The sequence below is a fragment of the Labrus mixtus genome, chromosome 5 (genome assembly GCF_963584025.1).
Source record: "Labrus mixtus chromosome 5, fLabMix1.1, whole genome shotgun sequence".
Taxonomy (NCBI): domain Eukaryota; kingdom Metazoa; phylum Chordata; class Actinopteri; order Labriformes; family Labridae; genus Labrus; species Labrus mixtus.
The window spans coordinates 4,472,268-4,524,563 of record NC_083616.1 but is presented as its reverse complement, the minus strand read 5'-3'; the positions used below and the strand labels follow the sequence as shown (position 1 = coordinate 4,524,563).

General features: G+C 41.5%; 2 protein-coding genes across 2 annotated transcripts; both read left to right on the top strand.

Moving 5' to 3' along the window:
• Nucleotides 1–274: 274 nt before the first annotated feature.
• On the top strand, nt 275–41,792 carry si:ch211-158d24.2 (multiple epidermal growth factor-like domains protein 9). The gene is made up of 6 exons (XM_061037387.1): nt 275–970; nt 5,687–5,891; nt 24,942–25,081; nt 29,817–29,972; nt 38,563–38,832; nt 39,703–41,792. The coding sequence occupies exons 1-6, from the start codon at nt 406–408 to the stop codon at nt 40,227–40,229; spliced, it is 1,863 nt and encodes a 620-aa protein (XP_060893370.1). The 5' UTR covers nt 275–405; the 3' UTR covers nt 40,230–41,792.
• Nucleotides 41,793–46,220: 4,428 nt separating this feature from the next.
• On the top strand, nt 46,221–49,995 carry LOC132973795 (tumor necrosis factor ligand superfamily member 15-like). Its single transcript, XM_061037399.1, has 4 exons — nt 46,221–46,515; nt 47,700–47,739; nt 47,845–47,895; nt 49,192–49,995. The coding sequence occupies exons 1-4, from the start codon at nt 46,285–46,287 to the stop codon at nt 49,602–49,604; spliced, it is 735 nt and encodes a 244-aa protein (XP_060893382.1). The 5' UTR covers nt 46,221–46,284; the 3' UTR covers nt 49,605–49,995.
• Nucleotides 49,996–52,296: the final 2,301 nt, after the last annotated feature.

The window sequence follows — 52,296 nt, the reverse complement described above, 5'->3', positions numbered from 1 at the left end:
AAAGTCTATAACAGTAGGCTATCAAACCATGTGACCCTATATAAAAGGTAAAATACATTTCTATTTATTTTATGAATGGAAACGGTTATGTTTTGATTATTTTCAGAGGAGTGAGGACGTTTAATAATTTACAAATACAGTGTCTCCATATGGGTGTTTCAGCGACTGTCCAATCGCTGACGGAGCGTGCGTTTTGAAACTTCTTCTCCTATTGGCTGTTGCGCACGTCAGTCAACGAGCGGCTCATGGTAGGTTGCGGAGCAGGTGAAGTGTTGACTGTGGTTCATAGGGCAACAAACAGCAGCGTACGCCGCCGGGGGACATCAATGGTGGAGTACGCGTCTATTCAGGGAAAGGTCTGAGGAAGACCATTACTGGGGCTTACATGGAGAGCTGAAACTGAATATGAGGCTAACATCCTTAATGATGTACATATCTCCGGTTCTGCTTGTTATTTTCTATGTATATATTGGATTTTCCGAAGCTGCACCTCGCATCCGCCCCTACGATGCGTCGCCTATCACCAGGAAGCCCGGCTCAGCCTCCGACACCTGGGAGACCTTCCACACCGACATGCCTCCTCCTCTCCCCGAGAGCAGGTCATCTCTCGGGCCTTTAGCAGGACTCACACCGGCGCCTGCTATTGTTTCAGCCGGCCCGACGACCACCACTACCAGCCCTATTTCTAAAACTGCAACCACCTTCCACCCCCATACACCGGACCCGACCACCGCCACAACTACTACTACTACGACCACCACCGCCCTCGATACTCGATTAATGTCGGCCACGAAAAACCAAATAACAGCGCCGATTTCCAGGTTAACAAGCAAGAGATCCACGGATGCTCAGACATCACTGTTCACCCCGGAGAAAACGCTGCAGACCATGGTGTCCATGGTGTCCCAGCGCACAGCAAACGATGCCTGGGCTGCAGATAATATTGGCACCTCAATAGAGAATAGTCAAGGTGAGTGCTTTTTTATATTTAAAGAGCTGCAGGGGAATAGTGTTAACAAAATGTGTTTATTTGAGAGCTGTGGTTAATGATGCTGTAAAAAAATATATATCTGGTCCAATTATTAGCCCACACAGTTGGTGTTGAATTTTTGGGATTAATCATTCATGCCGTTCAAAAGAAAAAAAACATCCTTGTCTGATAGAGCCTGCTAGAAGGAGCAGGGTGGTCGCACGGTGGTTTTTGACGCAGAGAGCGACCGAATAAACCAGATTGCAACAATGGGAGGCAGACCCCTCAGTTTGCACGGTATACCCCTAGATACATCCTAAATTCACAAAACCCCAGTCTAATATAAACATTATTCATGCACCACATATCCTCCCTGGATTTATTTTGCTGTGTAGCCTTTATTATATTCCAGAGGCCTTTTATTATAGGATGCCACTGTTACAGTGGGGCTGGAAAAAAAAAAGGGGGGGGGGGGGCTTTGAGGGGGTGTGAGGTTGATCCTCTTGTTGTTCATTCAATTTATCCAATCCATCAGTGCACACAGCGACCATACAGGCCCATGATCCCTTTTTGTTTAAAGCATGGCATGTTTGATAGTGACAGGAAATTACAAGAAGCTGCTAAAATAGCTGCTTCATCCCCTCTATTGTTGTTTGCTTGGCATGCACAGAACAAGGCCATCCAACCAAAATGGCCAGGCAGAGAGGCAGGCAGGCCAAGCAAGCCATGAATGAGCAATGACGATGGAGCCCCTCCTCTCACACACCTCACACACACACACACACACACACACACACACACACACACACACCTCTCACACACACACACACACACACACACACACACACACACACACCAGTATCCATGTGGATGTGTTGTTCTCCATGCAGCCCTACACAGCAGCACAGACTGAGGGATGCCATCTAGAGCAGGTCCTCCATGTGTTAGGGAGGTCTGCTAAAGCTTGGGGGTGAAGGTTTCTAAGCACATGAGAGGAGGTCCCCCCCCCCCTTATTATAGGAACATGGAGCCCATTCATTCTTGCTTTCTTTACTATGTATACTTGGAAGCAAATTCTGAGAATGAGGAATCCAGATAAAAATGGCTTCACTTGTTTTCAGAAATTGTATATTTTATCAAAATCTGGCCATTTCCCCTTCCAGAGAAGTTATTTTGTCATGCCCTCAAACCAGAAGAGAAAACTGAGACTATCATATTTAATATTCTGACTGATATCGGCTCCTCACATGTTTTTTTTTTCACATTGACCCTTTGTTCCCCATGCCCCGTACTACTTTACAGTCAGGATTAGCTTCAGTGAAAGGAGGGGGATTAGAAAAGCTGATCAAACTGGCTGTTTTTTTTTTTTTGCGGTGCTCAAACGGCTCTTTATTTAAAAAAATGATTGTTTTAGAAGAAAGAAGCAGGACCATGCAGCGCTCTGAATGTTATGATGATGGTAATCCATATGGTAAACTAAAGTCTAACGTGTGCATTAAGTAGCGTGATGTATTCTCTTTGGTTCTGAATACATTTTAGACTTTTCTTTTTTTAAATTCTTTTTATGTTCAAGTATCGGTGAACCCTCCGTGATGAAACCTGGATGTTTCTCTGCAGATTCTAAGACTTTTTTTATAAACAAACACAAAGTTAATACATGAGTACGAGTAAAAAAAACAACAACATAAATCATCATTATTTTTATTTTCCTTCAAAAATATAAAAAATCATTTTTTCCCCCCTGCTTCGCTTGCTGCTTTTCTTTGTCTCGTGTGTCAGAAAATGTCTGAGCGCACGAAGACGCTGTTAACATTTTCACCATTACAGGACAATTCAAAGACTAATGTAAAGATGGCGTCAGCCCTGTTATCTGTGATTATTATGTCAGAGAGATCAATGTACCATCAATGTGATGAATGTAGACGAGTTCTGAATGAACTCAGAATTCTTACTGTACTTGCCTGAGAAAAAAAAAATCGTAATTCAGCAAAAAATGTGGACCTTATCCTCCTCATTACCGATGAATGGAGCCAAAATGGCGTCGTGTTTACTGTCACAGGCAGAACTCTGCATTGTGAATCAGTCAGTGTTATTTATTGCTGTTTTATTTGGTCCCCTGAGTCTAAATGAAATGTGCGTCCTTGTCTGAGGTCATACTCCAAAGCTTGAAGCATACCATGAAAGCTTATCCAGGAACATAAGCGCTCGTCATTGTTGTAGCCTAAAGGCCTCTTACATGATGGTATCACGTCAACAACAAAGGGCGTCACCTGGGTTAACGCCTAACATCAACTCTCAATATGCATTCTCTGACAGGGTAGGGGCCCTGCACACAGACAGGAGGTGTTTTCACACACTTAGGGTTTCTATTTCTTTGATATTTTCTGAATGCTGGTAAGGTGGTTTGAGGCTTAAGCAAAAATAAAAAGAGCAGTAATTGTTTCCGCACAGGGGGGGTGGGGGGGCGTCCCATTGCTGGTGTTTTCTCAGTGGAAGCACAGACAGGTGAATCAGGCCAGAGAGAGGAGTTGTGAGACATGACTGGTCCTGAACAGCCTGCCGCTTCCCCGCGTCTGAATACCAGCCATGCTGTCGTTCCACTTTTACAGATAGGAGGAGAGGTGAACTCTTTTCGCCCCTTCTCTCTCCACTACACACGGGTCCAGTCCAATCTACATCAAACCTGTTGTGTGCCTTTCAGATCCCCCCCCCCCGCCCCTCCCTCGGCCCCCCCTATCCCACACACCTAGAGGACGCCTGCTTTTTAACAATGAATCTGCGTGTGAGGTGAAAAGCGTTCAGTGCGTCTCACACATTCTCAGGCGTGATAGGGGCCGACGTTTCTTCTTCGGTGGCCTTTACTGTAGCAAAGGCTCTGACAGTACACTCCACAGGCTTGCATAACCACGGGCCTTTCTTTGGTTACATAAAAATCCAGAAGCAACGGTGGAAGAAGAGCATTAATCTGAGTGGGATACATTAACATTCAGCTGTCCTTTCCCTCTTTATCAAACTGCTGGCTGCTGAGGTATTGAGCTCAACCTGTGTGCATTCCACCTCTGAGAAACATTTTCTACTTTTAATCTCACATCTCTTCGTGTCGTCTGTTTTCTTTGTTTGCCCGCCGAGCACCAAATGGAAGACGTATAGTCAGGCGTTCAATCGTCACATGCCACACCTAACCTGAGATCAGATGAATAATAGATTGCCACTCTTGTGCTCTGCAGGGTCATCCACATGTGTGTCATTATATCCTGTGGGTGGTTGCCCTCGTTTTGAAGGGAACAAGAGCCCTCGTTGCAGCAGGTCTCAGTTTACCAGGTTTCCCATATTGGTCGTAGACTAACATACATCCTCATGAGTTGACATCCTCTTAGTTTTTGCTTTGTTTTTTTTTTTGTTGTTTCCTGTCAAAGCGTCTTTGAGTATTTAGAAAAGCGCTATATAAATCTAATTTATTATTATTATTATTATTATTATTATTATTATGAGGTAAATTCATTTTAATAACATAAAACAGATCTGAAGTCAGTGTGGTCTTTTTTTTTAAAGGACTTAATCAGGCTAACTGGAAACGACTACTTTCACACTTCAGCGTTCAGCGTTACATTTTTAATGGGAGCCAAACTGTAAACAACGGTGTCCTCCTTTTAGTTCAGACTGAAACGTTCATCGTTTGATTGTAAAAAAACGTTTCACCTCTAAAAATCAGTTTCACTCTTCAGCGCAGCTCGGGCCGAGCTCCCAAAATCCTTCACCAGCTCAGTGAGTTTAGAACATGAGCGATGGATGTAAAAAAAAAAAAAGTATTATCCCCTATACTGACAGCTGACTGAATTAAAAACAATAAGCTAACAAAAAGGAGACAGGTTGTATTTAATGAATAAATCAGTCAGGCACATGCTCCCTAAACATCATTAAAGACGTTTAGGGAGTAGTGAGTATCTTCAGTTTCCCCGTAATATTCTTTTCCCTTTTTTTTGGTAAAATTCAAAAGTGATGATGGTGTTGTGTTTAGTGCAGCTGATAAATAAACCTGAATCTTGCAAACCTCTTGAACTGAGAAAGTGTTAATTCAGGGGGGCAGCTGAGGCTCAATGCTAGAGTCGCTCCAATGTGTCCTTGGGCAAGACACTTAACCCCTAAGTTGCTTCGTCGGCGGTGTATGAATGTGTCTGCATGGCGAATACATAGCTAACATAGCAGCATCTGACATCAGTGTGTGAATGTGTAGGTGTGACCTGCGGTGTAAAAAGTGCTTTGAGTAGTCAGAAGACTAGAAAAGTGTTACACAAGCTCAAGTCCATTTACCTTTTACTTCTGTGATATTTGAATGTCAGTGTAACGTTGTATATGTTTTCAAACGGCTCATTCTTTACAAGCAGGAATCCACACTCTACATATTTAATACACAGTGAAAACAGTTCTTCACATTTGAGAAGTTAAGATCACACATTGGACGGTTGACTCTTTAGATTATTAAGTGACTGAAACAATCAGTTATCACAATAATGGAAATTCCCTGAAGCATTATTTTTTTTTTTAAAGTTTCAGTTTCTGTCCTTCAACTTGTGAACTTTTTGTTCTTAGCACATCAGTACAAAACAGTTCACAGCTTAGTCTTAATATCCGTATATTTCCCTGACTAATGACGTTGTTTTCTTATTTTTTTTACTCCCTCTCCATTTGGCTGTGCGTCGTCATCCGTCCACCCAGAGAGTCTTTGTAACTGCAGCAGTGGTAGTGAGGGGATTCTGGATCCGGACGAGTGTGATCAGAGCACCGGGCAGTGCTCCTGTCTGTCCGGCTACACGGGGCTTCAGTGTGACGACTGCGAGGAGGGATACTTCACAAACGGCACCAGCGGCTGCCTGCCCTGCGCCTGCGACTCCTACGGCGCGGTGAACCCCCTCTGCGACAGGTGAGGCTGCTCTTCTCTCTCTCTCTCTCTCTCCTTCTTTTGATGGGCTTTGTAACTCGCCCTGGGGTACCTGTGATGGGAGGCCATAGCTCGTGGGGTCAACATGCTGTTACAGGAAGAAAAAAAGAAAAGCTCAATGTGTGTGAAGTACTCTGAGGGAAAGTGTCCGTTTAAGCACCAATAGACGAGGCTACATATGTGTTTAGATTATTTTAATGTGTTTGCAACTCAACACAAGTAACGGTTAAAGATGTTAAAAACCTCTGTCCCTGCAACAATCCCACCTTGAGGCATATTTGTGAAAACAACATCTCATGAATTCTTGGTGGATATAGTTCAAAATTTGGGGTGAACTTCCACTTGGACTTGAGGAAGAACTGGTCAGGTTTTAGTGGTCAAAGGTCAAGGTCACTGTGACCTCACATCTGTCCTGTGCTCGTGAATGTGATATCTCAGCAAGGCCTCATGGGAAATGTGTCATTCTTGTGTTTCTTTGAATTCATGTGTCGAGAACAATAGCATCTGAGATTGATTAGTGGACATTCTCCCCCGAGCTCTGCCCGCCCACCCCCCCCCAGTACCTGTCTGTTCTGCTCTCATGAGAAGGATCTTCTAACAATCCCCAGCTCTGCAGAGAAACAGAGAGAGAGAGAGAGACTCTAAGATCTCATTTCTAATGCAGGCCTATCTCTACTGTCTTTTTGTTATCAGTGTAATGAATTCTTTCTGATACTTCCAGTGTGCAAATATTCCCCCTGTCCCGTCCACAGCTTCCCTGTCACTCTGATGAAGACTCTGAGCTTTCTAGCTGATATACTGCCATTGAAGGAGTCGTGTTTAATGAGAGGAGTTGTATAAAAATATGAATCCACAGAGAACAATCGTGCAGTTTTCCATCAGCCTTTGGAACGGTTTAAGAGCCTCATAAGCTTCTTATTTTTGTTTTACAGCCGACTACGTAACCGTTTGGTCCAATCTCAGCTTCATCAAACCTTTTTTATTTTTTCCCAAAGCAACTGAAATCTGTTTTATCAACTTAAAGTCTCAAATAAACCCTTCATTAACGACCTGCAAAGCACCAGTTGCAGCATAGCAGGCAGCACGCAAAGAGCCAGATACCTTTGTCACGAGATGGTGGAGACCAAAACAGAGCTCAAAAGAGACTTAATGTTGGACTTTTGAGTTTGACAGACTGGAAAATAAAATAACAATCGGGCATCTGTTTCTCAAGAGCTTTTCATTACCAATGGCAGCAGGTTGCTATTTGTTTTTTGCATATTTAGATGTTCTTTAAGAAAAGGAAACTGGGGACGGGCTTCATTGGTGTGAATAATGTACATCATCATGGGGACCTTGACTGTGAGCAGAGCTGGGGACAAGTCCGCTTATCTCTTAATCGTTCATTATCTTTGCCCTAATTTGAAAAAAACAATTACTGAGATCTTGAACTTCTGGTGAATATGGTTTCCTTTAACGTCATTTTGTTCCTTAAATTAACTTCCTCTTTTTGTTCCCTGAATTCACTTCCACTAAGAGCATATACCTCCTCGTTTACTTCTTATTCTTATTCTTAAATAACAAGCCCAAATGCCCGTCTCTGTCCTGGACACTTTTATTGTGAAATGCTTTTTGACATACCTGAAGTGACTTTCAGAGTGAAGATAGTGGTTCTATTGATAATGGATGTTCAATTCAGACGTGTGTGTCATTTTGAGTTTCCTAAGTCATCGTGACCTTTGAAGAAGTTGAAACTATTCACATTGCTAAAATCAGATGTTTTTGTTGTTACACAAACTGGTTAACTTTAACTTCAGTTGATTATAAACTGATCCAAGTTAACGTCTTTGTTTACGGATTAACGGTTACATTCTTGATTGACTGTCTCTACCTCTGACCGCTCTATAGCATAACTTCTGGCTAGCTCACTGGTCAAGTGGGTCTTGGGGGAAGGGACTAAACATTTAAAGTTTTTTTACAATATTAGTAGAAAGCCAGCGAAGTTCAGGATGAGTGAGACAAATGTGTTTTTCAGGGAATGACAAAAACACTGGTGTGTAGGAGATGGTCATCGGTGATAGGAAGAGATTTGATGTGTTTATACCTCGTTGTACCATCGTCCCCGAGTGTTTGGTGCTCAGCTGTTACAAACCATGAATGCAGCTGTAACAGAGTTAGGACTTTGTGTTCTCCAGGATCCATTTTTAGAAATGATGAAGCTTAATCCGGGGCCGCATGGTGTAACCTTCCACAAAATTCAAATCTAATCTCATATGGGTAAAATGACTCTCTTCCATGAGGTTAAAAGAAGTCAGATTCTTGGAAAGATTTTTGAATAGATCGTTGATTAGGATAAGGTATTAATATCCCTTACATGCAGACTTGAGGCACCCTGCAAAGACTCTTTTTGGGATACTAAAGTGAGAGATGGCATCCTGTGTGTGGTCATTTGGGCTCCCTCCTTCCTCAGTGTTAACACTGAAAGGCCCACCACACCTCCAGAGGGTTCAGCAGTGAATCCCAGCGTCCCGAGCTCACTCCCTACATGCCATCTGCTCACCTGAGGGACCAGGTGGAGTCCTTTCTCTTCAACCAGAGCCACTGAATCCCCTTTTAGACAGCTTTGGAGAGGTCTTTGACTGCCTGCTGATGGGCCTGCCCCTCGCACTCCCATCTCCCTCCAGGCAGTAGCCTGGATGTTGCTGTGGCTATAAATCCCTCAGCTGCTGAAAATTAGGCATTAGCTGAGAAATGTGACAACAAACTGTTAAGCAGCCAGGCAGAGAGGAAGAGAGAAGACAGAGAAATGTGTGTCGTCATTCTGTATGTGGTGCTTAAGTAGTTTACTTTAATGTTTCTCAACGGCTGAGGTTGGACACGATATGCATAAGAAAACATGTGATTGGACTTGTTTTGCATGCATGTGCCCGATTGGTCCAAACAACCGCCTGAATTGCTGTGCAAGCACACAACTGTTCAAACACTGAATGTACACCTTTCCGTGAGTAAATGTGTGACCACAGAGTGAGTACAGTTGATGACTGACAGCCCGCCACAGTGTTCTCCAGAGCGTGGGAAAAACAAGACGGCTAATTATATCACTGTGATCTAAACTCTGAAACAAGCTATCAGACTGTGAAGATTTATCCTGAGGATTGGTCTTTATTTTTAGGTGTCTTCATTCGTTGTGGCCTTTTTTTTTTTTTTTTGCATGTGAGATTTTCAAAATAAAGGTTTTTGTGTGTGGCTTTTTATGGAGTGCCCTCTTGCAGTCATACTACTGAACAGACTCAGTGAATTAGTGTTTGTTATCTCATAAGGACTGGGACAAGATGTTCTCTGGCTCAGACGTTCTGGATAGTGTTCATCATATCTCCATGGCCCTGCAGAATCCTCTTCTGTTCATTGAGTCGGGGGGCCACTATTCCCGCAGACCGCCCAGAAGGCAGCATAAACGTTCAGATCCTGCTTACCCGTCAAATTCAGAGCACGAAGACAAACAGCAGAGCGTGCATGCAGCTTCTCCACAAGTCACAAGAGCTTGCGACTTGGAAAGGGAGGCTGCGTGTGTGGGTTAGGAACGTGGTAAAAATAGCGGCTGTACTTTCTGCCTCTAACCATGAAAAGGAATGCTTGCCTCTTTTCAACAGTGTGTGGAGGATTTGTGTTGTCATACTCCGAAAAAAAAGAAAAGAAAATACGTCACCGCACACAGGCTTACATAAGCTGAATCCTAAAAGGTGAAATCTTTCTCATGTTGTGAATCCTTAAAATTGCTGTGTTTGGAGCGGAGTGGGATGTAGGTGAAGGTGCATGCAGGAGGGTTATTTCAGGGCGTTCAGCTTTCTCACAGTAACACACCTAATACAGCCCTTCTCAGACAGTCTGAGCCAAGCCTGGTCACCGCTAGCCCTGCTAGCATCGCTCTCCCCGCACCCCACCCCCCCGCCTCAGGAGCTTATCACTGTGAGTTATACAGATTAGCAAGCTTTCCTACCCCCCGGCCTGCTGCTTTAAGTTTCTTTCCCATTAAGTAATGAGCAGTCACGCTGAGATGGAGCCAGGTGGAGCTTTAGTTGTGTCCTTTACAGTGACAGTGAAAAAGAGAACAAACAACACAATGATTTTATACATAAGCTCAAATGTTTAGTATAAAAGTCTTGGAAGCTTGTGAGATGATTTCTGCCATCATCCTGCCAGAAAGATGCACGCTGACATGACGAGGTCATTTAACGTTTGTGTGGCATAAAATTCCAATCTTTGAGCCCTGTTAGCAATCATCCTCTGTCACCCTCTGATAGACGATAAATGCCTCTTAGAACGGATGTTCATCTCTCAGTTATTCCGGTAAAGCCGGTGTTAGCTTGAACAACTTCCCGGCTAGACTTCCTTTTATGTGCGGCGTTGACGTCTGCAGTGTAAACTCCATCGTTTCTTGGTCCACAACATCCTGGAGTCAGGCCCGCTCATCTGTTTAGTGTCAGTTCAGTTCAGCAGTCGATTTATAAGTCACACAGCAGCTTCATGCTGACTCACTTCAGCGGTATGGGTCCGAACCCCCCCACATCCCCCCATCCCTCATTGTCTTGTGATTTCCTTGCATTTAACGGGATGAAGTTGGCCTAAATATAAACGTCATGATGCAGATTTGTAAAAAAGCAAACATGCAAGCTTGGTCAGGTCTGTCGTCAAGGGGAGAAAAAAACATGTTCAAATGTTTGTTCAATAGAGGTTGAATGGATCATTCCCGGAGCGTTCCAGGTAGTCGGGGAATCTTAGCGCTGACTGACCTTTGTGACACAGCGTCAAGCAGACTTGTGGTTCAAGTTTAGATGTTAGATCTGTAATGGATTGTCAGCTTCACTTTTATCCAGAGATCAATAACATTATCATAATAATTAGATTACCGCTGATTCCCCTGCTTTTTCCTGTCAACACGGACTGCGTCTCCTGCTAACACCTAAGCCTGCTGGTACGTAATTGGTCCATACACCTTGCAATACAAATGCACTACAAAAGAAAATCAGAACCCTTCACACGCTGACAATCCAGACCATGAGCCCTGTGCATTAATTCTTCATTTTCATCGCTGTAAACGGAGATAAAACCAGTTCTGCCAATACTCTATCTCTGTTTTTTTTAAGCTCACTAACGGAGATATAATATGTTACATTGTGTTTCACTTTATCACCACTCTTTGTACCACAGACCTTGTTACACAGTCTGTTCAAGGCAAGAATGTTGCACCTTTAATTCTGCCTCACCGTTTTGTAAGAGGTAAACACAAAGAACAGTGATGAGGGAGTGATGTTGTTTTACCGTTAACCTTGACTCAAGGTTCCTTGAGTCCAAACGCTGAGTCAACGCCGGGGTAGACGGAGGAGCCAGCGGGTAGGCCGGAACATTTTGAGGACTTTGTAAGTGTGCGAACACATCAGCGGTAAGCATCTACCTCGAAGAAGGAGACGTGAGCAGCTACAGAAAATGAAAGTGTCTACAAGTCAGAGGGAAAACAAGGTGAATACCTGACCAAAAGGGGGGGAGGGGGGTTAACTGCATTGTCACAGGGACAATAAAAAGAAAAACCTCAGCAGGCATACAGTTCACACGTCCAGGGAGCAGATGGCGGGTGCTGTCAGGCTCAGTAAAAAAGCAAAGCCAGTATTCAGAGGAGTCTTTTTTACAGCACAGAGAGACTGATGATACACTTCAGCCTTAAACAGCCTTTAGTGTATTTTTGTTCTGGTTCCCTAAACGGTGAAGGCTATATCACGTACCCTTTAATGTACACTCAGACAAGAGCTGATGTGTCCCTTGTGATTTCACTCCATCAGTCTTGTTTACAGCTGTTATGTAGCACTGATAGACACTCACCAATAGAGAAAGGTTCACTTTCAGATACCCGACTGACACACACAGCGAGCTGGAAAAGCTGGAAAGTTCTGATTTGTATCCACAAACAGTCACACACATTACTCAGTCTGCCCCACAGTTTGTCTGAGGCATCATTACATAAGAGCAGGAGGACAATATGTATATATATATATATATATATATATATATATATATATATATATAGCTCAATGCCAGACAGAGCTCTCTTCTAAAAGGCTCCCTTTCTTTTGAAGTGAAACCAGGGATCTGGATTTGTGCACAGCGTTTGATATGACGTGATGCTGCTGACTCTGCAGCATACTCACCGTGTTAATAATCATCCCTGCAGTTTTTGACTCATTTGTTTTTGTATGGTTGTGCATTTGTCTGGATAACCGGCCAAATTTAGACGACGTGACATCACAGGGAGATATATTTTCAGCAGCTAGGATGGACTGTAATAGAATACTTATTTTCAGCTTCGTGAAACATCAATGTAAACCTCACAATCCGGCATCACTTCCTGCAAATCAAAGAGGAATTACTTTGCTTAGTCATTCAGCAACCTCATACAGGAAGAGAAAACAAACAGAAGTGTGTTCTCTTAAAGTAAACTCACGTGACATTTTGTGATTTTTGAGCATAAATAGGGTACTTTTAAAGCTGGGCCTTATGATTAAATATCATTGGGTCTTAATGACTAACAGGTACTAAAAGTTTTGGAGCTGCCTCCAGTAGATCTTTTAATCCGTCAGCCACGGGACAGGCTGTAATGGGTGCGACTTAATCTTTTAGGGCAAATAAGCCCGGTCAAAGTGCGTCCTGTAATGTTCTTGTTTCTGCCTCTGACAGCTCCACATTGTTATTCAAACGTCTGACAACATTACAGAAAGAAATGCTACTCTGTGAAGTTTTTTAATGGAAGATCTTGAATGTAAACACAGACATTTTAATTTTGTTTTTGTTTTTCAGTCCCATAAACAGTAAATGTTCCTTACAGGACACAGTAGTAGTCTCGAGCTGCCTTGATTGGTTAGTTTGTACGGGTGTTTTTGTGTTGGACCAAGAACAACTGCAGTAACCTAACATTAAAAAACAAGCTAATGATCCAAGCAGCAGCTCCTCATCTGTCCTTGGAGCTCATATGTTAAGGGTTTTTCCGAAGACTAAAACAGGAGTACCACAGGGTTCTGTTCCTGGTCTTCTTCCTTATATGAAGATGACTTTCCATAATCATGTTTCGGAGCAGTTAAACAGCGGTTATTAAATTTAAAAAAACTTTGTCACTCTTTAACAAATAATAGATCTGTAGATGGCTCATGTGTGTAATGATGTCACAAACTTAGAGTAATAGTCTGAGACTGTAATAGTAGAATCAAGCACTTTAAGTCGACTTCTTTTGATCGGGCACATAATTTGCCGTCAGGGATAACAGTGCAGTCATTGCAGCTCATCTTTTTGTACCCATTACTCATTTAGACCAAATTTTAAAAAAAGCAGAGTTTTAAAATGTATGGAATTCCCATTTAGGATTCACAAGCGTCCTTCAAGTCTCGATCAGGTGACTAATGATACTTTGCCACAGCAGTCATAATAATTCAGAATCATTTGAATAGGGGCACTGATGGACTAGCGGTTGGGTCGCGCCCCAAGGAGGTTCTACAGCTGGCGACCCGGGTTCAAGTCTGACCTGTACTTCCTTTCCCGTATGTCATTCCCCTCTCTCTCTGTCTTTCCCAATTTCTTACGCTATCCACAAGTGAATCCTAATATTCATTTGAATAATAAGATTCATTTCATTTGTAGTGGCAAAATGCACTGGAAGATCGCCGTCTTGTATTTTACATTTGCTCCTTCTTTACCCTCAGATGTTAAAATAAGTATCAGTGTCTGAATGTGAATTTTAGGCTGCTGAATAACCAGCTGTAATGTTTTACAACATAGATCCCAGTTTGTACATCAAATGAGGATACAGCCGTTGATCAGTACAAACAAGCTTCAGGCTCATTTTAGGGCTTTAGGTCGATGATTAACTCATCCTTCACAAGAACTACTGATAACGACATGACCTATGCTCGATGTCTAGCTGGTTGAAGTTCACCTATAAGCTATAATAGCAGTGTTCAGTGGTTGAGTGTGTCTGTGTTTGTGTGTTTTAATTCACCTATTGTACTGCCCTACAGGGGAAGTGTACCACACATTTGGGTTGGCAAAAAATGGCTGAACGAAAGAGGACTTTGGCTACACCACCTTGTTGCTGGAACTTGTATCAAAGGATTCAATCAATTTATTTTGGCATTCAGGCTGTGTGCTCTCATAGCTTAATGTAACTTTGATTAGTCTCTGAATTGTACGATATCAAACAAAGTTCAGCATGATTTTCAGAGTCTAATCTTCTAGAAATTATAGATTTAGTGTGGTGGATGTGGGATATAAATAATGATTAATTAGGTCCAATCCTGGTTACCTTTTCATCCACAGCTAGACGATAACTGTGTGAACTTGATGTGAATGTTGGATTCATGGGTAGTTCAGAAAGTGACAGAAATTGTTGACACAAATGCCCAATTTCCCACACGGTCAAAATGAGCGGGTGTATGGGTGTTTCCCTGACAAAGCTGACATCACTTTTAATGGAGTAGATTTCACACTTGCGCACAAAACTCCTGAAAAATTAACATTTGCCTTCTTATTTCAGCGGGGCAGCATGATTAGATTTACTGGTTGGCACTTTTTTTCCTTGTTGGTTATATGGAAATTTAAATTTAGACTAACTGACTAGTCTAAAGGTAAGAAACAGCCATAAACAGTAAAATTTAGAACAATTTGTTTAAAACCATCTGCTGGTAAACAATGTCATTTGATTTGCAGATTAAGTTAGCAGTTCTATCACTGCAGGCCTTCAGTCCTCCTTGCATATCAACGTTCACGTTCCTGTTCTAAATATAGTGATGTATGATTGCTCCAGTTGAAATGCCAGTTTAACCTGACACAGCCTACATTATTATCTCCATTTTCTAGATCAAAATACTGCCCTCCTACGAGATGCTATCTGTTCACTGTGCTTGTTTACATCCGGGTTGTAGAGCGGGGAGCGCAGGCTCTCGCTGCTCTATGGCTACAGCCCCGGCTAGTGGCGAGTGGCTGCATTGCAGTTTGACGATAGCATTTGACTGGCATTGAGTGTCAACATAAAATAATAATGTTAAATATATCCGACCAGTAATCGCAAGCGAGGGTAACAAAGTCTAACCCTTTAGTCGACTATGCACATCCCTTGTTGGCACCGAACCCAAATTATTGTTTTCATTTTTCAGGTATTTGGTCTGAAATAGATATTGGAAGAAATTCACATTTGGCTCATATGTAATAGGGTTTTTCTGAAGGTTAAAACGGGAGTACCACACGGTTCTGTTCCTGGTCTTTTTCCTTGTGTAGTATATAAAAATTAGCTACCATAATAATCATGTTTCGGAGCAGTTTTGCACTTGCAGATGATACAATCGTCAGGTCTAACTACTCAATACGTTTCCACATCATTGTTCTTAAATCTTTGGCTCATGGCATTTGCTGACATGCTACATACATGTCCCCATAATACAGATAAGAAACAAAACAAAATAAATATTGGCACTACATGGAAAGTCAGAAGTTTTAACAGAGTAATCATATTTCATTCTGAGGATACCACAAATACGTCAACCATCTCATAGTTATTTAAACAACTAACTCAAACACAGAAATGTCAAATCATTGGGGCTCTAAAGGAAACGGTGGTATTTTTCTTTTAGAAATGATGTAAACATTCTGTTGTAATCCATCCTGTAATTGTTACGATATTTCAGGTTTTCAGCATTTTTATCCTTTAAAGAAATCAACAAAGGAAAATCAATCAAGTTGATCCCGTAGACTGTATTTAAAACATGGACGTCGTCTCTCTCAGTGATGTCAGTCATTGTTTTTAAGCGCAGTTTTGAAGCCCAACAATGTCAGTCAACATATTGAAAATGCGGTCTCAAACTAACTTTTGCTCAACCTAACAACAGACAAAGAGGTGGGGCTGAAGTGGAGGCCTTTAGCCTCTTAGCAAACAACTGAAATGTGCTCGTCTGTAAACCACACCCCTAAGTATATAAACTCTTAGCCTTATAATCAAACAAGATGAGTTCTAAAAAAAAAACAGACATGACCTATTCAAACTAAAACAGTTTTTTGAATCCAACTGTAAACATGTTTATGTTTCCTTTAATAATTGACATTTTAAAATGGCTGTTAATGTGACTTCCAGGGTTTTTGCATGCAGCCTCAAGTGGTCACTCGAGGAACTGCAGTTTTTTGGCATTCCAGCAATAGCTTCATTTTTTAACCCCAGATGTTGCTGCTTGTTTTATTCTATACAAGGCAGGTTTAAGTGCTGTTGAAGCATTTCTGTCTGCAAGCTGGTGTGGTGAGGTGCTTTCTGAAATTACTATCATCATTAATAAAAAAATAAACGTTTGTTCATTTGACATATTAGGAGTCTGGCTCCTGAATGTCCTGCCCAACATTTGTGTGTGTAAAAATGAAATGGATTGCTATGATTGTAGCATCAAAAGGCATTTTGGTCTGTGTCTTTTAAAAACACCCCTAACAAAATGAAAATCATCTGATAGGTTTCAGATTTCTCTTATTTTGCAAATTGTTATGTGGATGCCAGCTAAACACTCGCCAGTTAATATGTCCTGGATCAAATGTTGTAATTTGAGTAATTCACTGATCAGTGGCAGTTGCACATGAGCAGATGGAGATTGCTTAACCAGTAGAAAGATTTGGAATTACTCCAAACCAGAGACCTAAAAAACAAAAACCCAACAAATGAAATTCCCTCAGTTCTAGCAGCTCTTTGGAGCTGGGTGACATGTGTAATCTGTAACATCGCTAATGAGATTTCCTCCTCTTCTCATCATAATGTGGCATTCTGCCTGCACTCTCTCTACAAATCATGTGGTGTAAGACAAACACATACTGTTACCCCATTTGTTGAGTGAGGTCATGCCAATATTTGACAAATGCGCCGCTTTAACCTCTTGTTTCTGTCATTTGGTATCAGTACTGCATTTGGGTCAGCTCCTCTGGGCATTGTCTGTAAGGCATTTCTTTTGACAATACTGTACGAAAGAGCCTCAGCCTGTAATGAAATATTGATTGTGGGTGCAGATGTTTCCGCCTCTGCATCATGTGTCACTGTGCTGTGGATGCATCTTTTCCATCAATGTGTCTTTACTTTGCATCAATTGCATTCTGTTTGTTAACACACTGTACTGAGGGGGAAAACAGAGATGGTTGTGCTTTCACATGTCCATTAATTCAAATGATTTCAGGAAGCAGTGCCCTAAGTAAAACTGTGTCTAATATCCAGATGTTATTCGAAAATGTGGATCAAAAAACTAAATCTTTAGATCCGCAGTTGGACGTTTTTTCTTATTTTTGGCTATCAAGTCTGTAAAAACAAACACAAACCCTAAGGCATACTAAGCAGGTCTCAGAGGCTAAAGGTCACAGTTTTAAGACAAAATCCAATGCAACAACATCTGTTTTCAGTCGAACATTTTGACTTCCGCGTGCTGCTGCTTAGAAAATAAGGGAAGCAGTGAACTGATTCGGAGCGTCCTGCTGTCACCAGAAAGCAGCAGTGGACTGCAGGGCTGCAGGGTTGCAGGGTTGGAGCCACATGTCTGAGTCCTGACTGATGGCTGCACTCAGGAGACCTGCAGTCAGTGCGTGACTGGACTACATCTGTGCCTGTGTGCTCGGTGTAGAGACTGAGACTGCCCTTTAGATAGGTAACAGTGTGTTCCATCATGTGAAATATCAAAATAGAGGTGGCGACATTTTCTGCAATTGTATGAACGTGTGTTTTTGCAAGATTTTTAGGCTCCAGTCATCTTATCATATCAAATGACACTAATACGTGTTTCGTTACCAGTTGTTGAGTCACAAACGTTTTTACATCCAACAAGCTTAGAACATAAAAGATGGACAATTGGACAGGTTTGTTGGTGTTAAAACACTCTTTGTACTAAGATAGGTGTAACGGTTTTTTTACACCAGGGGGAAGTATGCATTTTACTTACATGTTATGTAAATGCAAGACTCAAAAAGCTGTTTTCACATATGCACTTCAGGCGGACTGCCCCTGAAGTCCTCCTGAGTTGGTTGTTCACACATGCAGCTTACAGCAGGAGTCTTTCCCTGGCATGACGTAAAAAGAAAGTGGCCGACAAAGCAGCAGAGTCTGCTGCACCTGTGGTACCCAGAGAGGGGGGTCGGTCCCGAGACACTGAGAGGGGGGTCGTGAGATGCATTTAAAAAACAAATTAAAATTTTAAATGATTTCAAATTGCATATGTTACCCATTACTGTCACCACCCCCTTCCACTCGCTCCCAGTGAATTTTCCTGAATATCTCCTGCGTTCTCAGATTAGCTCGCCCTGACTCCATGCAGGAAATTTACCAGAGGGGGCTCACAAGAGAAAGTCCAGGTAAAGTCTGGAAAAAGTTGGCTGTTTGCATTCACACATGCAACGGATATTTTTAAGGAGTTTTGTGCAAGTGTGAAAGCACTTACTGTATAATCACACATCCCTTTTGTGTGGCAAGGTTGTGTCATACTGTGTCCCTAAAGTAAAAAAATATGAAGACATATTATGAACTGAAATCTGTGACAAAGCAGAACACCTCACAAATGTTTCCAGTTCTTATCAAACGGTGTTTCATAAACTTCTAGACCTGCTAAATCCAAAAATGTAATTTCAGTCCGTGTGAAATCTCAGAGAGCTCCGCCTCCTCAAATCCATTAAGTAATCGTATCAAAGAGTTTAGAAAACATAACAGCATTCACCTTGACTACATGATTTGAATGTTGCTACTGCTAGATGGTTTTTTTTCCTTCTGAGGACTGGTTCGTTAATTCTCTGAAACATCCCGTCCTGTCCACGCTTGTTTTGAGGACTTCTAGGCTGGCAGAGTGAGGCATGATCCAGGAACAGTGGATCACAAGTCCTGCTGCTCAGCTGCTTAACACACCCTTTCAGGATTTGGCAGCACACCCAGCAATGCAACTAAACCTGCTTAGTGCAGCTCCCTTTTTTTTATTCCTGCCAACCATTCACCTCCCGGTAATTAAACTGGTGCTCACCTCCCCTGCATGCTGCAGAGAGGATGTGTTTCGCGACTGTCTGCTTTTATCCGACACGAGGAACAGCCGACGGGCCAGCATCGCCGCGGCAGCAGCAGCCTCAGAATGGGGTTAAGCTTTGTGGCGCCCATGTAATACTGACCTAGTTAACATGCAGATCTGACGCAGAGCGGCTGGGCCAGCACAGCACAGAGCAGTGAAATCACACCAAAACAATAACATCCCCCTCCTCCTGGACAAGAGGTCGCAAATTAACACCAGGATTACTGAGCACTGAGGGAGAAGGTTTTAGCATCTGACAAGCATCATTTCTGTGCATCCAAGATTCTAATCTGTCCTCAACCCCCCCCCCCCCCCCCTCCTCTACTGGGGTAACCTGGTGGGTCTGCAGGATGCATATTAGATGACACATTTCTAAATAAATTATGATCTTAGTTTTGAGCTGCTCAGTCTCAGATTAGGGCCCCTTGACATCCGTTTGAATTTATCTGAAATCTGTGTTTTTTTACCACATTTTTGTCACCTGAACGGAGGCTACCCTCGTGTCCTGGCAATGCTCCTCTTTGTTTGCAATGCTTCACCAGAGTGCTTCATTTTTCCAGTGGAATAACTGATTCCGAGACTTAAACGGACTCACGTCTCTTGCCTCTGCCGATGTGTGTGCAACGAGGGAATGTTAGCTGAAGTGATGAGCTCTTGCTCGCACGCTGCCTCTCTCTGTTCTTGATATGAGTTTCTGATTGTAAGTGGCCATCACATGTTTTCTTGCGGGTTTCAGTCAATCGTATTTAGCCTCTCCATGTCTGTCTGTGGTGTGGGGGAGACCAGCCTCGCCCCTAGGGGTTGAAAACAGGTCACACACAGACAGGCTGACGGGAGCTGCAGCGGCCAAAATATGGTAGAAACTCTCATCATTTTTTAAATCATTTTTTTATCTTTTCATTTAGCTCAGGCGATGTGAAAAACACTTGAATATGTAGGTAGACTTGTTGTTTGAATCTCACCCACATTTCAGCAAATTCCACGGTATCCTGTGTGTTACAGTTGATTTCATTTTCATTCTCAAACTCTGTGATTTGTCCCTTAGTGTTAGGGCCCTTTCTCAGATGATATCAGGTACAGGTCATGGCAGGACGTTCAGGCCGGTTTCCTGATGTTAGCTCTGCTACTGAATTTCCAAAGTGATTGTTTCCAGCCATGATCACATTTTATATCCCATGTTTAATAATCAATCAATCAATCCATCAGTTGTTTTTTTCTAGCACAGCAAACATTATCTGAAGACCCTGTAAAGGTCTAGACTGTACTCTTTGTCATATTTACAGTGACCCATCATAAGTCCACCATGAGCCAAACACCAAACATTTAGCAAAGGTACCATGGCAACAAAAACCTCCATGTAACAGTCAGAAACCTCGATCACCACCAGACTCAAGATGATCTGCTGCGATTGTGCTTGATTTTGAAGATAAAGGGAGATGCAGAAACAGAGATGGAAGGAGACAAACAAACAGAGCAACAAACGTAAAGTTATTGAAAACTATAATTATTATTCTAATATTACAGTGGAGGGATTTAGTGACATTTTTCAACTCTTACAAACATTTTCCTCTAAGATATAATTGAGGGAAATCAAACTGTTCTCCTGACTGCTGCAGGGATTATTAGCTAGAGGTTGTTTTTTGTTTCTTATATATGAAAGACGTGATACAAGAACACCATCTGGCCTTACAGACATGCTGGGAAAAAAACTGAGTGGGCAGCAGGTTTTTCTGTGCATAGAGTCTTTATTAGCTGATGGTGAGCAGTCATAGTAAAGGACACTTTAATAGGGGCTGAAACTAAAAAAGATGTCCATTACCTTTTAATTCTCCTAGTTATTTCCATTCAGGGTTGGGGTGATTAACGATATTGAGATATTTAAGTGTAAGTTTAAATCAGGGCTCAACCAATGTAGGGATTTGTGGCCAATATGGATATTGGGAAGCAGGATGTGCTTGATACAGAGGATGTACTTGATTTCTTCTATATGTGTAAAACTTTGCACATTCTTCCATTAAAAACAAGTTATGATCTCAAACAAGTATTGTATCTCTGTGAGTTATGCTTCCTCAAACGATCATTCATGCCCGTTGTGTGTGGTCGTTCATCTATTGTCTGGCACACGTGGTACTTTGTTTTCTCGTCTGACAAGCCGTCGATGGAGGTCAGCTTAAGCGGCGTGTGTCGTTTGTATGCTGAATGTTAGCGGTGAGGAAGCCACGCCCATCTGGCGCACACCGGCCGACGGGCTGCCTGTTTGTTTTGGGAGGGAGAGCAGTACATACTAATCCTCCTGAATCCTTAATTGTTACAGAGCATGAAGTTTGTTTCTCTTCTACATCATGAATATGATTCCATCTGTGTTTTGATCCATGACGGTCAACAGAAAGAGAAAGTATTTTCTCTCACATGGGTCGTTCATTAGCTAAGATGCTAATGTGTTTAAAACAGATGAAGAGGTCTGGAGGTCCAAGAGCTTTGTAGAGATATTTATGTCAGTCAACCAGCAAGGACAAAAAGAGCGAGGGCCACTCCCCCAGGAAGCTCTCTTCATCACATCACTGCTCCCTCTGTAACGAGACGGGGCTTCAAATATGGAAATGAATGCTCATCTAAAATCCTTCTCCAGTTCAGGTTTGTTCACAGCGTTAAGCTCCCAGCTCCAACTGCTCATCATGGAGTTTTCTTTTTGCTGACACATACAGGTGATCAATAAAACCAAATAAAGCATAACGGTTCTCATTACAGCGTGAAGGTAAAGATGGATTTGTCCACTTTAAGGTTATAAAAGATTCCCCAGTGTAAGAAGTGGTGTGCCCACAGGATTCCCTGTTCATCTCAGTGCTTGTTAAACTGGGAGATGCTTACTGGTTTCCTCTTGAGTGCTTTCAGTAGACATGTGTTCATTTTCTCACGTCTGTGATTTTCCATGAGGATGGACACGCCTCTGACGACACGCTCACCAGATCTGCACAGCCTAATGCGCCCCCTCTCTCATGCAGGCCATCACTATAAATCGAATAGTCAGTTCATAGATTGTAAAAAAAAAAACTTTTTATCTTTTAGAGGGCAATTTTTACCTTGACTGGAGACAGCTGAAGAGACACAGGAAAGAGAGAGAGAGGGGATGACATGCAGCAAAGGGCAAAGGTTGGATTTTAACCCACGCTTGCTGCGGGGAGGACTTAATCCTCTGTACATGGGGCGCGCGACATAACCGCCAGGCCATTCAGAGCGCCTGCTCTCAGCTTTTTGAAAATGCTTCATTTAAATTTGAAAAGTCTGTGTTTTAGACGAAAGGTCAGGCAAATGATTCTCTGAAGACCTTTTGTGAATAAACAATCTACTTTTTAATTCAGACAACATTCAGGAGTATAAGTGATTAACAGCTTAAGATTTGTCTAAAGAAACTTTAAAAACACAAACATGTTAGTTTTATTATTTTTATTAGGATATTTTTTCAATGCAGTTTGGGAAAAAAAAGATTAAAATAAAATTTGACAGTCTATACAAATTCTTCAGATGTAAAATTGCTTTTGTTTCCTTTCTCACATTTTTCTATCTTTGTATTGAAGTTCTCTTCATATATTATCAATGTTTTTGTTTTTGTTCTTCCTATCCCTATCTTTCTTTCTTCACTCGTTTTCTTGTTCTGGGTGGTAATCCTTTTCATTTTCCTTTTTGTTCTTTGCGAGTCTTAGTGATCTTTCCTTTTTAAGATTTATTTTTGGGCTTCTGCCTGTATTCGATAGGAGTGTAGGAAACAGAGGAGAGAGAGAGAGAGTGGTCCGCCTGCTTGGTGGACTGTAACCTCCGTACATGGGGTGTGATCTAACCGCTAGGCCATCTGCGCCTTCCTTCTAACATTCATCATTGTTGATATATTCTAATTATTCAGTAAGAAGTAAAGAGGCAGAATCTTATTTAAGACGTTGAACGTAATGACGGGCGTTTTGAGCTCCAGCACTTTCACTGAGTGCGTGGAAGTTGAGCTCACCGTCTCTGTGACAGTTGGACATTATCTGTCTGACTTCATTGCATTAAGGTCATGTGAATATTTTTTGTGTTTGTTATATATCTGTGTGTGTGTGTGTGTGTGTGTGTATTAAAGCAGAAGAATGAGGACTGTTGATCTCCCAGCCTCGTCCTCAGCCGTGCCCACGCCCCGCTGAGCATCGCCGTGGGCCTCTTCATTTGCATTAAGTGCAGTTGTTTTAACAAAGCCCTGCTTGTATGTAGACCCACGCTCACACTCAGAGCAAAGTGCTTCCAGTCACTCTTGATTTACTCCAATTGTTTTGAAGTTATTGTCCCCGGATCGTGCTTCAGAGTCCATTGTCTTGGGTCCGTGGGCCGATCGGGCTGCAGTGTCGTACTTTTCCTCTGATATTACCTCGACTTGAGGGTTGGATCACAGAGACACAGATGATTCTGACAAACAATACAATCCCTCACTGCCTCTCCATTCTTGTGCACGAGCCTGCATCTTCTTCTATTAACTGCCAGCTGCACACGATGGTGGGAAAAACACATGAGGCCAATAAAACGCTTTTCTGCCAACTGCTCTCATAGCTCGGATCTGGAGCCTCTTTTTGTACGTTGAATTCTCGGCGATTTCTCAACAAAGTCAGAACCTTCAGATCCGGATGTTTTCAGAATTGCCTTTTCACACATGTACCTCACTGCTGGGGGGTCGTAGTGTTGATTTTTTGATGGGAGTCATGGACCAATCTGATGGGTTGGGAACCGTACGGTCGCCGGTTCAAGTCCTGATGCAAATCATAATATAATGGAAGTTGGTCTGGAGAGGTGCAAGGGTACTGCTGAAATGCCCTTGAGCAAGGCATCGAACCCCCAACCGCTATTTGTGTGTATTATGTGTCTGTGTGAGAGAAGCATGTCTCTAAAATAAAAGTATAAAACCAGAATTTCCATCAGGGATTAATAAAGTATGTAAACTTAAAAATCAAAAAAAATGAGAGGGCCTGGAGTCCTTGACAACATCACAGTCAACATGGTTTGTAAATTTAAAATAATATAACATAACTTAAATCAGTGTGCAGTTTAAGGTGGGGTGCTTATGGACTTACTTCCCCCCAACTGGGCTGGCCAATGAATGCCTTCAGTTAACAAATGACTTCATTAAATAGCATGTGGTTTAAGAATGCTTTAAATGATATACATTTAAATTCATTTGTGCTGGTTTGTGCTAATATAATAAAACATTAAAGAAAAAAAAAAGGGTGGGGGAGGGCGGCTGGACAACATGCTAAGCATGTTAGCGCAGTAACAGATTCCCTCACTCTCTAATCCTGGAGCAGAGATGTAGGAGGCAGATGGATGAATAGGAGAACCTGCAGGAAGTCCAGAGTGGATGCTCTATACGACAGTCTGGACATCAGCTGTCATGACAACAATCCAAAAAAAAAAGCGAGCACACTGACCTCCCTCTTATACATCTCTGGCTTACTGTTGTGTTTCATCAGATTCTATTAGATTTCCATGTTTTCTAGCTCGACTGCTTGAACCTCTGACTCCCAGATTAGACTCATAATCTGAATCTTACTTTGTCTCCCTTTGTGTCTCCGTCTGTAACGTTTGTGTTTTTTGCTGCTGACTGTCTCGGCCTGGTTTCTCTTAGAAAAGAGCTTCTTCTTCTTGATGGGACAAACCTGGTTGAATAAAAATAAAATGCTTCTGTTGACAAAAAAGGGGGGGTTGACTGGTTGCTCTCTGTGGTCTAAGTAGACAGGGGAGGACACCAGGCCCTCCCAGCAATACAAATTCAGAATGAAGAAAGAAATACTGAAAAGGTTTTTATTTTAACGGCTTAATAATTTAAAACACTAAACACAGAGGTCTTCATCAGGGCTGACACGTCGTGAAATGCTTGTGTTGGTCTGCATGTTGTTCACTCCAGGTCCAGTACTGATTTTGTCCTGTGCTCTGCCTCTTTCAGCTCAGGGATTTGTGTGTGCAAGACGGGAGTGTACGGACCCAAGTGTGATGACTGCCACCCGGGTTTCTTCCACTTCAGCAGCACAGGGTGCCGGCCCTGCCAGTGCAACAACCACACCAACTACTGCCACCCCCAGTCAGGTGAGTCTGCAGAGGACACACGGAGACAGAGCATCAGAGAGACAGACACACTTACTTTTTAGTTTGAGTCCCTAGCTCTGTTTGTCTATCAGAGAGTTTAGGAGATCTCTGTGGATTCTTCAGCTTTTGGTAATGTCTTAACATGTTCCTGCTTTGCTCTGTGTGCAGTGACACAGCTTAAATAAGTGCAGAGATTAGACTTTAAAGTCACCATGAAACAGAAGTGATGTCACTGTCCTACTGAAGCCGAATAGAACCAATCACAAGATAGAAGGCGGGACTTAATGTTGAGATAAAAATGATTGGGTCGTTGAAAAAGTCAGCAAACGTGGTATAAAAATTAGACACAGCTTTTAAATTGGTGGAAAATGAGTAAACACCCCGGGGTGCAGGATGTGTCATCAGACGTTTGAAACATTGTACAGGTTAGTAAAGTGTAAAAATACTCAGATGATTCTTCATTGAAATATATTAGACTGATAAATGAACGTTGAACACAGGAACGCCCGTTTAAAATCAGGATCATTTCATGGGGACTTAAAATGCTAATCCGCTGTAGGGGTGTTCTTGAGTAAAAAGTTGAGTCAGCAACTTTCAGGGAGCAGCCCCATAATGAGTCTTAACTCCTGACTTTAGCACAGGTTAACACCTCTGCACTAAATGCTGACGATAACGTGCTGTGTTTGGTGCCAGAGTCTGGGAGCACACAAAACCTCCAGTCCCCCTAGAGTCAATATTTACCGATGAAACAGAGCTGAAGTGGGATGTTCAGTTGGTTAGAAAGGACTGGCGCTGCATCAGAAGGAACTTTAGAACTGTAGAAAATCACAATCATCCAAATCCTCTTCTGTGTCTTCTCAGCAGTCAGGCTTTTAAACCTCCAGCTAAGTGACAGGGAGGAGGAAAGGTGGAGGGGGGAAAGGGTTTTTTTTATGGTGGGGGGTAGTTTGAGGAGCCATATGTCTTTCCATTATAATGCGGCAGGGGGGGGGGGGCAGATGGAGTGCTGTAGCCTTGCCATGGGCTCGGTCTTCTGTCTTCACTGCTGTGGATCTACATAGCTCAGGTTTGACAGCTCCCTTTAAAGCCTGACCCTAACCTCTCCCCGGAGGCCGCCTGCTCTTGGAACACATTGTGCAAACGCAAATTATACAGTATACCAAACACTGTGGACCTCAAATAAACATGACGGGGACTCGTCACTTCCAACAGGACTGAGACAGACTGTCCGCAAACAGTTTCGACTGCGACTGTAATCAAATCTAAATACTGAACAAAAGAATGCAGAGAAAAAAGGATTTCCAGTTTTAACCTTTGTTTGTTTTTGATTTGACCTCTGACCCTTCAGAGCTCGTTTTGAAAACCTGTCCCATGTGTTGTGTCTGGGTGCTTCAGGGCTGCATGGGGGATTAAACAATCGTAATAAGACTTTTGGACTTTTTTAAAGAGAATATGTTTCTGTCTAACAAGATGATGCACAGCAAACATCAGTCATTCAGTCTGCAATCTATTATTTTAAAATAACATGATTTTAAGTAAACAAACGTCTGGTTGATATCAGAGGAACAAGCTGAACTGAGTGGTCTAACTGAAGAGCTCAGCTGAAGCCTGCAGGAACAATACTGATAATCTTAAAGACGAAGCTGCTCTGGGGTGTCGGTGGATTAGTGGTTGGTGAGCGTGCTCCATGTACGCAGTCCTCTGAGCGAGTTTGAATCCGACCTGTGGCTCCTTCCCCGCATGTCGTTCCCCTCGCTCTCTCTCTCTCTGATTTCTGACTCTATTTACCATCCTATCTCTAAAATAAAGGCATAAAGAAGCCTCAGAGTAAACCTTTAAAAAAACAAATGCTCTATTTAATGTTGAACTGGTTTGAATCAGCAGCTGCAGTTGTTGTTGGAGAGGAGAGGAGGAAACATTTGCCAAAAGATTCAGCTCGACAGATAGATACTTTATTTATCCAGAGGGAAATACTAAAGATACTAAAGGGATCCTAACTTAGAAACCTTTCGATCGTGTTGCTGATAGCTCGCTCTCATCCCATCCTGACACGGTGTCTGCAGCGTGTTTGAAACATGAAACTCATTCAGTGTTTAACTATCTTTATTAAAGGAAGAATGCATTCTTGATAGTTCATAGTAGACAACTGCAGTACATGTAAAACCAAAGAGTTTGATAAAGTTGAACAAGTGGTCTTTGTTTTCCTCAGGCTTTGGTCATCATCAGGAGAACAGTCGTTAACAGATTGTATGTCCTGATTTAAATTAAAAATGGATGTCTCGAGAGAAAATGATATGATGATATTTTGCCATATTGCTCTGTTTTGCTTTTCTCCAGGACAACGAACATACTGTGTTTTAACAACCCTTATTTTAAAGCTGGTATTTGTGGCGTTCATCAGGGTCATCCAGGCCACAAGCCCAAACACGTCTGTCTAATAAAGTTGTTCTTTAAAGTGTAGCTGCAGCTTTTTGACCTCGTCAAGACTGTCTCACTCTCCATGCTTCTTAGAAGTTGTTGAAGTTTTGTCAGAAAACTCGACTCTTCTTCTAAAAGCTGATATTTCTCATCACTCAGTTATGGAGGCCATGATGCATTCACATGAGAAAAAAAAGTGAGCACATTTTTTCTTTTTTCCATAAAAATGCAGATAATAATCTCTGTAATTCAGGAAAACTAAGCAGATTTTAATTTCTCATGTGAATGCATAAGCTCTTGTACCACTGTTTGTTTAAAATAAAAAGCCCTTTCCTCCAGGTGAAAGCCCTCCTCAACCTGTCATTGACCGTGTAATCTTCAGGTTTAGCTGATTCCACACATTAGCAACTCGTCTGTTGACACTTAGGTGATGATGCATGGTTTGAACCCGCTGCACAAAGCTATAACATAGTGTGCTGCCTGCGGACAGGTTCAGTCACGTCTACATGACACGAGCATGGAGGCAAAACAACTCAACCAAAAACATGCAGTGGAGGCGACACCTTCACAAACATTTACAACAAAGTATGACGTCATGCTGAGGATACAAAAGTATTTTAATGTTATTCTGTGACGTTGATTACTTCATGTGTTTTTATAAAACCTGAACAAACTCAGAACATTAATGATCATCAAACAATAGTCTTTGACCTTTAGGTTAAACATGTAACTGATGAGATCGAGTTCAAATGATAAAAACACAAAATGTTTAATAATACATTTGCATAATGAAGTATGACTTCTTCTATTTGTATCTTGAACTTAATTTTCTCGGAGGTTAAATTGATAAAGTACAACAAATAGACTTCAGGCGTCATATTGGAGGTCATTATTGGTCTACCTGGACCCGGGGGTGTGTCCAGACTTTTTTGGACTGGGGAGACCCAACTGGGGTTGAAGCTTCAAGGTTGTGTTTATTCTCCCTGTGAGAGGGATATTTGTTTAGCAGTCAGCAGTAAAATACATTCATACAACCAGCAATCAGCATAAAAGACAAGAAGGACACTAAGAAGTAAAAATTAAAATGGACAATAAATAAATACAAATAAAACAGACGAAGGGGGGGGGTGAGGCCATGGCAGCAGGGACAAAGGAGTTCCTCAGTCTCTTTGTCCTTCATGCTGGCAGCAGCTGAAACTCTTTGAACAGAGGATGACTATGATCTGCCAGGATTGACCGGGCCTTCTTCAAGGTCTTAACTCTATATAAATAAGTAACACACACAATTTAAAACAGGACTAAAACATCTTCATAAAAGTGTTGTCGGCGCTTCCAGAGAAAGTTGGCTTTTTTTTTTTTTTTACAAACGGCATCAGTTTGAAGCTCAAAGGTCAGTTTGTCCATGATGGACACTGACTTGTGACGGGTCCTGAAGTTTGTGCACACACATGAATGAAGAGCATTTATTTACCCCTCCTGTCTGCACTTTTAAGTAACACAAGATAATGGCATGATATACATCTTCTTTAAGCTTAACTCTTCAGGGACTCAAAACAATATGTACGTCCAAAGTCACTATTTAAAGTATTGAAAACAAACCTCTGCACACTGAAAACTACGAGCTGCCTGATGCAACACAGCCTGAAAAGTGGATTTCAACCTCTGACAAGGCAAATAGCCAATGATAGTCTGGGATTTTGGGGTGGTACCTGGGTCTGGACACGCCCCTGCCTGGACCCCGAGGCCTGATCCATCCAAACATACAGTATTTCTATTTGTTTGAATGTATTTATTGTTCTTCCTCATGAGGCGTCGGACTGTTAATAAGAAATTGATGAAAATGGAAGGAGCTGTCTTTTATCCCTGTGCTGGCTGTTGTTCCTCTTTTAGCTTGTCTTCTTTATCTTAATAACTCATCCTCTTAAGAGAACTGGTAACCCATACCTGGTAATGTTGAGTTTGTGTTTGAATCAGGGTGATCTGATTCATTATCAGTGGGAGAAAAAGGTTTGACAGGAAGTCTAACCAGCTGATCAAAGACAGTAAAAAGACTGAATTTCCAAATCCTATCCATCCTGATGCAGATGAAACGTTTTGCAATACAGAGCTTTGAGGTCGATGTGTGAATACAATTAGACAATTTCCCCGTTACAGGAAATCAATAAAAATGGAAAAAAAATGAATCTTAAAAACCTTAAATCCCTAAACCTTTCATTTTTATCAACAAAGGAGGCCGAGTTTTCTAACCAACGTATCTCCCATGTTGTGTGCAGTTCAAACACTCCTGTAATCACGAGACCTTTGTTCTGTCCTCCAGGTGTGTGTCTGAACTGTGAGGGGAACACGCAGGGATCCAACTGTGAGGAGTGTAAGCCTGCTTTCTACCGCAGCCCTGGACCCGGAACCGCCCTGACCGAAGCCTGTGGACCCTGTCCCTGCTCCAACTCCACCTCCACCGGCACCTGTCACATCGGTCAGTCCCTGCTGCTCACACACACACACACACACACACACACACACACACACACACACACACACACACACACACACACACATTTCATATGTCACTCTTGAAGAAAAAAATATATAACACGAGCAGAACATCTATGTATCTGCTTATCTTCTTTTTTCATAACACAACACAACACACTACTGTGTCAGAATCAAGGTGAGGGATGAATGTCTGCAAGCAAGAAGCTCTCTGTTCTTAAGAATCAACTAAACAGGGAAACACTCCGGTCCATTCACTTGCTATAGTTGCGTTACTTTCGTTTTGGTAACATGTTACCATACATGCATGTTACCTTGTCCTGAAAAAAACATGTGCACTGAGGTATCCTGAGTTTGATCCGGGGTATAAGGAGAAGGTATGAAGATCCAGATGAAGATTTCTTTGAAAGCAAAGTCAAAGTCAAAGTCAACTTTACTGTCAATTTCAAAATATGCCAGACATACAGTGGAATCGAAATTGCGTTTGTCTCCGACCCGCGGTGCAATACAACCAAAATGAGGTAAAAAGATAAGGTAAAATAGATAAAATAAAATTAGGTAAAATTAAGATAAATCATATTTACAGTAATAAATTCTAAATTGTGCAAAATGGTAAATAAAATAAATAAAATACAATTTTAAGAAAAAGTAACTTGTGCAATATGTGCAGTGTGCATCAGTGTGCAGGAAGGTCAACTAGAAGTGACACGGGGACTATTTCCTTTAAAGGGGACTTTAAATCGCTCGATCGGGCTTGAAATGTTGAGTTCCTTAAATGCAAATAGCAAATAAATAAGTATATATTTGGGAGCCATAGTGTTGCGAGTCTTTGTTTGCATCATGACTTAGATCTTCAGACATAACCGGGCTTGTTTAAAGTTAAAACAGATGTCTGTGTGGTTTCAATCTCCTCACATAACTCCCTGCCAGTAAGCCAATTAGTGTATTTTAATGTAATAAATGTGTGTATTTACTTTATGAACTATTTAGTGTTCATTACTTTTGAATCAAAGTTGTTATATTCCCAATGAATTGATTGAGATTATTTAGTCTATAAACTGTCAGCTCCCCAGGTGATGTCTTCAAATCAACACAATCAGATAATTTCCCTTCGAGCACGTAATTGGTTAATGAACTTATCGTTGCAGCTCTGGGTAAACTCCGATTGTTGTTCAGCTTGAATTGTTCAGCATTCAGGAGCATTAGAGATTAAATCACAGCACAAACAGTGATCACAACTGAAACCTCAAATCAGATCTGACAGTGAAGAAAACGACTTTTCTTACTTTTAAAGAACATCGACATGAACAGGTCACAGACATGAAAACCTGAAAATCAAGCCTTTGTTTGGGATCTCTCTTCATGAAGAGGTTTTAAACATCTGCCTCCTGATCCACCTTGATTTGTGTGCACATGTTTAAAAAATGTGGATTTGTAAGTGGAGTTTGGCTCTGACATGCATTCATGCCCCCTTACTGTTAAGGTAAGACAAAATACTGAAGAGAAACTAAACTGAGGTGCTTTCTGGATCTCTCTGGAAATAACCGTGGCCTCCCTGTATGACCGCACCTCCTCCACCTTCAGGCTGCTGCTGCCCTACTTACACGACTCACCCAGGGGTCTCTTTGGGGTTGAGATCTGGGTTGAACTACTGTCTTCTAACACATCTCAGTCCTGCCTCAAACATCATTTTAACACAGATTAACAAGCCATATAGAGGGCTGCACCTGGTGAAAAAGAAAACTTTAAGGTACAACAGGAGTTTGATGTGTGACAGATAAATGTTTCCACCATCAGAAAACGTCATGCTGAAGATTCTTATGTTCGAGTTCCTGCCTGCTCCGACATGTCACAACAGACACAAGAGTTCACCAGAGCAGGCAGGATGTTTCCCAGTAACGTCGAGATGTACGGGATGATGTTTGCTTTCAGCTGTACACACCAGTTATATTGAACTTGTTGCTAAGTTACCAAAGTCAACAACAAAAACAACACATCTAAGTTAAGAAAGCTTGTTTTCGTTCTGCTTTATTCATATTTTTGATGTGGCAGATTAAACAAAATTAAAAGAAACTATCAAGGTTCCTCTACAATGTTTCCAGAAGCCGAAGTTATGTCTTAAAAAAAGATTTTCTTGGATAAAGGTATCTTACTATATGATCAGAGATTAAGGAAACATGTTATGTTGAAGTGCTGTCTTCTCTGACAACAATGCAGCAGCCAGTATGTCCTCCTTCTAACGTTAGATTCTGCTCCTGAATGCTCTGGATTTGTTTGGACCAGAGGAGGTAGGCGGTTTAAAGTCACTCCCCACACGGCCGTTTTGGACGCCCCTCGGTTTGCCAGATATGAGAGCAGTTATCAGGTCAACAGGTGTTGCAGCGATGGAAGCAGCAAGAGAAGTGGTTCAGATAGAAGTGATTGTACCCGACCTAAAAAGCCTCTGCATGTTTCTAATAAGCTCCACGAGCAGAAACGTGCTCAAACTAGGATCAATATTGGAGATGCTTTTGAAAAATGGAGAGAGGTTAGAACACAGAAAGGTTTACAGACCGATGCAGAGCTGGATAAACACTGAAGCTTCAGAGTCCACCACATGGTGACCTGTGTGAACATGGACTCTAGAGAGGAGGGGGCGGGGAGAGACAGCTCTCTATAATGTTTTGAATTTGGACTGCAGTAATCATTTTAAACACTAGGTGTCAGAGTTACTTTTTATTACATTTTTCTAGCATCAGGAAAAAAAATACATGTCAGAATTTCTTTTAAACCCTAACCCTAACCCAATGGCAACAAATTACACATGAGAGGACTGAAATAATCTAGCTTTGACTTTTTGCCTTTATTAATTCTAGTCATTGATAATCAGAAGTAGCTGTTGTTAATTTTCTGTGGGTGGATATATTTATTAACCAATGTTACCAGATATACTTCATATCATTTGGTGTTGGACAGGACACCAAAGATCCAGACTCAGACTGAAGGAGTTTTGATTTTTTACCCGATTCACTCCTCCCTAAAATCCACGGAGAAATCTGATTTGGGACCTTGGTCTGAATTAATGTTAGGCCTGGATTATCTGGTAATATGAGGGATTTACAGATAGAGTCTTAACCCTCTTGAAAGACTCATCGGGACAGCACTGGTAGGTTCAAACGTCTTAAATATTCAGGATTTAAAATCTGTAGGATTAAGTCAGTACTTCTCTTTTTTTTAAGGTTTTTTTGGGCCTTTATTTAGAGACAGGACAGTGGATAGAGTCAGAAATCAGAGAGAGAGAGGGGAATGACATGCAGGAAAGGAGCCACAGGTTGGATTCAAACCCAGGGCGCCCAAATGTACATATGGGCCTAGCACTAACAACTAGGCAACCGGCACCCCCAAGTCAGTGCTTCTGAATGGGACAATGGCCAACAAGGAAAGGGTCTACAAGGTCTAACTTAGATGTTATAAAGTTGTTGACGTCTGATAAGACATTTAAAATCTCACATCCAGTTCATGATCAAATTCAAGATTAAAGATTCAGTTTATTTGTAAATGGTAAATGGACTAGAGCTTTTCTAGTCTTCTAACTACTCAAAGTGCTTTTAGAATCAGAATCAGAATCTGTGTTCTTTGACTAGTACTTTTACACATACAAGGAATGTGACTTGGTGTTTTAACAGCAGAGCTCCTGCTGACAGCTTGAATAGAATAAGATACAAATATACAAACAAAAAGGCTATTAGAAAAGAAAGTACCGGTAATAGAATATAAAATATAGAAACAAAATGTGCAGGTATGTTCAAGATAGAGTGCAGTGTAAACAGAAAACCACTTACACTTACTTTACACCACATGTCACACCTACCTATTCACACACTGATGGCACATTCATACACCGCTGATGAAGCAATTCAGGTTTAAGTGTCTTGCCTAAGGACACATCGGACGTGTAGCTGCAGGAGCTGGGTATTGAACCCTCCACCTTCAGGTTGAGAGACGACCGACTCTACCAACTGAGCCGCCCTCAATCTGTCATTTTTCTCATGTGTCTGGAGACATCAAAAAGACAAAATGGTGTTCCCCCAGCCCCGGGCAGTGTGACATCAATCAACCTAAACATCTACTGAGCAATAAAATCTGTTTTAAAAATACGCTACAACATGGACTAAAAAAATGACTTTGTTCAAAGTATGTCTGCGACAATTTTCTCCTCCAGACTTATTCATCCTTCTGCTTTTCTTTTTTTATTTATCACTGCAAAATGTTACTAGAACTACTGTTACTGGAGGTTTCTTCTTATAATTGTTCATTTGTTCACATCTGCGGCCCCCGGATAACCAACACTGAAAAATCTTGTGTTGACATCATTAACCGTGCGATGCATCGTTATTTTGTGTTGTGTGCACGTTTTGAGATCAGGGACAAAAAAATGGTGAGAGTTCTCATCATGTTTTTGATGCAGCCTGATGTAAGACTCATTTAGACTCACCTGACGTCTGAGCCCAGCTGCTAACCAATATCCTGTTATCATAAGACCTTAATTACCGTGTGGTTAGGAGCCATGTTACGCCCCAGTGTGTGTGTCCTCAGCATCTAATGGTTTCAGTCCACCTGGCTCCAACATCACGCTGTGACACGGCGGCTTACATCGCAGCTTATCGTCGTCAATCGGCTCTTGAACCCTTTCTGCAAACTGCCCGCTGAGGTTTCCATTAAGCATTGCATCACTGCGTTCACTTAACATGGATATTCTTCATCACACTTTCTCTCACCTCACCCTTCCTCTGTCTGGACCAATCAAATGACGGCGTTGCCATGTCCCGACGCCCTCCTGCACGGCGGCCTGCATGGCAACAGCCTCGTGTAGACGCACTTAGGCTGTCAGGTTATGTTTGCTTGTACCAGGGGCAGCAGAGGAGGGGAGGGGAAAGGGACACAAACCAGGCTGAGCTGAGCTGGGACAGCATGAACACAGCTGGGCCATTTCAGCGCCAGTCAGGCAGCAATAGACTGGGGAGGGGGGGGGATGGGCCGCATCACATCCTCTGTTTAGAATGAGAAACCATAGGAAGCGAGGACATGATCATAAATATACCCTGAATCAGGTCCACAGAGAGCTGCTCGTGTTAATCGAGTGTGTGTGTGCCTGTGCTGGATGTTTTTAAGAGCAAACCCTGGAAGTGGAAAAAGAAGCAGCCCCTCAAGTGGAGGTTGCCCTGGCAACAGTGACAGATGAGAAGATGCCACAATGCAGTATCGGAGCTCCACACCGGAGGATGGATGCTTTCTAAATGTGCTGATGAGGCCTGTTGCAGTAAATGAATACACCCCCCCCCCCTCACTGACACACACACACACAGAGGTGAAATGGAGCATTGCACCAGTTCAGAATATGGGTCACACATGTTAAATCATGCTTGTATGATGGTTTCTGTACTCAGTGCTGTACGAGGGGCTCGTTCAGTTTATCCTGAGGTACATGAGATCATTTCAACCATTTTCTGGTGACTGTTTCACTGTTTTCTTTATGCGTGTGTGTGTCTGATAGTGCTCACCTGGTCAGGTGTTACAGGGCCTTTATGTGTGTCATCAAAGTGGATGACAACAGGAAGACAAAAAGAGGTCATGTCCTCCAGGCCGTGTGCAGAGCAGCTCGTCTTTCCTCCTGGTTATATAACCCAGCAGGCCGGCTGCCTTTGAACCTCCAGCAGAGGTTAAGTCAAGCTTATCAGGAGCAGCCTGTTCAGTGCTGGAATACAAACGCAGTCATGTGACCGCCAACATCTAGGCCAATGGAAGGCAGTTATCTGTGTCTAAATCATTCAGCAATTAGGACTGTGCTGAGGAGAGTCTCCGTGCAGAGCATCACTCAGTGCACGGAGCTGCACAGGAATCATTTCCACAATCAGCTATTTGCCAAAATCCTGTTTGTGTACACAAGCAGTGTAGGACAGTAACAAAGTGAATCTACTTGAGTTGTTTGAAGTATCTGTACTTTACTTGAGAATTATTTTTTGGGGGGGAAACTTGTGACTTTTGACTCCACTACATTTCTATGACTGTCTCATTAGTCACTACTTTTGCCCTTGAGTCAGCTGATGATTTTATTTTATTTTCTAAAATTCCATAAGAAAGACTAATGCTTGTGTGGTTCTGCATGTGGTCTGTCTAAGTGGTGTTGCCTTGCCTTTACGCGGTGCATCTCCATGGTTGAACGCAGAGCAAACGTCAAACAGAGCAGACAGTTTATTTATTGAAACAGAGAGGTTGTCTTTTTATATATTTTAGTTTATGTTGGGTGCTAAGAACGCTGCAGGCGTTTGCCTTTGAAGGCAAAATCTCTGGGACATGATCACCTCGGGTTTCCAGATTGGCCAAAAACAAAAACATGGGATTATAACGTTTAAAAAAGAAGGTGAAAGATATTTATATATTTATGTGTCGACGTAAAATTGTTATGTCATAGCAGACAGTTCCTGTATAGATCAATGTTATAGCCGTCATGTGGAAGATATGTCGGCTACTGTGACTTCCTGTTTAAGCTCCTGTGAGGAACTTTCATGTTGCGTCTATTTTGGCGACAAAAGCAGGATCATCTTTATCCATTCTATCTCGGCCTGTGTGATAAAATAACAACGCTAATGGCGATATAACTTTTCAGAGTTTTCCAGCACTGAGCTTGTGATAGTGAAATGTTCCTCTGTTCAAATAGAGTTTGTCATGCTGTGACAATAAAGAATAATTAACATTTAACCATCAGGGTTATGATACCATTACATACACTTTATTATCCCCTTGGGGAAATGTGTCTTGGAGTCCAAGTGCTGCCAAACAATCAGCTGCTTCCACTAGAATCAATAAATAAAAACACTTCTACTTGTAAACAGAAAGACACATACCAATGTAAAACAACATATCTGCAAAAACACAGCATGAGAGATAAGATAACAAAGGTAATAAAATATTAAAACATAGAGGAACACCATGACGCTTAAAGAGAGGTTACCGTTACTTAAAGAGAGGTTACTGTACCACGCTGACATCCCGTATCTAAGGATACTCTCCTACACGGCCTGATAAAACAAAAACATGATCTTATGGTAGACACCAAACACCCTGAGTCTATGTAAGAAGTACAGTCTTTGCTGCAAACAAGAACACAAATGAGCAACATGAGTTGTCCAGATTCCAGGTTATCTAGGTGTACACCAAGATACCTGTAGCTAACCTGGTTGATTCTTCTGTCATGGATAAAAAGAGGGTTATAATAAACACATACACATGGAAACAGAAAGGCACATACCAATGTAAAACAACACCGTGTATATTGCACAAGATCTGCAAAATCACAGCATGAGAGATAAGTTATCAAAGGTAAGAAAATATAAAACGTAAAGGAACGCCAGGACGCTTTTGGACAACCCACACAGCCTTAAGAAACATTATTCAGAATCAGAAGATTTTCCTTCATGTTGAGAGTTCAAATGTTTTGATCCAGACTCAAAGGATGAGCTGCATTCATCCAGAAGATGTTCCCTAATTTGGTGTTTTCATCGTGGAGACAAGTCGGTCCAAAAGATGTTTGGTAGAGATCTGCTGACGTATTCCTCTCCAACAAAGGCACTAACGCCCCCACCCTGACCTCCACCCCCCTTTAGCCTCTGTACATGGGGCGCACAAGACATTATTATTAGGCACTTGCAATACAATTCTCATCATTTTGACGTCAACACATTTTCACTTTACTCACATCGTGGTGTCATAATTCTCAAACTCTGGCCTTAATTCCTAGAATGTAAAAAACATAGAACATTTTGTTGTCAAACCGAACACATTCAAAGCTTGAATACATGACCGATAGTTAAAGTTAGACTTTTCTTCTTGACTTTACACTTTTTCTCATTGCTTTTGTCTTTTTATGTCTGTCTGAAATGGTTTGACTTTTTCAGGCTAACAGGGTAGAAAGCTGCTTTCTGTGGATAAAACACGGCTCTCTATCATGATCCATATCCTGTCATCTGGAGCCCCCTTGTGGCTTATTCAAATCATGCTGTTCATTCAGAAAACAGCATGCATGTTTGGATGGTTCTCCCTACAACTCGATCTAAAAGCTTAAACTTTACATTAAAAAAATATTTTACAATATATATATATATATATCATACACTGATTGATGAAAACATTTTTTGATTTCTGTGAATAAAGCATAAAAATAAGAAGGGGTAGGACCAGAAAAGTTTTAAACTTCTTCCTATCCCTTTTGAACATGAACTATATTATTTGAGTTATTTATTTGTTGCTATGGATCCTGAGGATCCAGTTTGTTTTTTTGTTTTGTTTTTTTTCCTTTTTATTTTGTGTTTGTATTTTCTTAACATGTTCAATAAATTGACTAATAATAATAATAAATAAAATAATAATAATATGTTGTAAATAATTCCTGTGACTATACTTGTGCTCCAACCTTTTTTTAAATCAAACACCGGGAGAGCTTAAGAAGGAGTGGTATCATATCATTAGTCTAATGATGTAGCTGTGTGATTGGCTGTTGTCATGCTAAATGTAAGTCTTCACTTCTTCCCGTGCAGATCCCAGTGGCTCCCCGGTGTGTGACCAGTGCCTTCCTCGGTACAGCGGCCCGCAGTGTGACCAGTGCAGCGCAGGTTTCTACAAATCCTCGGGGGTTTGTGTTCCATGTGACTGCAGCGGGAACGCAGACCCTCAGGGCCCCGTCCAGCTCTGTCACCCCGACACCGGCAACTGCCTTCGCTGTGTCAACAACACCATGGGGCCCCAGTGCCAGCGCTGCGCTGCGGGCTTCATAGGGGACGCCCGAGCACACAACTGCACCCGCCCAAGTAAGGATGAACAGCATCAGAATGTTTGCTTGAACAGAGGATATCATTTCATACTTAATGTGATGTACATTTTCATTTCCTGTGCGAGGAAGTACCTGAACGTTATCATTGATATACCAGACTGGCCAGACTGTTGTTAGAGAGGTACATGTGAAATCCTTTTTATGACTGAGGCCGGGCTCCAAGTGGACTTTTCAGTTATCCCTATAAGGTCCAAACCCTCGAGCTGTTTACTCACATTGAGGACTTTCATGTTAGTCTGAATATTTCACCTTTGTTTCATCATCAGCTGGTTGGTGGATGGGATTAATAATCCAACATGCAGGAGTTTTCTCACCACAGCATACTGTCTTGCGTACTGCAGAATGCGAGCAGTTGTAGGATATGTTATTTTTGGCATTTTGCTTTTTAAGTATATGTATAAAGATACAATAAACCCAAAAGCTATGCAACAACACAGCTAGCTTTGTATGCCTTTATTTAGAGACAGGACTGTGGATAGAATCAGAAATGGGAGACAGAGAGAGTGGGGAGTGACATGCCTCAGGGAAAGCAGCCACAGGTCAGATTTGAACCTGGGCCGCCCACCTGGAGGACTTTGGCGTCCGTACATAGGGTGCGCACACCGGCGTCTCAAATATACTTCATTTTACAGTGCACTAAGGTTACTACCTACCACAGTCACTGTTTAAATATATTAAGTGGTATATGAGATGAATATTTTTTGTGACGACTTTTTGAGGGATTCTTTTATTTTGACATGACTGAAAGGTGTAATAGGAAACCTAAAGTCCCTGTAGTGCTACATGAAATGTAAAAGTTGAATTACATTTTGTCCCTGAACTAAACTCAGATTTTTTCTTTCCTCAGCACCGCGGATTGTTCCCACGCCAGCTGCTGCAACCACAACAACAGAGGCCCCGAAGTCGAGCACACCCCACCCCTCCACGCCCACCACCAGCACCACTTTGACCTCCACAGCGAGAGGCCGCCCCGCCTCCACGTCCAGCGGCAACATGAGCAACGCGCTGAGCACCGCTGCCACCACTCAGGCCCTGCTGACCAGCCTGAGCAGCCCCACTGACAACACCACGGCCGCCCTGACCGAGGTCTCCTGGACCCAGTTCAACATCATCATCCTGGCCGTCATCATCCTGGTGGTGCTGCTGCTCCTGGGCTTCGTCGGAGGCGTGTACACCTACCGGGAGTACCAGAACCGCAAGCTTAACGCCCCCTTTTGGACCATAGAACTGAAAGAGGACAACATCAGCTTCAGCAGCTACCACGACAGCATCCCCAACGCTGACGTGTCGGGCCTGCTGGAGGACGAGGCCAACGAGGTGGCGCCCAATGGCCAGCTGGCCCTCACCACGCAGGGCAACTGCTACAAGGCTTAGCACGCCATTTATCCCAAGACTAGCACAGCCAGATGTACCGACGACACAAAGCTGCTGGAAAGTACCAAATCCAAAGCTCCACATGTTTGACTGCTTTTTGTTGCCCTGCTGGTCTGCAGCACTTCCCAACACGTTTTCCAACTGACAGTGAGATCAAGCTGGTCAAAGTGATCAAAGACGGGGAAGAGAGAGAGAGAGAGAGACTTCCACTTGAAACATTTTCCCATTTTGATATGATTTTTGTGTGGAATTAGTGAAATGGGTCCAAAGACATAAGTGTTTTGTTGGAGTTGTGCCTGCAGAGGGCGCTGTTGTGCAGATGAGTTAGGTGATTGGCTTGAGTGCAGGTGCACACATACACCTGTCTGCTGAAACACAAAGTTAAGAGGACTCGCGGGCAGCCTAGCATTTCAGATATTTTTAAAGAAAATGGACTTCAGACTGTTTAAGTTATAACCGGATCACTGGAGCAGTGGTCTTAAACCTGAGACAATGATTGTTATTTAATGAATTTTTATTCTGCTATTATTTATTGGTTGATGTTTTCATTCTCGGGAGAAATGCTGCACATGTAAGACGTGTTTATTCATGGTGTTTTATCTGATGTGCTGTCGAAATAGTCATTTGAATTGGCCAGTATGTTTTTATGTATAGTTTCTGTGATTTTGGAGAGAGTCGCGGGGGGGGGGGGGGGGGGGGGGTGTAAGGCTGCTGGCACGAGCATTGTGATGACCTCCTCTTTTGTTAATAGCTTCCTGTCTTTTTTTTTCTTCTTTTTTTTCTAAGTGTGCCAGCTCACCTTGAAGTATCTTAGAGGAGTGTTTCGTTTTTTTCAGGAACTACTACAAACTCGCCCCACTTGGCACTGCTGCAGGGGCAGTGACTCATCCTCCTCGGCTCGCGCAACACCACCACAATCGACTCGCTTATCTAATCTGCTCTTTGCTGTCTACCTCAGCAAAAGTTGAACAAACCATTTACAAATGCTTATGTCGAGGGTTGGGTTTGTGACTCGGGTGTCCGATGATAAGAGCTTCCCAATCTCCTACAATCAAGTTGCATCAGCTCAAAGAGGGATTTGCTGTCGGAGCGGTGGACTCCAAAGCTTCCCTCCTGGTCCTGGATGCGGATCCTTGTTTTATGTGTTGTTTGGACTAGCATTGGTTGGGTGCGCTTCATTTAACCACAGTGAATGAGTAGAGCTAATTATGGAACTAACTCCTCAGGTACTGGCTCTTTCCCTAATGTGATCACTGTAAATATAATTATTGTACAGATGAATGTGAATAGTAGCACTATTATTGTACAGCTAGAATACTGTGTACACTGTCACTCGACAAGCTCCCGACCTTTCACTCTGTCCCGGCTGGGTGTGACGTCACAGTCAGCCCACAGCTTTTTGTAATTTTTATTTGATTTCTTATTCTCAGCCGACTATGCCATGAACACAGCTGCAGGACTACAAAATGCACCACCCATGTCACAAAACCAAGAATACGATGATGTAAATAATCCCCCCAAAAGTCAAAGCTCAACTCTCCAATAAAAATGGGTTTAACTGTTGTGTCGGTTTCTCTCACTGTTTTTTTTATTTATTTGATCACTGTCACATATGACAGATTGAAGAAGAGTGTATCAGTCAATATCTGTCATCTGATAACAGCTTACCACCATGAAAACACAAACACCACTATGACAAGTTTGTTTTACAAAACATAGATTCAAAGATAGTTTGGTTTCTTCAACTCATACTTGTTACAATAACTGAACTTACATTTACCCGCTGGCCAGCAGAGGATCATTTAGATAACAGCAGTGGTGTAGAACAGGAGATATGGAGTGTAACCACTTCTAAATCTCCTCTGATTCACACCAATGATTGATTTACAATATTCAGTAGTATGCTGCAATTTTTCCTACTCTGTCTCTAATTGGCTAGTACTCACTAAATATACAAGAGTTGTCTTACATATCACTTTTTATAACAGAGGTATACCCGCTTCTTAAGGCACCACTACACCACTGGATAACAGTGCAACTTAAGACATGTTTACAAATGAATAACAGCTTTAAACTACTTCAACTGTAGAACAGTGATGTGATCTGATTATTGTTCTTCCTGGCTCAGGTTGAAATGTTCAATCAGCCCACCCATCTGAACTTCGATCTCTTCATCCTGAGTGCCCATTTCTTTATAAAATAAATAAAAATAAATACATGAAAACGATAGGACTCAAATGTACACAGGTATCTGTCATCTACATAGGTAAAAATGTTTGCGCACAATTTGCCAGCCCTGATAATATCTGTTCACCTCAAAGTTTGATGTTTTTGTTGATGGCCAAAACAAAGATCAACTGTCATGTATGTCAAAGATTAAGGGCTGACAATATTTCGACATCAAATCGGGCATGTTCATACTCATAAATAAAAGAGGTCTTGTACGTCAGAGGAGATTAAGAGATGTTTGTGTACGTTGTCAATCAAAGGGTGCTCTGTCTCCCTTGTTTGAAACTCTTTCAGCGTTGTCTACCACACAGAAAGGCAGATCTATTACACAGCTTTAAAATGTGCACATTGGTAATTGATTTTATTTATTTTCCCTCTAGATTTGGAATTTTTCATGAAAAATTGAATCTTGGTTGGGCTCACATTCGAAGTCATAACAAGTGAAGTGAATCAGATTAGCTTCAAGGGTTCATCTTGAAAAAGTTCATCTAGATGAAACTAGACTGTGCTTGTGCAAAACTCAAACGCAATCTCCTTTTGCACATGCAAAGACTACCCTGCCAAGATGCTTCATGTTCCCATGTTGCCTTTTTGCTGTTTCATTTGTATTTGATTCTCCAGAGTAAGGTTTGCATGCTTCTGCAGGTTAACTGTTACTGAATTATGTGCAGTAACATGTCCATCGCCCTGCCTCATGATGTGCATCATCGACCATTTGGAACCTGTCTATCTCTAAGCACACTGCTATGTTCCCCAAGAGGCCCAGGGGATGAGGGGAGTAAAAGTACAAAATAACCCAGAGAAAAGAGAGAGAAACTACATATAAGCTCATTTAAAAATAGATTAATTTACAAACTTAGGAAAAAGGAACTAAAAAAAAAAGACTCAGAAAAAAGAGGAACTCAAACAAGCTTCCTTTACAAAACAAACAGAATAGACACAGATTTAATCTTAAATTAAATTCCAAAACTAACAAACACAAAAACAACTATTATGAGGCCTCATGGATAAACACACTTCCTCCCACAGACAGATTACTCTGAAGTTTCCCGACGTCAAGTCTCCTGAGCACACTTGCAGCCGAATGACCCGCTGGCATCTATCTGCCTCCTCTCCTGCTCTATACGTCCGCCCCTGATTGATAAAGGTTGCAATAGGTGTTGCTGGCTGCACTGAGGCTGAGAAGCTCCATAAGGACTGCACACAGGAGAGAGAGGGAGAGAAAACACAAACACAACACTAAGGCGTAACGTCACAGCACAAACACACACTTCTTTACGTTGTTGTTGCCAACTGATTGAATGTGCATACATTGGTACTATTAAATCATATCCTGCAAAGGCCCATTTGCTGACCCAGCCATTTCTGTGGGCGGGCAGGGAGGCAGGCGGGCAGGCAGGTGGGTGGACAGATAACAAATACACATAGACGTCTATTTTTTGCAGCCTCTGCCTGCAACAGAGTATTTGATTGGTTGTCTTTACCTTTTCTTTTTTTTTTTTTTTTACTATTTTTAACATTTTCTAAATTTTCTACCATTTTCTAAATTTTCTAAATTTTGTACCTACCCTATTTAAACTATGTTTGCAATCTGTTTCTTGATGACCCTGATGAAGGCCACGAACCGAAACGCTACGTCGGTCTAATTTGTTATAAAGTTGATCTTCGTACTACATGTGTTGCTGGAGCATTTGGACCTCTTCAAGCCTTCCACTCTTCCTGAACCTTTACTAGTTGAAGTTGTGCCAGAAAATCCCATTCTGCTTCTTCAAATTTCTTGCATAGTTTCTGCCTGAGTTTCTGTTCTTACTTTAAATGAATCAATGTATTTCAACATCATTTTCTTAAAATCAGAGCAGCTGTGTTGGAGTTTGACCTGAACAGCCTTTTTTTAATTAAATGAAACCAGCATTTGTTGCACTGGATCTTAATCCATGAATGTAAGATTCATGGAACTTTGTTTTTTAGTTTAACATACTAAAACATACATTGAGAGTCTATACCTCACACATAAAGTGAAAATTCATCTGGAAAACTATTTTTACTACTACTATTTTTATGTGAAATGTTCACCTGACTGTACAGTACATGTTTATCATATGAAAGTGTTTTATTATCCCTCTTCTTTTAGTTACTGTAAATATGTTTTTAAACTTTTTGCTATCTTTTGCTGATTCTGTTCCTCTATTTTGAGCTGCTGTAACAACAAAGTTATCGTATCTTATTTTATAGGACAAAAGTATGTAGGCCTGTCAAAACACTGCAACACAAAAAGAATAAAACAGCCTAAAAACTCAACTGTGCATGGTAATTTATTTCAAGAAAGGCTAGAAGCAGAATACAAGTTATTTCCATGTATACGCGTCAGCACTAAGTGGAAATACAAAACGTCATAAACAGACACACAGGTGTGTTCATCTTTATGTGTTAATAGCAGCAGACACCTGCATTGCTGCTGTTATTTGCAAAATTACATTTGAAATCATTTTACACAGTTTCATTTGAAAATTAACTTTTTTTTGTATTGTTTTGTTTTTCTTTACAATAATGGGTCAAATATTTAAATCATTCTAAATTGTATTTGTTTTTGTGACCCCCACTTTGGCAACCACTGTAGGTAAATAGGTTACTTGTCTTAAGATCTTTAGCCAATATAGCCAACTTGTTTTGGCATGTGTTTCTGTATGCTGTATTCTGTAGCCTACTTATTGTTTAAGTATTCTTACTGAAGTGTAAGGTGCCACATATGTCTCTGTGGGTTTCTCGTGATGACAGTAACCTCACTGAAATACTACATAGGCTTTCATAATAGCCTCAGTGCTGAGAGGATTATCAATTCAGTAAGCTCTAATGGCATGAATGTGACAATACTACCAAAGCACATAATAACAAATTAAAGCCTACAATAATAATCCCTCTTAATTACTGGTTAGACTGGTAATTACTGGCATACATCTGTCTGTTGTCATTTGGGATAGGCTAGAGTGTTATCATCAGTGTGCATCTTATTTTAGAGCCTCCTACTCAAGAGTTTGAGTAGGAGTGTTGGTTTCATACGACGGAGGATAAGGGCCACGTTAAATTGTTTTATTCTTTTTTAATTTCGAGATTAAAGTTGTACATTTACGAGAATAAAGGTTGAAAGTAGAACTCTTAAAGTATTTCCCTCTGCAGACAACTTCCTCCAAGTCAGAAAAGCCACAGTTTCTTCAGTATCTTTTCAGGGTGCTGATATTTAAAAGACAATGTGAAGATGATGATGTGCCAAAAGCATGTGTAGTTTCATATCTGCATAAGTAAAGCCCCAACACAACTATTTGTGTCTGTTATCGGTCTGTCTTGTTAAAGTGTCTCATGTGCAGAGACAGTTTGTGTCCTGTTCATCATTTTACAGAGAAACGTAATAAAGTTCTTTCAAATTGAAGTGAAAACTTCTCTTGAACTAACTGTTTTTACCGACTACACAAGGAAGTAGTTTATTTCCATATTAGTGAAACCTTGTTCCATGTTTGTCATTTGAGAACAGGATGCTGCTGCTCTTCTGATATAGACTAAAATAACAACTTTATTATTTTATTCTTCAAAGACTTTAAGACTTCTACTTTCATCATGTTCGCGCAGGCTGGTCTCGAACTCTTTAATGTACGAGATATTTACGACTTTAATCTCGTTAATTTACGACTTTAATCTCGGTTAGTTGTAGTAGTAGTTTCATGTGTTTTATCTGGGAAAGAGGAAGTTGGAGGAGTCCCACAGTGAAACTCGCTTAACTCGAGACTCCCTACCTCTGCAGAAATATTTAACGTGGGCGACACCACCCTGATAAATGGAGGCAAAGGATGGGAGAAGGCTGCTGATCCGCACTACAGTCAAACAAACCAGCGGGATGGAGGAAGACTATGTGCAGAACGCTTTGCTTCAGCTTCTCCGACAGGAACAATTGAGATCTATCCGGATGTCCCGCTGTGTGGTCCTGACTCTTCTTCTGGTTTTAGCGGGTTTGGCTCTCCTGACCGCGGCTCAGCTCCGAGGACGAGGTCATCCAGCGGGCACAGAGGTAAACCTGTAGGCTAGTTGTACTGAAGAGCTGTGGCTTTGCATGTGTGAGTGCTTTTTAAAATCCCTGAAAGACAGTGTAGGCTAAATAATGTTTTGGTTTCAACTATTTTGCGAACGTCAGCACACTTTCTGGTCAAAGTTTGTTTCCTGTTGTGATGTTAGTAAACCCTATTCATGTCGTGTTAAAGCTGCCAGCTGATACTCAAGTGTGATATACATTAAAAAGTACATAGGTGTAACATTTGATAAAGTTTGATGGGTGTAGGAGACAGGACGAAGACATCTTGTCATTTCTGTTAGTACCGTTGCTTAGTAACCAGGCGTTCTTTCTTCTTCGCCTGATAAAATTCGAGTAGGTTTGTCACGCAGCAAAGTTCAGCCACCCAGGTTCGGTTGTGGTTGTAACGAGACATTATCACTGCATGTAAATAACTTAAAATGAAACCACAGGTACATTTTGAAGAGGAAAGGCAAATACAAATAGTGATGATAATAATAGCCTACATGTTATAATCTAATAAATCTAATAATGTCTAATGTAGGCTACAACAGTGTATTGTCATTAGGCTAAGTATTCCTATTTCAGAGAGAGGTCCAGGCTTTCACAGTAACAAGATATCTTTTCTTCTCCCAATATAAACATTATTTAAATCATTCAGAAAAATGAAGTTAACATTCTTGCTCCTACAGGTATAGGCTATAACAATCACGAGAAGTGACTTAGCCTAGGTTGGCTATAAATAAATAAAGACTAAATAAAACAAAAAACAAAGAACGAAGGCCAAGATGTCAACAACTCATCAATACTCCAAATAAAAATCATAAGAGGCATTACAAATTCTGTGTCTTCAAATGAATCTTCACTCCACTGTCATAAGCCATTAGCAATGCAGCTGAAGTCTCAGGGCACAGCTTGTGTCGACTGGAGCAACCTTAGCCCTGTGTGTGATAGAGATACATTCATACAGGCTAAAATTCACATCCTTGTTGCATAGCGATATTTGAACTATTGTTGGTGTCATGTGTAAAAATGAATAGGCATTTGCTGTATAATTTGCATTTGTATAAACTTGGAATAGTCTGATTCAACTGTAACGATACGCCCTTGCTTCTGATTAAAGTATCGTTTTTAGCTTGGTGATTATTGAAATGATTAATACTTCTGTGTTGGTTTCCTTCCAGGACACGATGCAGCCTTACAGCCATTCAGCAGGTAAATCTTGTCTATAATTAACAGAAAAAGGGTAGGCCTATATATATATATTTAGGCATGTAATAGCGATCATTCATCATTGTGTTAAACAATATTTTTTAATTTCTTGTGCAGGCCTCATCGAGCAACCGAGATCCTTCAACAGTCCAAGTGCCATGCTGACCGGTAAATCATACTGCACTTATAATTATTGATTTATTTATCAAAGTTTTTCCCAAACGTTAACATTTCCAGGCTCGACTTCTCAAAACTTGAAGCACTCACTTATAAAGAGGTAACTTCTTTGTCAAAACTCCACTGATGAATTACAAAATGAAACACAGCACTCAAAACCATGAACTGGTTCCTTTCACTCAAACAACACTCACCGATGTGATGTGCATCACATAAACACTGATGGTATCCATTGGAAACACCTTCATTGTACGTGTTTGTGTTTGTTTTGGTTTCCTGAGGCCATGTTGTGTTTTCAAATGGAGCTAGGTGTTTGGAAATATGTTTATCGTTTTAGTGAAGTGTAGGGTGTTGCAATTTGAAGGGCCAGTTTTTCCTGGTGAACAAGGTGTGCTAAATGATGCCGTTTGTGTTCAGAGATTTGCACATCTGTGAGTGAGAATGATGTTTGAGTGAGACCAATGGGATCGGGCTTAGAGCTGAGCTGTTTGGAGTCATGTTGTTGATACACAAGCTTCAAGTCTTTCATCAGTTGTGTTCATAGATCAAACCTAATAAAACAGTGATAAGCATAAAGAGTAATAAAAGTACACATGGGAATAAAGATGGCTGGCACGATCACCTGAGGTCAAAAACATGCTGACTTGTTACTTTTCCTCCAAACATGTAATCTACTAACTAATCAACACTAAATGCAAAAGGGCCTCTAATTGAGAGCTGCCTTTATGTGTCAACAAAAACATGTAGCTACACCAGGCTACTAAAAGGGACTTGGCCTTAAGTTGGGATGGGCCTTTATTTGAAGTTTTACAGTAGTTCATGTGTAAATATGAGCAAACAGAAATCAGACTTTTTCTTCAGAGGAGCATCAGTTCTGATCTGAATAGAGTCTGACTCTTCTTAAAGATATTTGCTCATTAGATGTTTTGATCATGCATTTCGAGGTTGACTCTAAAATCTCCTCTAGTCGTTGCACTTGCCATCATTGTCATGAATATATAGAATAGTAAAGCTCCAAAATCTTTAACCTCATTCTGAATGTTAGTGTTAAATGATGACATAATATATAGTCATGATTTGTTTTAATGCATACAGTCTCTAATAACTGGTCTATTATCACTTCTGTGAGCAGATTTGTAACTTTTTAAGTTATTTGTACAAAGTTTAATTTGCTATATTTCCAAAAGAAGCCAAAAAGCAAGATTCTGTTTTGTATTTATTATGAAATGAAAGAGCTGAATCATAAAAGTAAAGAACTCATGTTTGCCCGTCTGCTCTCCTTCCCAGCTCCCAGAGGTTGCCAAAGTGATCTAGGACTTCTTGAATGGGAGAGTGAAGATGGAAATGCTTACTGTCACGGAGGATTCAGCTACTCCAGCGGGAGCCTGGTGGTGCCCATACAAGGCATCTACAGAGTCTTTCTGCAGATCACCTTTGAGAGTGGGAGAGAGACGTGTCGGGATTGGCTGAAACTCACCAACATAGTGTTTGTGTCCCGGGACAGTTATGTTAAAAATGTGTCTCTCCTTTCATCAGTCGACACGGTGATTTGCAGCAAGGAACCGTGGTCTAAATCTCTTTATACAGCCGGCCTGTTTTCACTTGAAGCTAACAGCAGGCTAATTGTGAAATCCTCAAATCCTGGATTTATCGCCAAGAGAGAAGAACAGGTGTTCTTCGGTGCTGAATTTGTGCCTTAATAATCAGTCTGGATGACTGGAATATAATCTGCTAAATCAGAGTTTCCTTTTTTGGGGTTATTTGCACCTTTAACTCATAGGAAACTTAAAGGTGCGGTTAAGTTTTACTTTTACTTTTACTGTTCATGAAAAGGCTGAAAGCTACTAAAAAACTTGTGAGCTACAAGTATCTGCACAACTGCAGGATCCCTTTCTCTCAGTGAAGTTATAAACTGCATAATTCACCCCTCCCAAAGACACCCTGCCGCCTTTACATCGATTTAGTGTTTCCTACCAAAATGAATTTGGCTGAGTAGACTAAATCAACTGAGGTAAATTCCCTTTAGGTCGGTGTTTGACCAAAGTAGGCAACGTGAAAACTTCCCCCCTAGGCTCTAAAAATAGTGAAAAAGGTATCCTGATAATGGCACCAGTAGCACGCTATACAGAGGCGCTGCTATAAAGCAGGCAACAGCTGGGGCCCCTGAGGGCTCACAAGAGGAGAGTAAGCGTCGGGACACTGGCAGACATGATGGTGATGAACTCTGGTTGCAGGCCCCCCCTGTCCTCATGGGCACTGTACTAGTACTAGTGACTGTTTTTACAAGTCATCTGTTTTTATTTTATCAACGATACGTGTTATCCACAGTAAGGGGAGATTCTGACCTGATTAACAGGTTGTGACGGGCAAAAGACATTAATGTTGCATACAATGTGTTTTTAAGATCAACTGCCATGATTTGTTCTTGTTTAGTTTTATATTTGGTTAATTTCAGTGTTTGGAATTCATTTCCTGTTTTATTTTTTAATCGTCCCTCGTGTGGCTTTGATCCCTGTGTGTACATTCTTACCTGTGTGTGTGCATTTCCTCAATCTTGCCTTACTTCCTCCCTTTGTCTGGTTTCCCTCCATGTTGATCGCCCTGATTGTCTTCTCCTGTGTCAGACTACACCTGTGTGTTGTTGTCAGTTCATCATATCCTTGTATCCCTGAGTCTGCAGTGTGGATTCCTGGGAACTTCTGTGTTTTACCCAGTGTTTGGATTTTGATGGACTTTGTTTGAACGTCTAAAAGAAGTAGTCTTTGTTTTTGACTTTTGCCTTTTTGTTTACAATAAATCTCTACTTTTTTTTTCCTCAATTGGGTCCCACTTCTTCATTTTCCACAAACGTGACATCTACACTTTCTTCATTCCTCACTGTATAAGACAAAGACATGACAAACATTAACGTTACACTTCAAATCTTTGTCAAATTCATTTTTAAACAGCCCACCTGTCATGAACGGTTGGAAAACGAGGAGAGGTGGACACAAGTGCAGAATAAACTAAAAGTATTTAATAATTTAAAAAAAGGCAAACAAAACAAACAGGAGAAAACAAGGAGCCGCAAGGAAGCACAAGGAAACACTAGAAAACTGACGACTGACAATTAACATCTGACATGACACAGAGGACGAGAAACACAGAGACTAAATAGACAAGGGGTAATCAGACACAGGTGAGACTAAAGGCACAGGTGAAGACAATGAGGGCAAAATAACACAGGAAACACTGAAGACTAAACTAGGAAACACACAAGGGAAAAACCAGTAACACTAGAGAAGAACAGGAGAAATCAAAACATGGAAACCCAAACACCAAAACACAAAACCAAACAAGATCAAATCATGACACCACCTGTCTTACCTGCCTGGGTTGTTGTTGTTGTTAGAGCTTACTGGAACCATAACAAAGTCAGTTATTAAATCAAGTTTTTTGGCTTCAGTCCAACAGTAAGTACGCACACGTTGCCTCTGACAACCCAAAATGTTGTTATACTAACACTGAGCGCTGTCAGCAGCAGGTGCACATTCATAAATGTGATTCAGATACTTCAGATTTAAATTCCGTAGATGCTTTTTGTAGAGAACAAAATCAAACGTTTACCAATCACCTAATTACATAACAAAGTATATGATGGTCATTTTAGGACGGGAGTTTCAATTTAAAATCTGAACAAAGTTAGGCTCATTAAAGGAGTTACCATAGACCTGGCACCTCTCCTGGCAGTGCTCAGGAGAGGTGCCAGTCCACTTCCTGAGCACTGCCGAGGTGCCCTTGAGCAAGGCACCTAACCCCCCCCCCCCCCACCAGCTCAGGAGCGCCCACTGTGGGCAGCCCCCTCACTCTGAGACCTCTCCATTAGTGCATGTCCATAGGATCCTGTTTGTGCATGTGTGTGTATTTCAGCCTATGTTTGTGTAGCATGTTAACTAGACAGAGTGTAAAAAACGAATTTCCCCTCGCGGGATCAATAAAGTATAAATTATTATAAAATTCAGTGGCCTTGGGGCGCTAGTAGCGTAGTGGTTGGTGCGTGCCCCCCATGTGCGGAGGCTGTGGTCCTCATCACAGCGGCTGTGGGTTTGAAACCGGCCTCGGCCCTTTGATGCTTGTGATAATACCCCCACTCTCTCATCCCAATATGTACTCTCTCTTCAGCTGTTCTATCCAACAAAGGCCAAAAAAATGACTTGAAAAAGAATCAGACAAAATTCCAGTTGTGTAGTGGTTGGTGCGTGTGTCCATGTGCAGAGGCTGAGATCTTCAGGTGGCCCAAGTTCGTTGTGGCTCCTTTCCTGCATTTCATTCCCCTCTCTCTCCCTGGTTTCTGACTAAATAAAGACATAAGAAGCTCAAACATCTGAGCACTCCTTTCATTCACAATTTTAT

What these genes read in the sequence shown, in the direction of transcription:
- si:ch211-158d24.2 (XM_061037387.1), top strand. Translation starts at nt 406, where the DNA reads ATGAGGCTAACATCCTTAATGATGTACATATCTCCGGTTCTGCTTGTT. An exon ending in CTCAATAGAGAATAGTCAAG is followed by an intron (nt 971 to 5,686) that starts GTGAGTGCTTTT and finishes CCGTCCACCCAG; the next exon opens with AGAGTCTTTGTAACTGCAGC. An exon ending in CTACTGCCACCCCCAGTCAG is followed by an intron (nt 25,082 to 29,816) that starts GTGAGTCTGCAG and finishes TCTGTCCTCCAG; the next exon opens with GTGTGTGTCTGAACTGTGAG.
- LOC132973795 (XM_061037399.1), top strand. Translation starts at nt 46,285, where the DNA reads ATGGAGGCAAAGGATGGGAGAAGGCTGCTGATCCGCACTACAGTCAAA. An exon ending in GTCATCCAGCGGGCACAGAG is followed by an intron (nt 46,516 to 47,699) that starts GTAAACCTGTAG and finishes GTTTCCTTCCAG; the next exon opens with GACACGATGCAGCCTTACAG. An exon ending in CCATTCAGCAGGTAAATCTT is followed by an intron (nt 47,740 to 47,844) that starts GTCTATAATTAA and finishes TTTCTTGTGCAG; the next exon opens with GCCTCATCGAGCAACCGAGA.